The sequence below is a fragment of the Pleurodeles waltl genome, chromosome 3_1, assembly GCF_031143425.1.
Source record: "Pleurodeles waltl isolate 20211129_DDA chromosome 3_1, aPleWal1.hap1.20221129, whole genome shotgun sequence".
Lineage (NCBI taxonomy): Eukaryota > Metazoa > Chordata > Amphibia > Caudata > Salamandridae > Pleurodeles > Pleurodeles waltl.
In genome coordinates this window covers 860,748,764-860,820,852 of record NC_090440.1, presented here as the reverse complement: position 1 = coordinate 860,820,852, position 72,089 = coordinate 860,748,764, and the positions used below count along the sequence as shown (strand labels likewise).

The 72,089-nt window shown below is 45.4% G+C and overlaps 1 protein-coding gene and 1 pseudogene across 1 annotated transcript; both read right to left on the bottom strand.

Moving 5' to 3' along the window:
* Positions 1-43,469: 43,469 nt before the first annotated feature.
* Positions 43,470-43,623, bottom strand: LOC138286333 (5.8S ribosomal RNA; annotated as a pseudogene).
* Positions 43,624-49,022: 5,399 nt separating this feature from the next.
* LOC138284701 (gap junction beta-5 protein-like) lies at positions 49,023-67,394 on the bottom strand. Its single transcript, XM_069223782.1, has 2 exons — positions 67,257-67,394; positions 49,023-49,964 (listed from the first exon to the last, which is right to left on the bottom strand). Exon 2 carries the CDS (start codon positions 49,940-49,942, stop codon positions 49,115-49,117), a length of 828 nt encoding a protein of 275 aa, XP_069079883.1. The 5' UTR covers positions 49,943-49,964; positions 67,257-67,394; the 3' UTR covers positions 49,023-49,114.
* Positions 67,395-72,089: the final 4,695 nt, after the last annotated feature.

Genomic DNA, 72,089 nt, shown 5'->3' with positions numbered 1-72,089 from the left:
TTTTGGATAGCAGCATTCTTGATCACCACAATATTAATTTAGGGCCTGGTTTAGATCCTGGTGGAGGGAATACTCTGTCACAAATCTGACAGCTACCCTGTCTGCCATGTTACAATCCCCATATACTATAATGGGATCATAATGCAGCAGACAGGATATCCGTCATGTTTGTGACAGAGTAACCCCCTCCACCAGGATCTAAATCAGGTCATTATTATCAACATGACTACCATTTTAAAACTTTGGGTGAATTCTGGAGCACAGTCCCCCACCTATTGTCAATGGGTTATTGTTTGGGGAAACTAACTAAAGTATTGAACACTGAACAAACTGGCTCAAGACGTCATCATCAATATCATTACACCGGGCTTTGAGCAAATAATCAATGAGTCACATAAATCATTCTCTACCTTGTTGAGTTCCAGATTCATTGGAGCCAAAGGAATTATCCATCACTCCTTAATTCTAGTCAGATCACTTCTTAGTCACCAGAAAAATCATAAATCTTGGGCATAAAACCTAAACCCACCCAGTTCCACATGTCTGAGTTGGAATCTCAGAGACCATGAAAATGTTTATCTAGTGAAATTTTCCACAGTATTTTTCAACATGTACATTATGACCCATAATTTGTAGCACACTTAAGCGAGATCCTGAACAATTTCTACGAAGAACTCACAAGAACACTGGGCACAGGGCCTGATTTAAGGACCAGAAAATATAATCTGAAAATAAAACACTGATTAAATAGTAAGACAATTGTTGGCATAAATTAATAGACAAGGGTAAACCTTTTGACAGAAATCAGAGTCCAGTCCATCGTTTTTCATCCACCATGCCAATCTAGGAGACTTGCCTTACGCAAATCAGTAATGACCTGCACCTAATGGGAACAATCCATGCCAAAGTGCTACAGCATGTCCATGGGGCTCATTGGGAGAAGTTGCATGAAAAACAAATGTTTGCACAAACCTGAGTGGTTTGGCTTCTCTTTGGGCAATATATGTTTAACTAAGCTAGCTCTAAAATCGTTTGTTAACTGTATCTTTGCCCTTCCCACTGTACAGCACTCCACTGCCTTTTGGCTAGGTCTGTGTTATATAAATACATACATATATACATACATACATACATACATACATATATACGTACATACATACATTACACCTGCATTGTGGTCCATATGCTGACTACTTACAGAACAATGTTACTGTCAAATGCTTTGCATAACCTCCGGCTCACACTGGTCCCAGATCCAAAATAACTATCTGTAAGACCTGACACCCTTACGTGGTAGTCTGCCAAACTTTTTGCCTTCATTCCTTCTAGTTTTGCTGAATTTGTTTTTAAAGGACTTCGTGCTCTTTACCATTGAACTCTCATTGTCAAACACAGTAAAATTGGCCTACCTCTCATTGGGACATTTAATTTCCTAATAAGTGCCTAATAAATGGTACTACGTGTTCCCAGGGACTGTAAATTAGATGTTACTATTGGGCCGGCAGCACTCCCTGTGCCACCTATTAAAGTTGCACTTTAAAACAGGTCTCAGGCCTGCCACTGCAGTCTGTGGTGCAGTTCTAAACTGCCATTTCGACCTGGCAATATAACTGTTTTGCCAGGCCTAAATCTGCCTTTTTTAAATGTATGTCACTTCTAAAGTAGGCCCTAACTGCTCCTAGGGCATGGCTCATTGTATTTTAAAAGTAGGATGTCGTTTTAGGTTTTACATGCTCTGACAGTAAAAAACGTCTAAAATGTTTTTCGCTGTGGCCAGGCTACCACTCCCATTGACTATCACTGGGTTTCCTTATTGCATTTAAGAAAGTGTGACTTTAGATTGGGAGCAGGTAGGGAAATACTTCTTCAGCTTTTTTTTTATTGTAATTTTAAATCATCTTTAATGGTAAAGTTAGATTTGAAGTCATAATTCTAGAAATGCCACTTTTAGAAAGTTGCCATTTCTGTGCCCATCTAACATTGCCTTTCTGTCAATAAAAAAGGTCACATGACTGTATGTTCTTAGATGGGTTGTGTGTTTTCCCAGACATGGGGACAAAATGGGCTTAGATCATAGTATGGGCCATTCTGGCAGGATGGCTCGGGAAGAGTTGTACTCAGCTCTGAATTACACTTCAAAATATTTTGCCTGCAGTACATCAGACACTAGCCTTTAGTCACCACAGACATTTGGGACTAACTAGGGAGGGAGGGCCAGGTGCTGCCTCCTCACATATAGGCTGGCACGGGGGACAAATGTTGGTACTCTCAGAACCCAAATCTGATCACTTCTGGACCTGTGGAAGACTCTGAAGAACAACGGCCCTACCTCACTACTGCTTCAAGGAAGTGCCTTCTGCTTTAAGGACTCCTATTGCCCTGCTGTCTGAGGAAGGAAGACTGGACCTGAGCCGTGAACCAGAAGGAGATCGTTCAAAGCCTTGGAAGCTATTTAAGAGAAAGCCTCATCTCCCTTGGTGGATTTGAAAATCTTGTGGATTTTCAGAAGGTAGAGATTGGGGGATTTCAGAGTTCTGATTGGAACATAGTAATGAGAATGATGTCTTCGAAAATAGCCAGATTTTATTCATTTATTAGCCACAGTCATAAATATTGTAAGAAGATGTTCCTCATGTTGCATGTTACTGTACTGAGGTTGAAATACTGACCTATAAAATATTGCATCCCCAATGTTGACATCCACTATATTGTCATGGTAAATATAGATTCACAGGTGTCTACCTTTACTGTACTTGACTCCATAACGACTTTCCTTGATGATATAACAGTTGTCTATATTGTATATTTGATATTTTTGTAAGTCAATGTTTGACCACCATTTAGTGACACTGCACCCAGGGGCTTGGTCAGGAAGATTGGGGGGGTGACAGCTTGCCATTTTCTGACAGTCAGGCTGGCATGTAATATTTAAATACATTATACGTGAAGCAGGGTGCATGGGAGGGGCCTGGGGGAAGTGGAATGTGAGAGAAATGTGAATTAGTAGGGGTAGTAAGTGAGGGAAAACACAATGGCCCTCATTACAACTTTGACGGGCGGCGGAGGCCGCCCGCCAAAGTTGCGCCGCAGGAATACCGCACCGCGGTCTGAAGACCGCGGCCGGCATTCTGAGTTTCCCGCTGGGCGGGCGGGCGGCCGCCTTAAGGCCGCCCGCCAGCCCAGCGGGAAACAACCTTCCCACGAGGACGCCGGCTCAGAATCGAGCCGGCGGAGTGGGAAGGTGCGACGGGTGCAGTGGCACCCGTCGCGTATTTCACTGTCTGCAATGCAGACAGTGAAATACAAAGTGGGGCCCTCTTACGGGGGCCCCTGCAGTGCCCATGCCATTGGCATGGGCACTGCAGGGGCCCCCAGGGGTCCCACGACAAGCCATACCGCCATCCTGTTCCTGGCGGCCGAACCGCCAGGAACAGGATGGCGGTATGGCTTGTCAGAATCCCCTCGGCGGCGCAGCAAGCTGCGCCGCCTTGGAGGATTGAAACGGGCCATGGGAAACTGGCGGGAGACCGCCAGTTTTCCTGTTCTGACCGCGGCGTTACCGCCGCGGTCAGAATGCCCTGCGGGGCACCGCCAGCCTGTCGGCGGTGCTCCCGCGTGCCGCGGCCCTGGCGGTTCTATACCGCCAGGGTCATAATGAGGGCCAATATTTTGTAAAATTACCAATATCCTAACATCCTTGAGGACTTTAAAAACTGAGACGGAGAGAATGTGTGTGCGTTTTTGTCTCAATGTATGTAAAAATTCCTTTTTGAAATCCAGCAGACATCTCACCATACCCAGCTGGGTCTGTACCCAACTATTTATCAGAAAATTAATTTATTAGGGGGGTGTAGCATTCCACACACACCCTGAAGCTACACCCCTGACTGCATCGTTCCTCATTACTCTGCCATTTGATTTCGATTTGGATACCAAAAAGGAACAGAAACAATTTTTATGTGAGCACTTTGATTGAGAGATTATTATTGTATGTACCACTGCTTCCTGTCTGTTGCCTGTGTGGGTGCCCTTAAAGATATCATGGTTCCTCACCATTGAAGTTCTTTCCAAAATAAGGACCCAGTAGTTATTGCTAACATCAGAAAGACTAGCTCACTACGTATCCTTCCACCTTTCCACATTGTCTTGTGTGATGTTCAGTTTAATTTGAAAAGATTCCCCTTTGCGTTTATGCTAGTAGACTAATCAGTGTTTTCAGTGTATTATTCATTTGTTGTGTTTTTGGTTGCTTTTGTAGGTGTGTTTGGATAGAGCGCCTAATTTGCATCTAGTTGAGGCAGTAGCCATATTCTCTGACATATTATGGTTTCATAGTCTTTAAGGGTGCAATTTTCCCATGTCTGTAAACTGGAAAAAAGACAGCCTTCACCTTATGTTTTGATTGTATCTAGTGGGATAATGCACTTGAAGTCTCAGTTTCCTCCAAGTGCAACTACGAGGTTTATTAAATCCGGGATCTTTGGAATTTGATTGTGTTTCAAAAAATGTATTTACTAAGTAGTGCTGTATGGTCTGTGAACTCTTCATTCCTCTCTGAGACATCTCAAGGAATGTGGAGCAGTGTGGAGCAATGTGGGAAGGAAATTATTTAATTCTATTTTATGGCATGGCCCGGAAGCAACCTTTTGCAATCTACTATCCGGTTAGGTGTGGAATGATTAGTCATTGTTGTCTTTTCATGTTGTGCAAAGTGTCTTCTATCAGAGTGGATTATTATTTATTTGATATGCCTTTTTAATGATGTTCGTTTAGGAACATTGGCAGGTTTTGGAATAGGTGGAGAATCCTAGGTAATACGGTTTCCTCTATATACACCCTGCCCTTTATTGAGGAAGAGTGTGAAGCAGTTAGTATTGTTGCATACTTTTATATAGACTAGTACTGAATGACCATTATACAAAGGTATTTAATTTTAGTTTTAAATTGCAAATTTTAGGCTACTGCGTTTGGTTGATGGTGCAAGTGATTCTGTTTTTTTTACTCCTGGGAGCTGATTCCGATCAGATTTTTAATGCATGGAGACAGATTTTATCCTGAAACTTTTCTAGTCTTAGATGATTCTAGTTTTATTGTATTTGCTGGTTATGAAATGGATAGCAGTGCACGACTGGCAAATAGTGAGATGTGACTGCATGTCTCATGTACCATTCCTGAAACCCCTGACGTCTGCATAACAACGTCCTTAAATAGTTCCATGAATAGTTCTATGGCTAATGCAAATATCATGGGTAAAGAATGCATCTCTTTCAAGTCCCTCTTTTATTGACGAATGAATAGGATATTATTACGCTGGGAAGTGAGGATGCAATGTACTTTATGCGGTCATCTCCAATATCTGACAATTAACCCCATTGTTCAGGAATGCTGCCCTTCCGTAAACCAGTTTGAGGAGTCTAAAGTCTTTGCTGCATTGATTTTCTATTTTCTTCATCAGACCTTACTGTCATCATTTCTTGGTGTCTGCATCTATGGGAAGCCGTTCATGTCAAAATTACAGCTCCCCATATTGGGCACCTCCTGAAATGCATAGCGTCCTGCAAAATGAATATGACACACACCAGAATGAATGTACTATGTGTCAAAATAAGTATGATACCTGGCAGAGTGAATTTGAAGTGAACTAAAACAAATATGAAACCTGACAGAGTGAATATGCTACTTAGTGATTAATATGAATAACACAAACACCAAATTGAATAAGAAATGTACTGAAATATATATAAATCATACTGAAATTAATATGGCTCTCACTGTAAACATTTAAGCAATCCCTGAAACGAATACAATATTCACCAAAAAGAAAGGGACATTTCTTGAAATGACTGACTTATGCCAAGAGAAATATGACATACATTGAAATTAATATGGCAGATTGAAAATAATATAAAGTACTGAAATGAATATATTATATTCTGAAAAGAAAACAATGCACATTGAAACTAATACAATGTAAACTGAAATGAACATTGAACATGTTGCAATTAATTTGAATTGTGTTGAAATAAATATTACTGAGATGGTAATGAATACGAGACACACAGAAATGAATAGGAGATGATTGAAAATTAATATGGCTTGTGTTGAAATTAATGCAATCCCATTGAATTGAAGTAGACATGCGTATGACAACAGCTAAAATTCACATGACAATTGTTAAAAAGAATATGGCACACCTTGAAATTAAAATGAAACATATTCAAATTAATACGAGTAACATTGAAATGATCTTGACATTTATCACTATGAATATGGCTTGCATTGAAAGTGATATGATATACATTGACATGATTATGATATATGTTGCAATGGAAATGATGCATGTTAAAATTAAGATGTGTTAATATGAATGAAGCATCCATTGAAAAGAATATGACACATGCTAAGATGAATATGACATGCAGTGAAACAACTATGAGCTCCACTTAAATGAATTCAACATGTTTTCAACTGAATATGACCAATGATGAAATTAAAATGAAACTTGTCAAAATGAATATGGTATGCTTTGAAATTGATATGATACACAGCAAAACAGATACTGCATATATTGAAATTAATAAGACCTATGTTGAAATGGATATGACCTGTATTAAAATTATTATGACAGGTGTTAAGGTGAATATGACATCCATTGAAATGAATGACATTCATTGAAAGGAATATTTTAAGATGAATATGAGCCACTTTGAAATAAATATGACACCTGGTAAAATTAATATGGCCCACATCAAAAGTAACATGACATTCTGTTATATGAATATGACACTTTTTGAAATGAATATGAAACTGTGAGATAAATGTAACATGCATTGAAATGAATTGAGCAAATATTGAAATGAACACAAGCCTTGTTTAAATTAATATGACTGCTGTATAAATGAATATGGCTTGCTCTGAACTTATGTTGATTTGCTTTAAAATTAATATTACATATTGAAATTAATGTTACATATTCTCAAAGGGTTGCATTACGACTTTGGCGGTTTGTGCACCATCATGGCGGTGGTATGACTGCCATCTGCTTGGCGGTTGAACCACAGTATTACGATGCTGGCAGTCCCACAAGGAAAGACTGCCACAGTCCTGCCAGCACCACCAGGCAGCGCAGACCACCGCGGTGGTGAGGCAGGCCAAACAGGCCAACGGAGCCACTGTTTCAGATGGAAACATTATGATGTTGCCTACCGCCAGCATGACCGTGGCAGTCCAACCACCACATCCCAGCAGGTGGAAACAGAAAGTATAAAGGAAGCAACTCACCTGCAGAAAGTGTTACATGACCTGTGCTGCCATGGAGCCCATCATATACATGTCCTGCCGCAGGTGCTGCTCATTGATGGGCCCACACATCACCCACATTGCAACACAATGGAAGGTCAATGGGATGCACAATAGGTTGTGAAACAAATATCCAAAGCTCACAATAGTGATGGCGGCATCAGGAGCATTCAATGATACATTTCACTTTGCACATGTCCCTATAACTGCATTTGCATAGGAACTGGTCCTTCATGTATCTCAGGGACAAACAATATTTGAGCCAAGTGATATGCCTAGCTGCCAAATGTGTAAATGCAAGTCAAGAAAGCACATGCAACGGCAACAGCATGGTCCAGACATCTAGATGATGTAGCTGTAAGGTACATACATCAAAATGGAAACATGGTCAGTCAAATGCAAAGGAAGCTACCACAATTCAACACCCTCCATGTGTGGACAAACAAAACTCTAGCTCCCGCACATGAGATGAAAGTACAATCCATATCAGGGGACAAATCTACACCATACATGCTGACATTGGCCAACAAAAGATGAAATACTTACCCTAGCAAGCATAACCAATGCAATGACACCCCAATTGGATCAACACCCACATATCCATACAGTGAACATCTACCCTTCTTTTGGGTGACCAACACTTCCCACAAAGTCAGATATTGGAAACAACAGAAAATGTGGTGGATTTGTCTGTGGGTGTTGTGGTGGTGTCTAGGGGTATGGTATCTGAGGTGTGTGGGGCTGTGGGTTGTGAGCTGTTGTCTGGGTGTATGGGGGTGTGATGGATGTGTCACTGGGTGTTGTGGTGGTGTCTGTGGGTATGGCAGATGTGGTGTGTGGGTCGGTGGGGGTGCCTGTTGAAATGATGGCTGATGTGCTATCTGCATGTTGGTGTGTCTGGTAGAGTTTGTGTTGCTGTGTGCGGCTTGTGTGTGTTGAGGTTGGTGCATGCAGATGTGTCTGTGTGCTTAGGACAAGTAGGGGAATAGGGAATTTGGATAGGTAAGAGAGAGGTGGTGGGAGGGAGGATTGGGGATGGATTGCTGTCATCAGTGAGGAGGCCAGAGCCGGGAAAGATCTCTGTAGGCCAGACATGTCACTGTGAATGTCTTCCAGGAAAGCATTTGTCTGAAGTTGGCTTACCAACCCCTGTATGGCATTCACAATGGCAGTCTGCCCCACAGAAGGCTATTGACCTCCTGATAGTTCTCAGGAGGTCAATAGCCTTCTCACTCAGGGCAGCAGGAGAGACAGGGGCTGGCACTGCGGTACCTAGGGCAAAGGAGACGCTCACCCTCTTAGGTGAGTGGACATGACCAACTGGGTGGGGAGCAACAGGAAGGGTGTTGCTAGTACTAGGGGTGGCGGACAAGGATGGTACAGGAACAGGTCGTGATGGGTCCCCTACCACTAGGGTGTGGCCACTGGAGGTAAAATCTAAAGATGACGAGGTTGATCCTGTGTCCTTGGTGGCACTCCCCTCACCTTCCGGGCCACTCGGTCCCTCCATGTCGGTGGTGTCATGAGATACCGTGGCCAGATGCTTCCCCACTTGGTTTCGCCCTGTCTCCTTGGGATGATGCTGAAAATACAAAGGGAAAAAGTGTCTCCACATGTTCCTGATCACACTTGAACAAAAGCTGTGATTTACAAACAGTACCATGATGTCAAGTAGGCCCCAGTAACAAACTACTTCAAGGTGGCTCCTACATGAACCATACCATATGCATGCATGCCACATGAACTGTCAACGGTTTCCCACAGGAAAATCAGGTCTCAGATCTCGAATTGCATGGGTGAAGTTGTGCAATCACAATAACCATTGAACAAGTAGGAGACCATATCACCTTCACTGCTCTGCCTAATGGAGCATACCTGTTACCTGTTACCTGTTTTCATACAATAGTAGGCCAATGCCAAGTTCATTCCAACAGATCCCACACAAGGTCATGCAGAGATCTATTTGTCACATACACAATAACACAACAATAAGAAATGATGCTCCAAATCCTGCCATGTTGCTGACAGCAGTACAGTATCCTGAAGAAGGTGACATGGAAATACTCATGTCACACTGGAAACCTGTCAACAATGCACACTTCACATGTGTAAATTGTCCTAATTGAGTCATGGAGGTAGTACCGATGTTGCTCAGACATACTACATATTTGGCATGAAAATGTACACTGTACTCAAAATGTGCAAATTGACAGGTAGATATGTCGCTAAAATACATAAAACAATGAAACAGCTAGCCACAGGAAAATCACCACTACTATATGGCACCCCTTACAATGACAAACTCTGATTGCATCAGTAGACGCCATTAGTCCTTTGTATATTTGAGAGGCCCAGGAATTTACAAGCACTTGTAGAAGGCCCTGGACATGTTGCCCAATGGGAAGCTACATCACTGTCTCCATTGGGTCCTGCAAACCCAGATGTACGTGGATGAATTGTTCTACCCAACCACATGTGATTCCAACATAACTGCAAGCCCCTCCATGATGTGTGCCAACAGTCAGGTAACAAATCTTTCCCATTTCACATGTGCAGTGCACTTTGCCACTTGATGCCACATCAATGGCATGGAAATGGACATTGTGTCTAAAACCTCTAGTCCTACATGTCATGTCTCTCATTGCTACTGCAGCTGTACATGTCAAATGGCATGCAATGATGGGTAAGGGTATGTGTGAGCCAACAATCAGTCACACTACTGTCTGTGGCACCACATAAAATGTAGCCCCACTGCATATGTCCAATTCCAAAGACAGGTTGGCATGCAACTATATGTGAGGGAATACAGAAATCTTCCTGTGAACACAGGTAGACGAAGCATGAAACAGCAGTATACACATTTTGTTAAAAGAGAATGGGACACATGCTAACATGTCGGCACAAGGAATTTTGGCAACAGTGGTGGGCCATAAATCATGTCAATGGACAGTCCCCACTTACCAAGGGAAAGTTTTTATCTTTAGCTGCACCTAAAGAACAATGCATTCTTTCACATGTGTGATGCCACCTTCACATGTCAGACAGTAGTGAGGAACAGCACTCATCACACACTGAAAACAAGTGGCCTCTGGGGAGCAGGTGCCAATTTACTCATTTGACCAGACACATGGCTGAGGAAAGTGATCCATCACTTCTTTTTCTTTGGACTGTAACACTGAGGAGTAGTGGTCTGTTGCATAGAATTTAGACCCACTACATCAACAAACCTTCCTTGATTGATCACTGTACAAAGCAATGTGTTGTCCCCGGAGAGCAATTGTTTTGTGGATTGTACTCAGTTGTGTCCCTGTGCTACTAGGCAAGGCACATCAATATGCACTAAATTACATATCTACACAAAGAGTTACTCATCTTGTGTATCACACATGGTCCATTCCCAGTCATCAGGAGGAGTTGTCAGAACCTAACACATTAACTTGTCTGTGTGACCGGCAGTAATATGTCCTGTACTAATTTGGCTGCTGTGCTCCCTGCAAATGCCCATCAAGGTCTGTGTATGCTACTGCCAGCCAGAATGCGGGCCCCTAGGCGGGGTAATGCTTCGAGGTGTGCCTGCCCACGTTGGGAGGACAGCCCCAGCTGAATCTCTGAGATCTTCTGTCCCAGCACCTCAGGTCCTTCCACCTCTTGCAAGAGTGGGCGCTTTGCCGGCTATGGACCCCCAGGGTCTGCACCTCCTGGGTGATGGCTCTCCAAATCTCCTTCTTTTGATGGGTGTTTACCTATATGGATGCAAGAGACAAATCAAGCAATTACAAACACAAGTTTTTGCTCAAATGGTTGTGTCACACACATCAGAAACACCAAGAATAAAATTGTCAATTTGTCAACACACCACATGTGTGAAGCACATGCCAATAAGTATAGGGACATGACTACACACTTTTGGATTAATCTGCAGACTAACCCACTACCCTCCGCAAGGCCTACAATGACTAAACAAGCCTAATGACATCAGGTATGCGATGCTCCAGCAACATGTACTGTGATGTGAGCCACAATGAAACACCACACAGCAATGTGGTTTCTGAAGGATAAACTACTTAGGCCTGACTGGACAAACACATTTACACTCTGCAACATTGACTCAGTGCATACAGTCCCTACAGGCAACTATCATAGTACAGACTTCACCCTTACAGTTGAGTGACAATGAAAGGGCTGGCATAGTGGGCACGGAAAGTATCTTCCCTGTGCATGTGTGGACATGTGGCCTACCAAATGCAGACTCCTTTAAACATATGTTTCTAACCTACAAAGACGGCATCCAACATACAAAGGTGTGCATTGTACAATTTCTGCTATGTAACCAAGCTATTGAGTCACATGTCATGGCCCCTAAAGGTATCTACACACTGTCTGCACAGTGAGTCTGACATTTGCACACTAAGGGCCTGATTACAACTTTGGAGGACGGTGGTAATCCGTCCCAAATGTGACGGATCTACCACCTACGGTATTACGAGTCCATTATATCCTCTGGAACTCGTAATACGGTAGGTGGTATATCCGTCACATTTGGGACGGATTAACACCGTCCTCCAAAGTTGTAATCAGGCCCTAAGCCTGTAAAGGGCAAATATGACTTCCGTGAAGGTGACAGCAGAGCTGTGGTAGTAAGGGACCTGTCATGAGTCAAAGACACACATTGACAATGATGCAAAATGAACATATGGGCTAATTCAGGGCTTTACCTCAGTATCCATTCCTAATCCAGTCAATGGACTAAGGCATTCAGGGCAAGTTCTTTCACTAGAGCCTCGTATTGGCCACCTGACAGGATCTGCATGTCTACAGGAAGTGGGCACAGTGCCACAGTTGCATAGCCACAGTGACTCTCCCACAGCCTGGACTATCTCTCATATTGGGAGCTACATTTGACAGGCCCGGATCTCTGCAGGCTGAGCATACAGAACCTACATGACACTCACATTTCCATCACTTCCATGCATGACAGTACATCATGTGGCCATCCATCAGCCATGTGGCTTGTGGGGCAACCTGAAGGGCACAGTCAGTCATGATGGGCCAGATGTATGAAACTTTTTTGCACTCGCAAACAGTGCGAATCGCAAAACTCGGCCGTTTGCGAGTGCAAAAATGTGGTCTGCAATTCGCAGACCAAAAATAAGAAATCGCAAAAATTTTGATTTTTTGTGTTGCGACCTGGTTTTGCGAGTCGCATTTTGCGATTCGGTATTTCCAGTAGGAAATTGCGAGTCGCAAATTGCGAGTCGCAAAATCCAAGTCGCAAATAGATGCATCAAAAAATCCCAAATTGCGATTTTTTGCAGAATGGCATTTTGCACATGCAAAATACCACTAAGTGAAACCAGGTAGTAACCAGGTGCAACCTATATAAAGAGGCCCAGAATGCCTCAGACTCCTTTCCACAATGGCTGCACTCTACGTCATGGTGAGGAGGATGAGGATCTTGGCAGGTTTGAGGAGAGGGAGGAGGAGACAGGAGCGCATTTTCAGAGTGCGCATTACACTTTTTAACCTGACAGAGGAGGAAATATATGAGTGGTATAGGTTGAAGTCAGCCATGATACTTGATCTGATAGCGGAGCTACAACCCATATTGCAGCGCAGAACACTAAGGACTCACAGCATACCCACCCATGTGCAGGTATTATGCTCCCTCCACCTACTTGCCCCAGGGAGCTATCAAGGGGTCATAGCAGCAACTGGAGGGGTCTCACAGAGTACCCTCTCTAGATTTTTCAATGCATTTATCAGCGCCATGCTGAGCAAACTACACCAGTACATCAGATTCCCCCACACCCCACAGGAAATACAGCAGACAAAAATTTAATTTTAACAGATAGCAAAGTTCCCCCACGTCCTAGGTGCCATAGATGGGACACATGTTACAATCTGTCCACCATCAGCCACAGAGTATGTGTACCGCAACCGGAAATACCAACATTCAATGAATATACAGGTGATATGCAATGCTTCCTACATCATAACTGATCTCGTGGCCAGGTACCCAGGTAGCACACATGAATTGTACATCTTTCGCCATAGCGGCATACACATAAGACTGCTAGCTGGGGAGTTTGAAGAAGGATTTCTACTAGGTATTGTCCCTCTATACAATGCCGCATTGATGGCATGCTGATGTCAGATGGCTCAGTTACTCATCATACCCTCTGTCCCTTCCAGGAGACAGTGCCTACACAGTGCTCACCTACATGATGACGCCCTACCTCAATCCTGCAACACCTGCTGAACGGAGGTACAACTGCACCTGTAATGAAATAAATGTATTACCTTATTGTCAGGTAATGTTCGTTCTACGATTTGCAAAAAAAATGAAGTGGAAAACTAGAGACAATAGAGGTCCTGAGTAGTGCACTATTGCATCATAGTGAAACATTACCCCTCTGGCAGCTACAGTTATTTTTTGCGGCCACGCACACCACTCGGGTGCCCAGTTACCTCACTGGCACCTCTATTGTCCACCTCAGTGGCAGTGCTGTGCCTGGCACTGCGCCGTCTGGTGTCCAATGCTGGTACAGCTACACTGCTGAGGCTGGAACTGTCCTCTGTGTCCCCCAGTGCAAGCTCACTAGGTGTGGCTGACCTCTGTCCCATTATGTCATCAATCACATTAGTGATTTGTACCAGTCCGTTCGCAACATCCCTGCTGCTGTGTGCTGCCTCCACTTGTGCAGCCACTTCACGACATGCAATCAGTGACGTTTCATTTGCCTTCCTGTTCACAGAGTGACAGAAGCCCCCAAACATGTTCATAAATCTGTGCTCCTGTCTGCGGTGGCTCACCCTCTCATGGCGCAGCTCCTGGCATAGTTCACGCACAGCACAAGTGAGCTCTCTGGTGTCCTGTGATGCCTGCACCTGTCCCTCATGCAGCAGTTCTATATTAGCATTGAGGCACTCAAGCTGGCGATGCAGGCCCCCCGATGTTGCTGTTATGTTGCTGCATATTTTTTTGTAATCCAAGAATCCTCTTGTTTTGTAGGTGCTGCTGCTGCAACATAGCAGCTTCCAGCCCACCAAAGATGGAGGGACCCTCACCTGCCTCATTCTGCTGTGTACCTGCACTTGTCGCCATCCTGCGGGTTGCTGTGGACTGCTGACAACTGGCCTCCTGCATCTGGGTACGCCTGCCAGTTGGGGATGGTGTGATTGGCCCTTCCTGCTGCTCATCTGAGACTTGGCTGAGCTCTGACAGTGCCCTGGCCCTGCGTCGGACTGGCGCAATGGTGAGAGACCCACTTGTGTTGGAATCAGAGGGTGGATGGGTGTCAGTCTCGCCTACGCTTGCTGATGCTGTGGCTGCTGGGCCTGGCCCACCGGCAACGACAATATGCAGCATGTCAGTTATGTTTGTTGCAAGTAAGGTCACACAATGGTAATAAAGGTACAGGTACTTCTCTTCACTGTGTTGTGGGTGTTGTGTTCCTCTGGGTGTCGCTCTACTTAATTACATTGTATGGGCTACTTTCAGCTCTGGGTTGTGGACTGCCACTCCCATAATGCATTGTTGTACTGCTTCTAAGATGTGGACTGGACTACTTCTCACAATGTTTAACATTACTTGCTAATTCCTAAGGGGCTTTTGTGCATACACATATGGGGTTACAATTCAATATTGCACTTACCTTGGCTGGTACTTGGTGTGCCGGAGGTGTCTATCTCTGTGACCCCAGTCACAGCTTCAGGGAGGAGTGTTGACTCCACTAGGTCCTCTAATGGGGTGGATGGTGCCTATGTGGGTGGACCGCCTCCTGTGCCCCTGACCTCCTGCAGTCTTCTTGCCAACCTCTCCTTTGCACGGGACTGTAGGTCATACCACCTCTTCTTTATCTCGTTGACTGAGCGCTGTGCCACTCCAATTGTGCAGATTTTGGATTGAATATCTGCTCAGAGTCTTCTTTTCTCACTCTCCGGCACCTGGAGTGAGCTTTTGCCAAAAAGGCGGTCATGGCACCTGACCACCTCCTCTTTCAGCACCTCAAGCTCTTGCTCGCTGAATTTGAGCTTCCTCTTTCTCTCTCCCTTCTCCTTTCCTTGGGCTGAGGTGTTCATCCTTGCTCAGGTGTGCTGCCTCCTTCAGAGTGTTGCTCAGTGTGGCTGGGCTGCTCTCTCTCTGGATGCTGGTTTGGGTGTGGCACCTGAAACTGCCTGGGATGACTCACTTCCTGCTTGTGATGTCATCAGGCTCCTCCAGGTGTGCTTTCTCGAAATTTCTTGCAATTTGTGTTTTTTCACTGAATCGGTAAAAAATCGCTAATTGCGAAAATGCAAATTGCGATTCGGTAAATGGGCCTCGCAAACCACAAATAGCGATTTTTAAGAAATCGCTAATTCTGAATCGCAATTTTGTTACATGGCCTATTGCGACTCGGAAATAGCGATTTCTTAAAAATCGCTATTTGCGATTCGCAAGGCCATTTTTTCATACATATGGCCCGATATGCCTTCCAGACAAAGGTTTGGCAAGGCCAGATGTGGGGTGAAAGATCTGTGGCACAATACACATTGATTGCAATATCCTTAATGACTCAGACAAGATGCATCCATGGCTCATGCTGTCATGCACATATATACTGTATAGCAGTAAAGTCTCCTTGCCTAGCTATGTGCATCTAACACAAGGAGGATCTAGGGCCCCAAACAAAATCACACAACGCAATGAGAATGAGCACAACATATAGTACTGGTCTCCAATACCGGCACTATTTACATCCCATTGGTGCTACACAGACTGCCACAACAGGCACACAAGAAGTCTAACTGGCACACAGGGGCACTTTGTACCCTGTGAAGAGGGAAAGGAAGGTGTTGAACAGAGTCAATTATGAGGTACTTACCTGCTCCTCTGGTGAGCAGTAGAGCGGACCATACAGGGGAAGAACCTTGCTGACAAGCCTCTCCATCTCCTCTGGAGAGAAAGCAGAGGTCCTTTCACCTGCTGGACGTGGCATGATTGGTCCCGGAAGTGGCACACAACAGCTGATGTGGTGGAGGTGTTGCTGGCAGCAGTGTCAGTAGTCAAGTGGTTGATTTTGCACAACACGGCGTACACTTATGCCACATACGCGGTCATCACCGTCGTCGGACATAGCCATTGGGCAGCTACCACCACAGGCAACAATGTTAGCCTATGGCTGTGTCTGCTGCTGTTTGAAACCACCTACCACGCAGATGACTTCCGCCGCTGGCCGTGGTCGGTTCCTGATGTCTAGTGGAGTACATCAGGCATTCGCCATTTTGGCAGCTTGAAAGACTGCATATGGCCCTGTTATATGCATCACAAAAACAAAATAAGTCTTTTCAACCTCCCGTCTACTGTCCATTGCCAGACCTTCAGACCATGGAGGAATGCCACGTTATCCAGCTCTACCGCCTGAATAGGCAGACAATAGTGGATTTATGCCATCAGCTGGAGCCAGAACTAATGCCAGCTAACAGTAATCCATACTGCATACCACCCATTGTACAAGTCATGTCAGTATTGTACTTCCTGGAAATAGGGGCCTTCCAACATACAGTGGCCCTATCTGGTGGTATGTCCCAACCTATGTTCAGTCTGGTGTTGAAAGATTTCCTATCAGCAGTGTTGAAACATATAGACAGCTATGTCATGTTCCCTTGACGTGAAGATTTAAGCAATGTGAAGGCTGACTTCTAAGGTTTTGCCCGCATCTCACATGTAGTGGGGGCCATTGATATCTACAGTAAAAATGTCCATTCCATCAACGTGCAAGTTGTCTGTTTGGTGGATCTCTACACCTAAAATGTGTGTGCCTGTTTTCCTGGATCAGCCCATGATTCCTTGGTAATGCAGAATAGCACCATAACCTAGCTGATGTCACAACTGCAACCATAGAGAGCCTGACTGGTTGGTAAGTCACAACTGTACTGATTGTGTGTGACCAATGTCAGGTGCTACAATCATAAAATTAGTGACTCATTGTTGCACTTTTGTCCCCTTCCTTAATAGAAGACTCAGCATATCCAAACCATCCTTGGTTACATTCCATTATCTGAACAGGACTGGTTGAGCCCTCCTTTACTGTCCCGGGAAAGTCAGATCACTGTGGCATGCTAAGTGCTCCACAACATCGCCCTGCGGGGAAATATCCCGTACATCCCAGAGGAGGGGGAGTCTGTAGTACCACTAGGTGAGAATTCTGAAATGCCAAATGAAAATGACAGTGGTAAAGAGGAAGGAGCTGACTTGTGAGAAGATCTCATCCACAGCTACTTCTTGTGAGTGTAAGTATGTCATGTGATGTATTGACTCTGACTGTAAAATGAACTGTAGTTGTGGGAATGTGTGGAGTTTAGTGTTTTTGAAACAGTGAGGGAGCTGAAACTCCGCAAAAATCAACCAAGGGCTGATTGATAAGATAGCATTTGACACATCCCCACCTTGATGATGATACTTAGTTTTTGTCAGTTTCTTTGCAATGTAACTTGTTTTCCTGATGCTTGATATGTGACTTGTGACATATGTATGGTTTTAAGCCTATACTCCTTGTTTTTTTTTTTGTACAGGTACTTTCATTATGACATCTTCATGTGGACATTTCAGAGTTGTGACATTTGCAGGCATGTGATGCTATTCTGACATACAAAGTGGGCATGGATTGTTCCGGGTAATGTAGGTCACAGAATTTGGGTGTATAAGACCTGTACCAAGACAGTTTGCACAGTGTTTGGGTGGAGGTTCAGATTTGCCCATTGCACTTGTTTTGTGTCCTGTGATCTTGTATGTCATCATGTGGTCATCAAATATGTAGTCCTAGCTTACGACCAAGTCATTGTTCCCTCACATTGACTAAACACTTTTTGTATGACCTGTATGTAGCTGTAAATGTGTTTAATCATTGTAGGCCACAGTGCCTGTGACAAAACACTGACATATGTTTGTGTCATATCACCATATGCATGAGCGTTGGATTATAAAGGCCCTGTGATCCGGAACTGTTGTACTGCCATCTGTCTAAATCTTTGATTATGTGATGTTAGATTACTTTGGTGTGGTATGTGATACGGCTCAAGCTGGTGACATCAACCACTTGACGTTTGCCTATTCTACAGGATAATGTCTGACAAATCCCTTCCTATCGTGGTGAGGAGGTCTGTATCTGTAAATATGTTCATTTACTTAGTATGAGACAATCATTTATGATTTACAAGAGTTCAGACATATTGACATCCTATGTGCTGAAAACTGTACTATATTGTTTAGTTTGACCAGACACTTGTATGTAAGTATTTGTGTGGGATGGTTGTAATCCTGAGCTGGAAACTGTGTACATGCAACATAGTCCATTTTAAATAAGTACCTTGGAGTACCATTGTATGGTTCCCATGATCTGACATGGCTAAATATCAAAGCAAAATCAGCAGGTAATCAGCTGCTACAGAGACAGGGTTGTCTCTGACTGGTTGTTTCTCTGGCAGGGCCTCCCTTGCTGTGGCTGCCGCTGATGTTGATGAGCCTGTTGTTGATGAGCCAAAGGCAGGAGAAGATTAGTTTTGAGAAGCGCTACTTGGGGTTGTGTGCATGTCCCTCAACACCCCTGTTAGGAGGCCATGTTTGAATTCTGGACACCCATCTGTTCATGCACATTTCTATGCATGTCACTCTGTATTTCTCAGAGTTCAGTCAATACCTGGCCCATCACTCCCTGACATGGCTGAAGTTGTCCTGGCCAAGAACAGCTCTAGTGGCCTCACCCCACTGCCCAACAGCATCCCACCCATGTACCCTACCCCCAAGGGCATGAGCCCTTACCACAAGGTGACCTCTCCAACTTGTTAATGGACCCTAATTGTCCAAAGTGTTGCACTGCAACTCATGATCCAGGATTGGGGGGGGCACAAGATGCTGAAAACTAGGGGAGGTAGTAGTCTTTTCTGCGGCCTCAGTATGCCTACCGGCAGATCCACCTGTTGATGAAAAACATCCATTGTTACTTGTTGAATTATGACATTTACCTCCAAAGGTTTTGTGTTACAGTAAGCAGTGACCTTGGACAAAGTTAAGTTGTAGGTAATCCAATTGTGCCACGTAATCATGGTATTGGGTGATTTGACATGACATTTATGAAGCATGGCAACGCAATTTGACTCAAGCAGCTAATGAGATGTGCAGATCACTTGCACTTTGGAAGGTGGCCTGAAAATGACATTTTACCACCAGTGCAGCCAACGCAGTGGAGACGCAAAATATGGCTTTGACCATTTTGAGGCCTAGTTGAGTGAGATGCAAGAAAACCAGGACTTTGTTGTATATGTGACAGGAGTCATTGTGTATGCTGCCAATACCACTCTGGTGATGCATCTTGAGGCCTTAGGAATACCTCCACACACTGGGTAAAGTGTCATCCCTGTTCTCAATAGTTCATCTTGGGTTAGCAAGTCAAGATGGAGCTAGGTAGACACACACGTCTTTGATTTGAGCATGATTTGAATCTTCATCACTCCTAGGGGAGTACACTTCAATTGAGAGTTCAAAAATGAGTGTATTTGGACAAGTGACCACTGGACTGGTGTTTTTGTAGTTTCTAAAACAGGGCCTATTGTGCTTTGCAGTCAGATCACTCTTGTTACTGAAACAGTGACTCCTGGGAGTTACAGTCAGGTAAATCCCTCTACTACACACACTTGCCAATGGTATCCTCCCAGGTGAGTACATATCAATTGAGAGTTCACAAACGGGGGTAATTGGACAAGTAACTACTGGGCTGGTGTTTGGAGTTACTGAAACAGTGCCTCCTGGGAGCTGCAGTCCGGTCACTCCCCCTACTATACTCACTTCCCAGATGTTATACTCACAGGTGAGTACACTTTAATTGAGAGTTTACCAACTAGGGTAATTGGACAAGTGACCACTGGGCTGGTGTTTGAAGTTACTGGAACAGAACCTCCTGGAAGTTGTAGTCCGTTCACTCCCTCAACTACACACACTTGACAAATTGTATCCTCCCTGGTGAGTACAACTGAGAGTTCACAAACAAGGGTATTTGGACAAGTGACCACTGAACTGGTGTTTAGAGTTACTGAACAGTGCCTCCTGGGAGTTTTAGTCAGTTCACTCTCTCTACTCCCCAATACTTAACTAATGTGTAGTATTACATATCTGTATGTAGGCTGCATTTAGGTTTGAGCATAAGTTTAAATTTTGGGACATACAATGAATCCTGGAATGTGTTTTTCAGAGAGTCTAAACACCATTCTGACATATGGCATGTGATGGGCCTTGGTAGCTGTGATGTTGGATCCAATTATACAGACTGACAGTGTTACAACTCAGATACTCTGTGCATTGAATTTTGTTGAGGTACATGAACAAGACAGTGGCTAAGCTGTGAGCATGCATGGTATTACAGGTTTGTGACATTATTTGTGTGTGACTTACCAGACGCCACTCCCGCAGTTATTTCTGTCAAGCCCTGAGGATGCAGGATGGCCTCCCAAGGAAAGAGTCATAAAAGGGCAATGGGACAGCCACTAGCAATCTTCTTGGCCTCCACCTACTGTCTGGAGACCATGGAACTGACCTTGCCCTTGAGGTCGTTCCACCTCTTCCTAATCCCCTCCTTTGTGCGCAGGGTGGTGTCTACAGCATTCACTCTGTCAACTATCCTGTCCCATATTTTCATTTTCTTACTGAGAGGAGTGTGCTGGACTTGGGCTCCTAACATTGGTGGCTCCACTATAATGATTTCATCCACCATGACTCTCAACTCATCCTCTGAAAATTATGGGTTTTTGTCCCGTGACATGCCTGGAAATTAAAGAGGGAAACTGTGACTAACTGAGCAAGACAAGTGAATATGGGAGAAAAAAAGGCGATGTGTGTGAAAGGTGTAAAATTTGATAGGGGAAAATAGGGCTGCCTTTTGACAAAAAATGGACGAAAGGATGTGTGGTCTGTCTTGCTATGCTGCAGTGGAAATGCAAAAGATTGTGGCCTGTGAAGAGGTGTGTTTTATAGCGTCCTTTGCAGGTGCATCAACTTAGCCAATGTGTGTCAGCTGTGTTGTTTTTTAATTAATCCAGAGTGCACTTGTCTGTTACTTTGCTGAAGCCAGACCGCAGTGGTCGACCACCACTGGCTGACTGCTGCAGCAACTGTGTGTTTGTAATAGGCTTGGTGTTTTGCTGCTGCGCTGATTGCACTGGAGATCAGACCACCTAAATCCAAGCAGCTGCGCTGCTGGCAGTCTGCCTTTTTTGCATGGCAGATGGCGGTCCTGCCTGTATGAATCATAATACGATGGTCTGGGAACTGCAAGCATGGTGATCTTTTTGGGACCGCCAAGATGGCAGTCTGGTGGCCTGACCACCAAACTCATAATTAGGCCCTAAATCTTAGTATCACACTTAGAATCACAATAGCTCCAACTGGGGCTACCACGACATCTAGATGGAGTCATTTGCAACAGTCCGACGCCACTTGTGTGGGAGTATGGCTGGTCACAGGTCGCATGGACCCCAGGTACAGTACCTTAGAAAATAAGGAAACCACGACTTTGCATAGAGTCGTGGAGGTGAGGAGTCACTGGTGTCGGTGCAGTGTCTGTTCCTACTGCTACTGTGAAAGAGAGGTGTTGGTTCCTTACTGCGAGGCAGCGGGGATGAGCCATTGGTTCCTTACGATTGCAGGGGAGGTGATGTGGCATCGGTGGCGAGGCATCAGTTCCTTTCGCCAAGGTGGGGTTGATGAATCCAGCAGGTCAAGACACAAGGCGTCGACTTCATGGTGTTGCAATCACAGCATGGGGCCAATAGTACTGCAGTGGAATCGGAGTTGGATGTTACAGGTGTCAGTGACACTGCACTCGGGACTTACGCTGTGGTGGGACTTCGCAGTTGCTGCGGTGGCGTCGGGCATGCACCATCGGTCTCCATTGTTGCCTTCAGTGGGTACCACAGCTCGGGTCTCGGCAGCTGAGCAGAGTCAGACAGAGGCACCGGTCCAAAGTCGCTCTGGAGTCAATGTACATGGTTTCATCTTGGATGCACCAGAACTCACTTCCAAGGGTCCAGGAACTGGATTTGGCACCACTTAGCAAGTCATGACTCTCAGCAAGAGAGCCCAGGTGCTGCCAGATGAAGTCTTTGATGTCCCTGAGACTTCCTTACAGGAGGAAAGCTCAGTCTAATCCCTTAGAGAACCTTTGGCGCAGGATGTAGAAAGCAAAGCCCAGTTCTTTCAATCCCAGGACAAACGCAGAAAGCAGTGGGCCAGCACAGCAAAGCAACAGGTAGAGTAGCAGACCCTCCTACAGTATCCAGCTCTTCTTCCTGGCAGAATGTCCTCAGTCCAGAAGGATTCTAAATTTGTGGGGTCAGAGGTCCAGTCCTCTTACCCATTTCTGCCTGTGAAGTAGGAAAAAATCAGAGAGAAGTGTTTGTAGTGCACAAGACCCTGCCTTTCCTGCCTTGGCTCCAGACACACTTCACGGGGTTGGAATCTGCTTTGTGTAAGGACAGGCACAGCCCTGTTCAGGTGCACATGTCAGCTCCTTCCAGCACTCTAGCTGAGGGAGACCCATCAGGATATGCATGGCACACCTCTGATCCCTTTATGTGGCTATTTAGAGTGAATTCATAAACAGCCCAACTGTCATCTTGGCCAAGACATGTATTCCTCAGCCAGGCAGAGACAAAGAATGGTTAAGCAATAAAATCCTCACTTTCTAAAAGTGGCATTTTAAAACTTACAGTTTGAAAAACAACTCCACCAAATATGTATTTTTAAATTGTGAGTTCAGAGACCCCAAACTCCATAGCTCTATCTGCTCCAAAGGGGAAATAACAGTTAAAAGATATTTCCAGGCAATCCCCATTTTACCCTGTGTGAGGGATAAGCCTTACAATAGCGGAAAACGATTTTAGCAGTATTTCATTATCAGGACATGTAAAATACCCCAGTATATGTCCTACCTTTTAAATGCACTGCACCCTGGATCTGGGGCTGCCTTAGGCCTACCTTGGGGGTGCCTTACATGTAGTAAAAGGGAAGGGTTGAAATGGCAGTTTAAAACTGCCCACACAGACACCGCAGTAGCAGGCCTTAAACATGTTTACTGCGCTAATTATGTGGGTGGCACAATCATTGCTGTAGGCCCAATAGTAACATTTGATTTACAGGTCCTAGGCACACATGTTGCACTATACTAGGGACTTACTGGTAAAAAAAAATATGACAATTATGGATAAACCAATCATCAGTACAATTTAGACAGAGAGCACTTGCACTTTAGCACGGGTCAGCAGTGATAACATTCTCAGAGTCCGAAAGCCGGTAAAAATGAAATGTTGTACATAGTCGAAAACATATATTTATTTTAGTTAATAAATTTGTGTTCTGATCATATCCTTTCAGAATATGTAATATTAATTTCAATATGTAATGTTAATTTAAAAGCAAATCAACATTGATTCAAGGCAAGCCAATTTATTTAAACAGTGGTCATTTTAATTTACACATGACTTGTGTTCATTTCGATATGCGCTTTATTCATTTCAAAGCATGCTATATTTATCTCACATAGTTTCATATCCATTTCAATAAGTGTCATATTAATTTTAATGAATGTCATATTAATTTTGATATGGGTCATATCAACTTCATCAGATGCCATATTCATCTGAAAGTGGTTTATATTCATCTTAACATGCATCATATTGCTTTAAATGAATGGCATATTTGTGTCAATGGATGTCCTATTCATCTTAACACCTGAGATTATAATTTTAACATGGGTCATATCCATTTCAACATAGGTCAAATTCATTTCAATATATGCAATATTCATGTTGATTTGTATCATATTGATTTCAAAGCATAGCATTCATTTTGACAAGTTTCATTTTAATTTCAGCATTGGTCATATTCAGTTTAAGGCATGTTGAATTAATTTCAAAGGGGCTCATATTCATTTCAATGCATGTCATATTCCTCTTAGCATGTGTCATCTTCCTTTCAATAGATGTGTCATTCATATTAATGCATGATATCGATTTTAACATGACTCATACCAATTGCAACACATATCATAATCCTGTCAATGTGTATCATATTATTTTCAATGCAAACCATATTCATTTTTTATAAATGTAATGTTCATTGCACACTATATTCCTTTCAGCATAATGCATTTTCATTTCAGTACCTGATATTCATTTCGATCTGTCATATTCATTCCAATGTGTGTCATATTCACTTTAGCATATATCATTCATTTCAAGAAATGTCTCATTCTTTTTGATGAATATTGTTTGTGTTTCAGTGATTGCTTTATTATTTACAGTGAGGGCCATATTTATTTCAGTATGATTTATATATATTTCAGTATATTTCTTATTCAATTCTGAGTGTGATTTATTCATAATAATCACTAAGTAGCATATTCACTTTGCCTGGTTTCATTTTTGTTTTGGTTCAAGTCAGATTCACTTTGCCAGGTATAATATTTATTTTGACACTTAGTACATTCATTCTGGTGTATGTCATATTCATTTTGCAACACGCTATGCATTTCAGGAGGTGTCCTATATAGGGAGCTGTAATTTTGACATGAACAGCTTCGCATATGCATCTTCAACTATGATTGTGTCCCAACCCGATTTACTCCCCTCCACCAGTCCTAAAAATCCATTACAGTTTTGCAGTAAATAAAACTTAATATCCATCTAGCCCGTGCCCTGGAGTTACAACTAACAGAGCTCTCTGTTACACCAGAGGAGAGAAACGTGAGATTACTGCAAAAATCGGGAATTTTACACCCCATTCCTGCAACTTTCCATATCTTTGCCTGGAGTTTCGCCTACACATTTCAAGGAGGGAACTGTTCCATACATATGTATGTTTACATTTTATTTCTTTAGAAATAGGAGTAATGTTCCTGGAAAATAAAGTTATGTTGGCCACTTATGAGATGGCTCTGTTATATGAATTACCAGTAATCTCATTAATAACGAATGTCGCCTGGTTCAAATTTATTTTCTAGAGATCATATTTCTTTCCATTCTATGGGACTTGGTAGCTTTCATGGCCTGGTTTGACTTACATCTCCTGTTGTTTGCTCTGTTTATGTCGTACATTCTTCTACTCCCCGCTACTAAAATGTGTCACCTTTTCAAGTTCTCATTGTGCCGAGCTGAGGAGTTGAAAACAGTTGTGCCAATAAGACTATTTTTAAGTTTTTACTTGTGAAAATCAATGAGGTTCAGTGCCCTGCCAGTTGTTGCTCTCTGGCTGCTAGCCAGGTAGAGCAATGACTGATGTGCATTCGGGTAAATCACGAGATCAGGGCTAAGTGGAATCCGAATCAAGTCCCATAAGCTTTACAAAAAGGGCCAGCTGGGTTTTATCTAGTCAGCTGAGAGGGGGTTGTTTTCCTAAACTACTTGAGTTAGATTTAAGTTAGAATGTTAGAAGAACTACTAACGATTATGGCACTAGGGAGGTAGTTTAGAGGAACAGGATATTTGGCCAGTGCCAGCCAGTCGCAGCAACATTTATTTCATGTGGGCGACATGGTTATTCTGACTGGTGATTTCTCACCGACACAGCCTGGCTGAAAATCCCAGGTTTGCAAAGGACACTGGTGATGGTATTCCTTCTATTAATTGTGTCTTTTTTATATTTAGGGGGTCATTCTGACCTCGGCGGTAAAAGGCGCTTACCGCCAGTCAGAAGACCGCCATAACACCGCCGCGGTAAACCGCCACGGTCATTCTGACCCGCAACTGGCAAACCGCCAAAAACCCGACATCAACAAAAGTCCGCCACAGCAACGGCCAGCGAAAAACTGGCGATGACCAAACCTCCACCGTCACGCCAACAGAAATACGCCCATGCCATTCCGACCCACAAATCCCCGCAGCGGTCTTTCAACCGCGGTATTCCATTGACGGTACACACCGCCGCGGTCAAAATACACACACCTTTACAAAACACTACCACGTTGGACAATTCAAAATACACACACCTGAGACACATACACACACCACTCCCACACACCCAATTAAATATAAAACACACACCCACATCACCAACAAACCCTTACGACCACAATTGCGACTGAAGGACAGAGAGAGACAGCAAAGCATAGAGTAGACCATCACACAGAGGCAAATCACAACATCACCCACACAATATCCACGCACAAAACACCATACACCACCACACTCACCACACTCTACAACACATACACCACCCCTCACCTCATCCACACCACCCCATGGCACCCCAAAGACACCCCAGGTTCTCTGACGCAGAACTCAGGGTCATGGTGGAAGAAATAGTTCGGGTAGAGCCCCAGCTCTTCGGGGCACAGATGCAGCACACCACCATTGCCAGGACGATGGAGCTATGGCAAAGAATAGTGGACAGGGTCAACGCTGTGGGACAGCATCCACGAAATCGGGACGACATCAGGAAGCGGTGGAACGACCTACGGGGGAAGGTGCGTTCCATGGTATCAAGGCACAACATCGCGGTACAGCGGACTGGCGGCGGACCCCCACCTACTCCCCCAGAATTCACAGCATGGGAGGAGGAAGTCTTGCACATCCTGCATCCTGAGGGCCTCGCAGGAGTAGGCGGAGGAATGGACTCTGGTAAGTCAAATCTTCACTACTTCATTCCCCCACCCCACCTGCATGCCAAATCATACCCCCACCCTCACCCCCATCCCCATCACACCAACTCCTTGCAAATGGCTCACCATCACAACCCACCCATCCCAAAACCTAGCCCTGCATGCCTCCCCAAAGCATGGACACCCATCACCAAAGCATGCCCACTGCACATACCCATCTCCCCCACAAGCCACCGTCACAAAAGCCCCCACAAGGGAATGCCAGCACTGGGGTACACGGCCACCCACCCATTACACGAAATGGCACACACAGAAGCAATAACCATACTCTTATACCCCTGCAGGACCCGAACGCCACCACACCGCCCAGGAGGGTCCAGAGATGTCCATCCCACCCCCAGAAGAGGCCCCCAGTGATGACAGCAGCTCTGTCTCCCTGGACCCAGATGACCAGCCCGGCCCATCGGGGACCTCGGGACAGTCGGTTCCCCACAGACAGCCACAGGCTACAGCAGACCTAACCCCCTCTGGGAACACCAGCACAGCTCCCACCCAGCGGGCCCATGCCTCTGTCTCCAGGACACGTCAATCAGCGGTGTGTCCACCACTACAGGGCACCCAGGTTGACCCACCACCCCAACAACAACAGGGACCTGGGGGCAGTGGTAGTGGGCACACCGTCCAAGGGACAGAGGCCCAGGGAAACAGGGGAACTGGGAGGGCTGCTGTGCGACAGGGGGGGGACAGGCCCAGGGAAACGACTCTCCAAGAGGCCCTCTCCTCCATCATGGGAGCATACCACCACTCCCAGGAGACGATGGCTACGGTACTGGCCAGGTTCCAGGAGATCCAGGTACTGCAGGAGGAACAGTACATGGGGTTCAGAGAGGAACTGAGAAACATTAGTTCCGCAATGGGGACCATCGTCGTGGCCCTTAACCAGATAGTTACCACAATGCGGGACCATGTGGCACCACAAAGGGCCCCTGTCACTAGCATGGACCAGGAACAGCCTACCACCTCCGCCGGCGCTAGTGGACAGGAGGCCCCCACACAACGACAGGCCACCAGAACCCCACCTCCTGCAGAAGAAGAGCCACCCCGCAAGCTGTACCTGAGATCTCACAAGAAGACAGAGTAGGATGCCAAGACCCCCGCCAGCAAACGATACCCCCTGATGTCATCCCACTGTCCCACATTGTCACCCTGTCCAAACTTAAACTGCCCCTGCTCCATCCTTCCACAGGCATATGGACAATGCACCTGTGAGACTGAAAACTGGACTCTGCCATGGACATTACTCCCCCATCACCCATCTCCGTTTTACAATCATGTCCCTAAATTTAGCACTTTAATAAAATCACTTATTGCACTTAAAAAATCTGGAGTCTGCTTGTATTTTGAACAAATGTATTAGACATAACGTTGCCAAAATGTTCAGTTACATTGTGATGACAACATACCACTGTCACACAGCTGTAGTCCATGGGCAAACAAAGCAGAGGTCACGCAGTGGGGCCCACAGCTCTGAAAACGGAAGGGAAAGTCACAACTCAGTTAACAAGAACTGGGGGGAAACACAGACAGTAGAGAGGCAGGAGACTTTAAGTAAATGTAAAATGGCGGGGTTGATTCGTAACTGTGTGCTACTGAAAATACTGTTGTATCACTGTGTCCCTGTTGTCTGTGTCGTCCCCGTCGTCTTCCTCCTCTTCACTCTCCACAGGCTCCACAGCTGCTACAACACCACCATCTGGACCATCCTCCTGCAGGAAAGGCACCTGGCGTCGCAAAGCCAGGTTGTGAAGCATACAGCAGGCCACGATGATATGGCACACCTTCTTTGGTGAGTACATTAGGGATCCACCAGTCATATGTAGGCACCTAAACCTGGCCTTCAGGAGGCCGAAGGTCCGCTCGATCACCCTCCTAGTACGCCCATGGGCCTCATTGTACCGTTCCTCTGCCCTTGTCCTGGAATTCCTCACTGGGGTCAGTAGCCACGACAGGTTGGGGTAACCAGAGGCACCAATTAGCCACACACGGTGTCTCTGTAGCTGTTCCATCACGTAAGGGATGCTGCTATTTCGCATGATGTACGCGTCATGCACTGACCCAGGAAACTTGGCATTTTCATGGGAGATGTACTGGTCAGCCAAACAGACCACCTGGGCATTCATCGAATGATAACTTTTTCTGTTCCTGTACACCTGCTCACTTTCACTGGGGGGAACCAAAGCCACATGGGTCCATACAATGGCACCAATGATGTTGGGGATATGGCCAAGGGCATAGAAATCACCCTTCACTGTAGCCAAATCGCCCACCTCACGGAAAACAATGTAGCTCCGCATGTATTTCATCAGGGCAGACAACACTCTGGACAAAACCTTAGAAAACATAGCCTGAGACATCCCTGATGATATGGCCACTGTTGTTTGGAATGATCCACTTGCCAAAAAATGGAGTACTGACAGAACCTGCACCAGAGGGGGAATCCCTGTGGGTTGGCGAATGGGGGACATCAGGTCTGGCTCCAGCTGGGCACACAGTTCCTGTATAGTGGCTCGGTCAAGTCAGTATGTCAGTATGACATGTCTTTCTTCCATTGTCGACAGGTCCACCAGCGGTCTGTACACGGGAACATTCCTCCATCTCCTCGCAAGTCCCAGCGGACGGTGCCTAGGAAGGACAACATGGAGCACAGAGTCAAGCAACCCACAGGTACGTAACCACAGCTTCCACAGAACACGATTCGCTATGCATTGAATGGCTTGTATGAGTGGCAATGCAAGGCCTAGGCCTGTGTGACGCAGTAGAAATTAAGCCATGTGGGCCCTTGAAATGGCGGCTGCCTGACCTGTGAAGTGTGACAGTGGGATGTGAGGTCAATGCGCTGGCGTGGCACACCGTGGAGGTAGGCGGTCGAAGACCGCGGCGCAAAGCAGCATTGGTTAACATTGAACCCTATGGGTCACAGGTGCCAATGACGATGTGCGCCGGCGGTCGCGGTATGCACCGCCGCGGTATGCACTGCCACGGGCGTGACCACCATTTTCTATCTGCTTAATCACTCGAGACCTGATCATCCACAGGAGAGGACCTATACTGCAAGTGCTGCTGTGACCTCGGTCTGGAAGATACAATGGCTGCTGCGACTGGGGAAAGGGCCCCTGCCTTCACATCTGAAGAATTGGAGAAACTTGTTGATGGGGTCCTCCCCCAGTATGCGCTACTCTACGATCTTCCAGACCAACAGGTAAGTACACTGGGACCATGCTTTGTGGGCAATGCCTGTGTTGAGTGGGGTGGATGAAAGATGGTGGGGAGGGGAGCGAATGAGGCATGCATCGCACGACAGATGAGAGCATGTGCCATATGGCAAGGTTGGGGAGGGGGGGCCACTCACATCGACCATGCAGAAAATGATGATATTTTTTTTCCCACCCTGTCCATGTCACATAGGTCAGCGCCCATCAGAAGATCGACATTTGGCTTGCCATCGCCAAGGACGTCCGGACCCTGGGGGTCTACAACAGACGGGGCACCCACTGCCGCAAGAGGTGGGAGGACATCCGCCGCGGGAGCAGGAAGACCGCGGAGGCTCTGCTGGGGATGGCCTCCCAACGTAGCAGGGGTGGCTCCCGTCAATTGACCCCCCTGATGTCCCGGATCCTGGCGGTGGCCTACCCCGATTTGGATGGGAGCGTGAGGACATCACAGCAGACACAAGGGGGTGAGTACCAGCACATTCTTCTATGTTAGCGCACAGTGGAGGTGTCTGGGTGGGGGAGGAGGGCTGTGGGTATCTCTAGGCCAGGGCAATTTCTGTAGGCTGGGCCCCTCCGTAAGGCATGGCCTTGTGCCCCCGCCCCCCACCTCTGTAGGGTGCTAAGTACAGATATCCATGGCCCTGGGTCACCTATGTGTGCAGTTGTCGTCCATAGGCTTGTAGGCCAAGTCACAATAATTGAGTAGTGTACACCGAGTTCGCGGCGTAGTGCAGGGGGCTTCTGTGTCTGTCCTCTCCGCCAACGGTGTCACCAATGCATGCACTCAACATGTCATTTTTTCTCTCCCCCCCCCTTTTTTGTGGTCTTCCTGTTCATGTGTGCATTAGCATCATCAGGCGGAGGAGAAGTGGCATCGGAGCACGAGGGAGCTGCATCTCACATGGCCCTGGAGGGCCATGCAACCGACTCTGAGTTCACCAGTGAGACGGAGGGCGAGGGGAGCTCCACAACGGGGACCCGTGGAGACGTCAGCGACACAGACACGTCCTCGGAAGGGAGCTCCCTTGTGGTGGCGGCAACATCCGTGCCCACTGCTACAACAGGTACAGCCGCCACCCGCGCACCAGCTCCGCCCTCCAAGCATCCCCTCAGCGTTCGACCCGTGCCTGCTCGGCCAGGAAGGCGGGCATCTCCTTCGCCCCAGGCACCTCAGGCCCTGCCCCAGTTACCCCTGATGCCCTCAGTGAGGAGATCATTGACCTCCTCCAGACGCTCATTGTTGGGCAGTCTACCCTTTTGAATGCCATCCAGGGTGTAGAAAGGGAGGTGCACCGGAGCAATGCATACCTGGAGGGCATTCATTCGGGTCAGGCTGCCCATCAGCGATTGTTCAACGCTCTAGCCTCAGCACTGACGGCAGCCATTGTCCCTGTCTCCTGCCTCCCCCCTCCAATTTCCTCATCCCAGTCCCACTCCCCTGTTCCTCTGCCTATCCCAGCCACACCTACAGACCAGCCTGCACACACATCAACACCCAAGGGCAGCTCATCCAGACATAAGCACCACAGATCACACAAGCATTCACACATGCAACATCCACATGCAGACATGCCAACAGCCACTGCCTCCTCTGTGTCCCCCTCCTCCTCGTCTCCCTCCTCCCTCCCTGTGACGTCTCCACTCACACCTGCATGCACACTACCATCAGCCAGTACGTCCATCACCAGCATACCCACCAGAACACTCCGCACACGTGCAGTCACCACCCCCACTGCCATTTATACGTCCCCTGTGTCCTCTCCCAGTGTGTCTGTCACCCCCTCTTCCAAACCACACAAACGCAGGCAGCCACCCACCCAACAGCCATCCACCTCACGACAGCCTCCGTCACAAGCACCTGCACCCAAAGACAGCACACTTGACTCTCCTACCACATCCTCTTCCTCCACTCCCATACCCACTGCACCTACCTTTCCCACTGCTCCTAAAAAGTTTTTCCTCTCCAAAATTAACCTCTTTGCATCACCTGACCCACCCCCTCCATCTCGTAAGAGTCCAAACAGCACCTCAGCCACCACAAGCCCTGCACCTACAAGGACCATAGTCCAGGGCTATTGGAGTCCACCAGCTACTAGGGCAGCAACATCGGGCAGCAGCAAGGGGACAGCCAGCCCACCCCCTGGGAAGAAAACTAAAAAAGGGAAGGGCCGGCGCGAGAGGCCAGAGACGGCAGCCCCCAAAGGCACTACCCTGGCACCGTCACCTGGCACATCCACAAAGGGAGGCAAGGGCCCCAGAGAATCGGCGAAGGAGGGCAAGGGCAGCAGGGCGGACGTTTCCGGCAGCAGGCGAGCTGCCCAGGAGGGCCCCACCAGCCCCATTTCGGGTGTGAAGGAGGACACCCACGGACCCAGGACTCCAGCACAGGAGGGCCCCGCAAGCGAAAGGTCGGATGGCGACTGAGCGGAAAATATTGGCCCCATCTGGTTCCCTGGGAACACATGTCAAGCACCGCTGAACAGGGCACCGCCGTGACAAGCACCGCTGAACAGGGCCCCGCCGTGACAAGCACCGCCGAACTGGGCCCTGCCGTGACAAGCACCGCTGAACAGGGCCCCGCCGTGACAAGCACCGCTGAACAGGGCCCTTCCTGTCAAGCACTGCTGAACAGGGCCCCGCCGTGACAAGCACTGCCGAACTGGGCCCCGCCGTGACAAGCACCGCTGAACAGGGCCCCGCCGTGACAAGCACCGCTGAACAGGGCCCCGCCGTGACAAGCACCGCTGAACAGGGCCCTTCCTGTCAAGCTCCGCTGAACAGGGCCCCGCCGTGACAAGCACCGCTGAACAGGGCCCTTCCTGTCAAGCACCGCTGAACAGGGACCCGCCGTGTCAAGAACCGCTGAACAGGGCCCCGCCGTGACAAGCACCGCTGAACAGTGACCTTCCTGTCAAGCACCGCTGAACAGGGCCCCGCCGTGACAAGCACCGCTGAACAGGGCCCTTCCTGTCAAGCACCGCTCCGCTGGGCCCTTCATCTCAAGCACCGCTCCGCTTGGCCCTTCATCTCAAGCACCGCTCCGCTGGGCCCTTCATCTCAAGCACCGCTCCACTGGGCCCTTCCTGTCAAGCACCGCTCCGCTGGGACCTTCATCTCAAGCACCGCTCCGCTGGGCTCTTCCTGTCAAGCACCGTTCCGCTGGGCCCTTCATCTCAAGCACCGCTCCGCTGGGCCCTTCCTGTCAAGCACCGCTCCGCTGGGCGCTTCCTGTCAAGCACCGCTCCGCTAGGCCCTTCCTGTCAAGCACCGCTCCGCTGGGCCCTTCATCTCAAGCACCGCTCCGCTGGGCCCTTCATCTCAAGCACCGCTCCGCTGGGCCCTTCATCTCAAGCACCGCTCCCCTGGGCCCTTCCTGTCAAGCACCGCTCCGCTGGGCCCTTCATCTCAAGCACCGCTCCGCTGGGCCCTTCCTGTCAAGCACCGCTCCGCTGGGCCCTTCCTGTCAAGCACCGCTCCGCTGGGCCCTTCCTGTCAAGCACCGCTCCGCTGGGCCCTTCATCTCAAGCACCGCTCCGCTGGGCCCTTCATCTCAAGCACCGCTCTGCTGGGCCCTTCATCTCAAGCACCGCTCCGCTGGGCCCTTCCTGTCAAGCACCGCTCCGCTGGGCCCTTCATCTCAAGTACCGCTCCGCTGGCCCTTCCTGTCAAGCACCGCTCCGCTGGGCCCTTCCTGTCAAGCACCCCTCCGCTGGGCCCTTCATCTCAAGCACCGCTCCGCTGGGCCCTTCCTGTCAAGCACCGCTCCGCTGGGCCCTTCATCTCAAGCACCGCTCCGCTGGGCCCTTCATCTCAAGCACCGCTCCGCTGGGCCCTTCCTGTCAAGCACCACTCCGCTGGGCCCTTCATCTCAAGCACCGCTCCGCTGGGCCCTTCATCTCAAGCACCGCTGGCCCATTGGCAGGGCAGGATCTGTGTCGGCCAGGGCTTCACGAAGCACTCTGGGCACCATGCCTCCTCCAGAACCAGTGGAGTCTGTAATCCACTTGATGGACTGTGGCTTTGCACTCCCCGGGATGGATCAGTGGGCAAGCCACCCACTGTAGAGACTTGAGAGACTGTGGCTTTGCACTTCCCAGGATGGTACAGTGGGCAACCCACCCACTGTAGAGACTTGTAAGACTGTGGCTTTGCACTCCCCAGGATGGTACAGTGGTCATGGAGGCCCCTCGTGGTTCTGGCGTCGTGGACTCAACTGGCTGAGGTGCCCCCCTTCCCTTCACCCTGAGGTGCCTGTAGTTTTACTATCTGATGCCCCTGCAGTGTTCTCTCCAATGGAATCGGGTCTCGTGTGTGAGCTTTGACCATGTGTTAAGGCCCATTGGCCCACGAACAATGGATGATAGCCAATATGGCCCGGACTTTTGACCTATGTATATATTGTTCATGATGTAATATATTTTATTTATATATTTCATATTTCACTTAACTTCAATTATACTATAATATACTTCATTTTTAATGATCATTTTATTTTGTCTTTGCATTCTTCCGGGGGGGGTTGGGGGTTGTCACTCTGACTTGTTGCTCTGCATTGATGTGTGTGTTGTAGTGGGTGAGGGTGGGGGTGGGTGTGTGGCGTATGTGTGTCCCCGTAATTTTTTGCCTCACCCCTCCCCTGTGTCGTAGGTGCAGTACTCACCGTTGTCTTCTGCGCCGGCGTTCGTGCTCCTGGTAGAGGAGCAGGTAGACAATAGCTGGTAGGATGTGTAGTTCGGGTTCCATGCTGTCCAGATTCCTTGTGGAGTGTGTAGAGGTGAGCGTTTTCCCGTTCGAAGTCTGTTTCGGCCGTGTTTTTATCGGCGGAGCTCCCGCCCCGGAAAAGGTGGCGGATTGGTGACTTGTGATAGGGTGGGCAGTACATTGTCTGCCACCTGTCTGTTGGCGGTGACCGCCGCGCTGCTTGTCTGTACTGCTGTGGCGGTCGGAGTGTTAAAGTGGCGGGATGTGTTGGCGGTTCCCGCAGAGTCGGAATTCCATTTTTTGGGCCGCCTGCCTGTTTGCGGGTTGGCCGCTGCTTTTACACCGACCGCTAGGGTTGGAATGACCCCCTTAGTGTTTCTGTCACTGTAGCTGGAAAACGGAATATGCAGTCCAGACATTCATGTATGGGCGCAAATAGTTAATAGTCAATTTAGCAAAAAGTGTTTGTGTCTGTTTGTCTTTTGAGACTATTATATTGAGTTCCAATGATTTGTAATTGGCTCCCTTATGCTCGCAGTTCTTTCTGCTCTTTATTTACTAGAAACTTAAGTCTTGGTTGTCAGTTTCCCTCTACTTTTACCTGTATTCTCTCGGTTACTGAGATTATTTTTTTACCATTAGTAGTTCTAATTTAGGTTGATATTGTTAATGTACCATTTACTCGGTCAGGAGACATTTGGTTAGTTTGTTGAGCCTCTCCTTGTGTTCATCCATCTTCGTCTTCTTTATTTCACACTACAGGAGGTATTGTTTCCTTGTGCATCACATTCCCCAATGCATTTTGGCCAAATATCTGCAGTTTAGGGAGGGTCTAATAATTTGATGGGTCTATACTCTTTCAGACGTAAGAGCAGTCGTGGCTTGTGGGTGTTAAAAGGGGGGTGGCGCACGTGGGGGGAAACAGGGGTGGTAGCGGGGTTGAGAAAATATTAATACAGTTAAAAAAATAAACTTACCTGAACGCTGCGCTTCTCTGCTGGCTGCAGGCAGGTAAAGGCTCCCAGCCTGCCCTGAGGCCAATCCTGACACTGGTTTTTGTGTACATTGGATTAGTTCCGAAAATATGGATTGGTCTCTACTGATACTAAATCCTTGGCATGTGAAACAAGGTGCTTTTTTGTGTTTCTAATGTGTCTAAAATGCATAGAGCACCAATAGTGATTGAAACCCCATTAATGTCTGTATTTATTTGGTACTTGCATAACGTAAACTTTGCCAAAAGGCAGTGGAGCACTGTACAGTGTTGAAGGCAAAGATATAGTCAACAAGTGATTGGAATGGTTTTTAGGATCTCAGAGCAGAAGTGGGCTATTAACTGCATCATGATGTAGTGTTTAGTATTTCCTAAATTGTAGTGGGGGTTGAGATGGACCTAAAGGACAGAGGGGTGGAACTGAGTGCCAAGTTCGAGAAGGGTAGTTGCCATGATTTTCTTATTTGCATGTATTTGCCTCCAGTGTGATGGTATCCTAGGTGCGGGTGTGCAGACAGCCAGTGAAGATGATGGGCTTCACAGCCAGAAAGGCAGGGATTGCTCACCAAGATGGCTTTGTAAGTGATGGAGCTGATTTTAAAGATGATGCAGGCCAGCAAGGGGAATCAATGGAGTTCCATAAGATTGAGGGTCATGTAATCATATTTCTTCAGGCCCTCGTTCAGATGTACTGTGAGTTTGGGTTGCAAGACAATGGGTACATGGCCACCATCCAGATATGAGGATATGAGATCTTGAACAGCAATCCTGAAGTTGTTCTCTCAGAAGAATGGTTTGGATTTATTTAGCAGACGGAGCTGGTAGCAATCCATTTTTTGTTTTCTTGGCAATGGGTTGATTCGTGGTGTGTGTTGAGGGTGAATCCAAATGACCTGGCATTAATGAAACTTGGAGTTTGAATCCTTCAGGTTCATGTCATTCAGTCAGGATTGAACAATATGTTGCTCTTTTTTTCTGAATAGTTGGAATTCTGGCTTGTTGAGGTTCAGGTAAGTGTGGGACATGTAAATCTGGATTAGGTCCAGGAAGTGTTTGAGGCATAGGATATCTGCTGCAAAGCTGATTTTCAAGTTGAGTTGGCATCATAGGAATAGTAGCAAATGTTGAGGCGGCTGTTACATTTTGGTAGAGCCCCTTAGTGGTTGAAGATGACAGGAGACAGGGTGTTACCCTAGTGTCCTTTGTTCATGACCATAGTCTTCTGGAACCTGGAGGTACCTAGTTAAACAAACTAGTGATGGTTGAATATGTAGAAGGAGACACAGTGAAGGATGTTATTAGTAAAAACCTATTCATGAGTTCATGGTGTGGTTGAGGGTGGGATGGTCGAACACCTTGAAGGTAATGGAGAGGTCCAGCAGTATCAGGAGGCAAGGTTCATCTGTATCCTATGGTCAGGAGGGTGTTGTCTAGAATTTGGAAGGTAGCCGTCTCCCTGCTGTGGCATGACCTGAACCCAGATTGGTAGTCATGTAGAGATTGTTGATGTTTATGCTATCCTAGATTTGGGAATATGCTGCTTTTATGATGATCTTGCCCTTGAAATGTCAGTGGGTGATAGCCTGGTAAATTGTGAGGTCATCCGCCTGGTACAGTATTCTTCAGGAGTGGAAGGGGCTGGCCCATCTTCAGAGCTCCTGAAAAGATGCCTTGAGGGATGGTGGCATTGACAAAGATGTGTAATGGTGTGAGTGTTTCTCCAGGAAATACTTCCATGGAGGATAAAGGTAAGGCATGTTTTTTATTTTCTTTGAAGGAGGTATGTCAGCGAGTTCTGTGAGAAACGAGTTTGAAAGATGACCACTGCAGGATGCTACATGAAGGTGTGGGTCTAACAGGATAATTACGCTTGGTGCTGTCAATGTGCTGTCAGCTTTTCTGTAATTTTCACTGAAAAAAAGGGTAGCCAGGCAGATGAATAATGCACTGCTTGAATGTCCTGAAGAGCGTTCCGCTTCTGTTGGCAACTTTATTGATAATGTTGGTATAGTACCTGGCTTTGGCTGAAATTACAAGTTTTGTGGAGTGACTGAAGTAGCAAAAACTGATCAGGGGCTTTGTTTCTCTACCATTTTATTTCCTGTTTGTGAATGGCATGTTTGTTGTTAGTGAGGTCTTTGGAGTACCAGGGTACTGAAGTTTCAGCTTTGAATTGTGTGATATAGTTGGATCACACATGGTTTTTCAGAAGAGCATTGAAGTGTCACCATGCAGTGTAATGACTACTCATCAGTTTAAAAAGGAGAAGAGCTAAAGTGAGTGTGTGTGTTGAAAAAAGCATGTCTATTAGTGATTGAAATATCAAGTGCAGTTAAAGTCTGATCTACGTGATATATATATTTTTTCAGTAGACTTGAAAACATTTATGATATGTAAAGCAAGCAAATACATTTTATTTTTCTTTGAAGGAAATAGAGGTGTATAACTATCTTTAAACAGACATTCATTGTTTTGCAACTAGTACATAGTACAACTGTATGGTGCTGTAAAAGATTTGTGAAGATTTATAATGCATTAGTGCAGAATCTGTGCTTTGTCATGAGACTGAAATACACAAGAATATGAAAGCATGCTATGGGAACTAATAATTGGAAAATGTGACACACTCATTTCTGTAGAAGGGATACTAATTGATCCCTGCTCAGTATACTATCACACCAAAGAAATATCAAGTTTATGGTCTGGTGGAGAGTAATGTAACATATGGGTGAAGTTGGGGAAGTTCTGGAGGTGTCCACCATAGTCTTGGAAGTTTGAGGTTTTTTTTCATCTGATTTGCCTAAAACAAAGTTTAAATCTTACTGATCATTGGTTACCAATTTCAGAGAGGATAGATGCAAATTTTATGTTAAAAGAATCAAGTGATGGCAAAGTAACTAAATAAATGTATTTCACTGGATCCTTCTCTTGTACTAACATGTAAAGCTGATATAAGTGCTGAGATCTGAATTGACATTAGCACTCTAAATATAAATATATTGTTGATATTAAGTAACGGTAGGATGGATCTGGTTATAAAATTACACCCAGAAATTAGACACCTCATAACATTCATGACAACGGAAGGGTTACTGTAGTTGATGAAGATGCCCTTTGAGTTTCTATCTGCTTCACTAGTGCTTTAGCATGGCATATACGGTCTTTTAGTAGCATTGAAGCATAGATATTTTTTTGTATCATGGATAATATCTTGGTCTGTAGCCAAGACGAGTGAAGTAATGTACATGAGTTTTGAACCCATTTGAACAACTGAAAAAATATGTCTTTACCAGTAATGTGAGAGAAATACAAGTCATTTATAAGGCAAATTACTTTCCTTGGCCATAGAGTTTACCAATGTGACTTTACAGCAAGGGAATATTTAGTCAATAATATAATTGAAGAATCCCAAGATAGTGAACAACTGATGTCTATTTCAGGAGTGTGCTAATATTATTTTAAGTATGTTCCTTGTTTTGGTGATAAGATGTTTGTAGTAGGCAAGCTCTTGAAGAAAGGTGTATACTAGGTGTCAGGGAAGAGCAACAAGTAAATGTGGAAAGGGGACAAAAATCATTTGTTGTGAACAAAACTAATATTATCAAACCTCCAACTCTGTGATCAGCTTACATAAGGCGAAATAGTGTTATTACCATTGGGAATAAAAGCTCTGGTTTGGGAATCATGCTGTGTCACGTGAGTAGGAGAACTGTTTAGTGTGTGATATTGCACGTGGTGTGAGGAAGCTTCCCACAGTCCACACTCAGTCACTCAGTCACTCCCACCAGCCTGGCAGCACAGGAACCCCCAAGGGGGGCATGGATACCTACGGACAGAAACAAATGTGTGGCTCAGAAGATTACTTTCAATACATTGCAGCAAGGTAGCTGTTCTGCTCCTTACAAAATCCTGACCAAAAAACACAACATCTGATTAAACATAAGGTGCCTAATGAACTTGTGGTGCACTAAAAGCGATGGAGGTGGCCCCTTCCCGTCTGAGATCAACACACCAACCCAGAGGTTGGCTAACCCAGGCTGACAGGCACCACAGAAATGCAGCATTGTTATGGTTTTGGGAGCGATTCTGAATTAGAGACATTCACAGATCCTACAGAAGGCAGCCTCGCCCTATTGGATCCTCAGCCAGGCACATACCCCAAGTGTCCAAAACTGCAGCTTCTCTTGTACTGAAGAGGATTATTATTTATAACAACACATCATCAGTAGAGAAAGCTAACCTGTCTCACAATGGTCTAAACCCAGCTCACGTTCCCTATTAATGGGTGAACAATCCAGCACTTTGTGAATTTAGCTTCACAATGACAGAATGAGCCAACATTGAAGGATCAAAAAGCAATGTCACTATGAACGTTTGGCCGTCACAAGCCAGTTATCCCTGTGGTAACTTTTCTGATGCCTCCTGGATGAAATCCAAAAGTCAAAAGGAGTTTGAGACCTGGTTTCAGAGTCTGTGTCCATACTGAAAATTGAGATCAAGTGAGCTATTGCATTTCCACTCTGGTATATGACCCCTGTCAATCTCTCAACCTGCTATTGTCCCCAGAGCAGGTCACACCCCACAGGGCTCGCCCCCACACTTCACCCAGCAAGTGAAAAAACAAAAGTAGTGATATTTCACCAGTGGCCCCAGAGCCTCACACGTATCCTACATCTCTCATGTCTCTTCACAGAGACAGATTAGAGAACTCTTTAACAGGGCTTCTTCCCCATCCTAACAGCAATTTCCTTAGCTGTTGTTTTACTAGATAATAAGTAGAGAAAAATGGGAATCTCTTTCATCTATTCATGCACACCACCAATTAGATTACAAGACATTTGACTACTTAAACAAAGTCATACTTACTCCTGCTGTTTACTCGTGCTAAATTTCTTCACCTTGACATTCAGAGCACTGGGCAGAAATCACATCACATCAATACTTGCCTTGGGCCTTTGAAATGCTTTGTTTTAGTTAAACATTCAGATTCCCCTGGTCTGCACCAGTCGTAAATCAGCTGCTAAGTGGTGGCCGAAGCAGAACAGAGGCCACATCCTGGCCAGATGCATGGAAGAAGCAACCACTGCAGCTGCAGCAATCCACAGGAAGAGCCCACATGGGTCCTGATTCACTGCTGCCCCGGGGGCAATGCTTCTTCCAGCTGCGGCAAACCCCCAGCTCAACTGATCCAGCCCTTAGAGTCAATTTTTGTCCCGAAGTTACAGACTGGCTTGCTGACTTCCTTGACCTTCATTGTTCCAACATACTAGAGGTTGTTCACCTTGACGACTTGCTGAGGATATTGATATGGCCCAGGATGAGATTTACACCATCTCCCCTGGATTTTCAATTACCAGTGAGAGCTCATTAGATGCCACTGAAACTGCAGTGGTTTCCAAGGCTCTAACCCCTCAACATAACTTTCCCAGGGGTTCCTCCTGGCGTCTCTGGGATTGTTTGTGTTATCACTGAATGCAACAAGGGCACCCATCTTGGCACCTATGGGTTTAGGGATATGAACTCTCTTCTGATCAGCAGAGAGCAATGGGAGGTATTGCCCATCCCTTCAAAACACAGCTTGTCCATCTCTTAGGACCAACTGATCCACGTTCAACTGCTGTTCACATGCAGCCCTTCTGCACTTAGGCTTTCAAAGTTACTGTCTGAATATTAGCTACTACCACCAAAATCTGCATCTGTGGCGGATCTACAAAGGCTCTCAGCCCAGGCTTCCATGTGCACTACAATGGCCCTTCTATTCAAAATGGCTTAGTCCCTGCAGCTCTTAGCTCCTGTGACAGCAATGAATGGGCTCCAGAGTAATCTATTTTCGGGTAGTTGATTCAGAAACACGTTGTCTGGGGTCTGATGAGCATGGGCATCATACGCCTTAACCTACGTTCGATGCCCTGCATCACTCCAGAGAATAGTTTGAGATTGTTTCAACTCCAAGGGCCAGATGTAGGTAAAACCGGCATTGCGACTCGCAATTTGCAAGTCAATGCCGGATGCAGGATGGTGACCCTGACACCATCTGCAAATCGCAAGGGGGTCGACATGAATATTCATGAGGTGGGTCGCAATTTGCGACCCCCTTGCAATTCGCAGCACTCACAGAGATGGTGGCCTGCTGGAGACAGCAGAGCACCATGTCTGTGGCTGCTTTTTAATAAAGCAGTTCTTTTTTTTATATTGCAGCTCGTTTTCCTTAAAGGAAAACGAGTTGCAATACACTCGAAAAAATGAAACGTTTTTGTTTCATTTTTTTCAGAGCCATTCACAAAGGGTAAAGGGTCCCATGGGGACCCCTTCCCTTTTGCGAATGGGTTAGCACCCATTTGAAATGGGTGCTAACTGCGAATTGCTTTGCGACGGTGTTCGCGGTCACAAAGCAATTCTACATCGCGATGCGAATAGCAAATAGGAAGGGGAACACCCCTTCCTATTTGCAAGTCACATTCCCATTTTGCGAGTCGATAACCAGGTTACCGACTCGCAAAATGGGAATGAGCATCGCGATGTGCGTTTTGCATGGTGCAAACAGCGAAATTCGCTGTTTGCACAATGCAAAACGCTTGCTACATCTGGCCCCTAGACTTCTAATAATGCACTTTACCAGATAAAACTGGTGTTTTTGAGTGTCAGCTTTCCTGAGGAAAACTCCGGAGAAAGCCATCTACCAGATGGTTTGATTCGTTTTTCGCCCTTATGACCAGGTAGGATGACCAATTTGCTTATCAGGACCACTACGGACCTCCACAAGAGTTTTCTCTCACTCCACCCTGCCCAGACATTTCTCACCATCTTTCGAGTACTATCACAGAGAAAGAGGGGGAGGTGGCCCAGTGGCGTGCCCACTGCAAGGCCACAGTGGGATCCCACCACAGCTGGCTTGCAGTGCCCATCACCTTCATTCTTGATTAGAAGGAGTTGGGGCCCTTTGAACAATACGAGGGAGTGGGTCTTCGGTATGCCACATATCCTGCACCCACTGACTGACAGAGTTATGGCGCTGGGCTCTTCCTTCTCTCACAGTTACAGAGGGAAATCTAATTTGTTTCTTTTTCTCTAACAATATGCTTGAATTTGTAAGGTTGTCATGTCTTATCAGAGATTGTAGTCAGAATCAATCTAATTCTCTGGGCTGCAAAAGGGGGAAGGCCATTTTTCACAGGGAGGGTCAGGGCAAGACACACTTTCCGAGATCAGACAGAGAAACCAGAAGGGGCAAGCATGGAAACTAGCATTTGAAGGCTGGCAAGTGGCCTTCCTAGACACAGAAGTGGATGGCCAAAGCAGTGTGCATAGGCAATTGTGGGACACCACAGACAGCTATGTTCAGCACACAGTCAGGCACACTGGACTTTATAGGCCTGGGGCACACCGGGAATCCACTCACCCCAACACATTGGGGAAGGCCAGGTGTGCAATTGCATATCGCTGCAAAGGGACCAGGGGTAGTGGGGCCTTGAGATGGGTGATCAGTGGTGTGACCTTGGGAGGACGAAGGGGCAGACCACACTGCAGCAGCCCCAACCACACACTGGGAGAGCCACAGGGCAATTGACATTCAAGAGGCCCTCAGACAGGCATAGCCCTAGGAGGAACCCCAGGCCACAAGCTGCGTTTGAAGTGTCGATGAGCAGTGTGTCCTGAAATTCACACTAATTCTCACAGCTAGCTGTGTACTTCAACAATGCATAAACAGAGTGATCCACCGCCAAGAATCAGAGGCAATCTTTGCAATGGTATGCTGGCCTGCGGGTGCAGGAGAGGTGGATTGTGAGTCAGCACTGATAGTCCACAGCCAATGCAGTGAGACAGTCGACCACCCCGTCAGGCTTAGCCTTTAGAAGTCAGACTCCACGATTTATAGAGTGTTTCCAGATGCTCTGCATGGGAGTTCCACACCACCACCACAGAAGGAGGGGGAGAGGCTCCCATTGGAGCAGAGGCAGGCAGCTCCACCACTGACCCTTCTGGACAGGACTAGACAGCTCTTGAAACCCCAGCCTGGCCCCACAGGATTAGGCCTCACCTGCATATCAGCCATCCATCATTCACTGGGGCCAGTGGAAGCCAGGACTCAACCCCTGCACATTGAAAGTCCCCAGCTTATGTGGCATCCCCAAACTATGCAGACTGGTTGGGGTCCCCCTTTGTCCTTGTCGAAGGCACCTAGTGGAGAAAAGCCAGGTGCCTCCACACAGTCAAAGCGACTCACCCTCTTCCGGTACATACATAGATGCTCGTGTGGTTGGTGGCACCTTCTCCTCCCACCCCTCCAAGTAGTTCACACTGGCTTCTAGGGGCATGGCATCTCCACCAAGAGGATCCTGGGTTCCCTCTCAGCCCCAGCTCCTTTTCATCCAGGAAGCCCTGCCAACTAAAACAGTCACTCAAAACCAAATGGACTGGGATCGGGCATGAGGGGGCCCAGGTTGCAGGGCTTTTATGGAGTTCTAGCCTGGGGAGGCACTGTAATTTGGTTGCCCCAGGTGCATCCTGGGTGCACATGAGTTCCGTCTTAAGAGGGATGTCTCTTACATCATGCCTTGACCAGAGTGGCCCCGGGCATCACCCACCACAGTCCCTCACATGTTGGATGGGTCCTATCAAGTAGAGAAGCCCATCCTGTGCCCAGTCCTCAACCAAGTGTCCAGTGGCCTTAAACTGCTCCTCTCGCCAGAGTGCACAAGGAAATACACTGTCCCTGAGCCGGCTGTCCTCCATGAGGTTGTCAGTTTCACATCCCTGCCTGCTCTCACAGAAGTAAGGCTCGGCACAAAGACCCATCCGTCAGGGCTGGAAGGTAACCACAGACTCAGGCCCTCACTGGCCCCACCCTGGTGACATTGATTGGATGACAAGGGGCTTCTGAATACCCTTCCTTACTCTTCCAGAGCAAGGCTACTCCCCTTTCTTGTAATCCATGTCCAATGAGTGACAGAGGGGGCCATTAGAAAAAATGCACCACCATGACTAGCCCAAGCTCTGACTCGGAACCGGTCAGAGCTTTTTATTTTGAACAAGCAGGGAATCCTCATATGCCTTCGATCCCCCTTCCAAGTAACATGGTGAGACACAGAATGGAGCCCATGGTTGGAGTCTCCCACCTCTGGGACCAACGGAGCTCTGACTCTGGGCCCAGTCAGAGCTTCTTATCCCAAGCAAGCAGAAGAGGCCTTCTCAGGGCTGCGGATCCCTGTCCTGACCACTTTGAGACTCAATGGGCTGGGGAATGGATCCCACGATAGGGGCTTCCATCGTAGGGCCAGTCAGAGTTCTGACCGAGGACCCGGTTACAACTTCTGAGCCCCTGCAAGCAGGGGAGACCTCTGAAGGCCTGAGGGACCCTGTCTCAGGTAATTTGTGACATGCAGGGCCAAAGAAGGAAGCCAGGGCCAGCCGGAACTCTGATCCAGGACTCAGTCAGAGCTTTTGAAACTAAGCAAGCAAGGAGCACCTGCCCGAGCCTGCAAAGCCCAATCTGTGGAACTTTCAAACATGGCAGGCTGGAGAACAGAGCCCAGGGTCTGAGAATCCCAACCCAGGACCCACCCTGGGCTCATCGTTTCATATCCCAGGCAAGCAGTGGAGGCCTTCTCAGGTCTGCAGGTCTCTGTCGCTGGCATTTTAAGACCGACGGGCCGAAGAATTCAACCCAGGATAGGGGCTGCCAACCCAGGGACCACCAGGGCGTTAACGTGAGGCCTGGTCACAGCTAATTTACATTGGAAATCAGGGGAGTCCTCCTCAGGCCAACTGGTCCCTGTTCTTGGTACTTTGCAACATGTTACACAGAAACCAGGCCCCCGAGGTCCTCACACATAGCACGCTAGAGCACTACTCATTTTTGTAATCCATGCGAGTGACAAAGGGAGATTTTTGAGAAAATATATCCAGCCTCCTGGAGCCCTGGTTGGGCTTGAAGTTTCACATGAACCTTTACTGGGACTTCCACGACAGCTCATGATTCTGAACACTGAGTCAAACCATCCGCTGGACACTCAGTTAAACCACCAGTCCACTCAGGAGTGATATAAGCCTAATCTCTAGAAACAATGTTAGATCACAAGAACTTTTTATGATTGCACCAAGTATGGGTTTCCTTAATTGCCAGCACACCACCTAGGTTGTCAGGGTACTAAGAAGTGTGGGAGGATGATATTATGTTAAACACTGTGGGAGAGGAAGAGTAAAGAGCTGAAAGCAGGGTGCCTGGGGCCAAATGGTAGGGTATCTGACCCTTGCCCTAAGCGATTTCCAGACTGTAATTAAGAGATGGGAAGATGCCACAGGATGATGCCCATAACCCTCCATCCTTTACCTGGAAGTCGTGGCTAGACATGTGGGCAGATTACCCTTAGTGGAAAGGTTAAGGGTCTGTAGTGGCATATGGGAAGATCAGCTCTCTAAATTTGGTTACTGTGACGGCTCAATAGCAGGGGTAAGTGGGAGGGGAGCAGAAAGAGGGAAGGCCCAGGCTAGCTGGAACATTCAAACCCAACCGCAATTGTTTCACCATCAACGTTACTCACTCACTGAGAGATGTCCATGCATGTATACATCTGTAGGAGTGTGCAAGCATTTGTTTGGCAATGTTTTGTGATGTTCTAAAAAACACTTTACATTTTCAATGTTTGCGATGTTTTTCAATTTGTCACATATTTGACATTTCTTTTGCATGTGTCCATAGTTAACACTAATCCAATTGTTCTGCTGAGCACTTATTTCACAGACATTAGTTTGTATTTCTTTCTCCTGTACGAGACCATAGTTTAACAAAAAATGAAAAATAAACTTGTAGAGAAAGTCCATGCATACATTTCCATTTTAGTTGGGTCAGATTAGAATGAACGTTATTTTGCTATGTGATCAAAAGTATATCCCTATAAAAGCCTTGGTGATATGAGGTATGACAGTACAGTTTTTATGAATAAGAACACCAAGATTCTTTTTGCCAGTACGTTTTTGCGAAGGAGCTAAACTGGACGAATAGCCCTTTGGCAACCCCAAATGACAGCTGGAACTAAAAACAATCATCTTATTTTTGCGGGGATTTAGCTGTCATTCATTAATGCATTTAAGACAAACATTTTGTTATGTCTGCCCTAAAGGAGGTATACATGTTTGCAGTGCATAAGACCTGGGTGTCATATCTAAAGTTGCATAGATTTATTTTATAGCAAAGTATCATTTTGATAGGTGGATGCAGATGTTAAAAAAGAGAGGCAACAGGGCAGAGCTCTGTGATAAATTACGGGTCACAGATTAAACTGAAGGCAAACGCAATGCAAATGACACTGATCGAGGTTAAGACATCAAACATATTTGCTCCAAAATAGGACTGAGCCAGACAGCTTTCCTCAGCCAGCCAGGTTAACACAGTGCAATGATACACTGTGAAAGGTTACCAAGAAGTCCTAAACTACAAAGGCTTCTGCATTCAAATGGTTTGTTTACTTTTTTTTTTATTGACAGTTCACCACTATGCCTCTTCTAGCGCATAAACTAGTGTTTAAAGGGTAAATAATGTCCTGAATCTCTAGGAGAGCCTACAAATAAGCCAACATATTTGATTGTCTTGATACAGGAAGTTTGGTAGATGCCTAAAGTTTTTAGGTCCCCCGTTTCCAGAGAAAGTATCTTTAGTAATGGTCTGACAACTGACCATTTAAAGGTAAAGGAACCTACTTTAGAAACACAGGAGGCATTGGATGCATGCAAGACCATCTTATCCACTAATGCAATAGCAAATGATAACTATGGAATTGTCTAAGGGGTCAGTGGGTACCCAGAGCATGTTTCTTCATAACTAATGTTTGCGGTGCAAGAGGCCGAACTGAGGTATAAGACCATGTGGAGATACGTCTACATGACCAACATTCGGAGAGATGAACATCAGGTAGTCTCTGTTCCCAATATTTGCAAAATGTGACTTATAAAAGATTTGGATTCTCCCAGTAAATAATTTCAGTGAGGCTGCCCCACTAAAACTGAGAAGGAATTATAACTTGAAGCAGAGCTCTGGTATTGTGCAATTTGTTCATGTGTGGTAATGGAGTGCCTATGTTGCAATTCTGTTTATTCTTGCTTTTAGAGCAGACATACACAGTCTTAAATGGTTCACTATTGATGTTCCTCATTACAAGACTTCTCCATTTTCTCTCAGATGTTCTCAAAGCCCTGTTTTGCTCTTTATAGGTGGCAGAGTACCCCTCTGCTTTTTATTTGGTAAATCTTAGACAATGTAAGTGGGGACCAAAGTGGTTGGAGCAGCCGAAAAAGTTATACGGTTGGTGGTTACAGGCAAGCCATGTTGTTTCTATAGTTGCCTAAAGCAGAGATATTGTCATCACATTTACGAATAAAAGTGTTCAGGGAAAGCCATGTTATTTGCTAACACACCTTTCTGTATGGCTGAGCTTTAGGGTGCCATTGATTTGAGTGGGAGGGGGGTGAGGGCGAACAATAAGGATGGATCATCAGATTGAGTGATGAGATAACTATCATTTCCTGCAGAAAATACCATGCCAAGAGTAAAACTGGCCTAGAGAGGAAGGTGGATAAGGACATGTTGAAAGTTTTTTTTTGCATTATACAGAGGATAATAATTCCAACCAACTTGGACCTCTTCAGAATGAGCTACGAGATGTTTCATCCTGCTAAATTATCAGCCCCATATAATAAGTAATACAAATAAGTGAAGTAGACACAGTCAAATTGTGTAGTGTACGCGATATTCTGATGGAATTATTGTAAAGGTGAAAAAGACACTTTTATATATACAGCTCTGGGTCACATCACATTATTTCTTTATGACACGAAATGTACAGTACAAGGTAAGACAACATGCTCTTTTCTGCTAAAACATAAACATAGATTATATCATGTGAGCCTCTGTCTTTGGTATGAAGGAAGCAAAGACAGCTGGCCTCCACAGATCCTTCTTACTGAGGGCTCAAGATTACTTCCTCAAATCTTATTTGAGTGACAGGCAGACTGTTTCACTTTTGAATGTCTTTGGATTCATCATTTCCAATACATTTTGTATTTTTTAATACGAAAGGAACAACAATGATTTTGTCAAGTTACCATTAATATTAAAAACCATTGACACGGGTCGGAGCTGGGACAGAGTCACAGACATCTGGTTTTTATTCTGAGAAGCAGCAGAAAGCAAAACGTTTGTGTGTGCTCTGAACTTCAGTATTACACTAAATGGCTTGCCATGGGTAAACCGGTGTTACTTTAATTTGTGGAATTTGGCACTGTACTGCATCATTGTCCTTATTGTTGGCGGTATAAATGTCATTGTGTTTGGGATTGTAAGGCAAATCATTGGACATGTTCATGATGGGAATACTGTGAGTCCTTGCTTTTTTATTTTGTACTATGCATTCTCTGCATTTCTTGCAAATCAGGTAGGCCATCTCACACAGGTTCAGGAAGACACAAGCCACAGATGTAACCACCATGAAGAGAGTGAAGATGTTCTTCTCAGCCGGCCTTGAAATGTAACAGTCTACAATGTTTGGACATGGGTCAATGAAGCATTTCACAACTCTGGGAAGAGTGTAGCTTGGGTAGAGTCTGTGGAAAACATAAAGGAAAATAATGTCCACTGCAGCTTTGACTAGAAGGCTGATAAGGTAGGTCCACCAGAGCCCCCCTCTCTTCTTGCCTGTGTGCAGATACAGCTTATCACAGTTTTCTCCCATTTTTTCACGACGTTTTCTCTCTCTATCCTCCCTGTATGCTACGTGCATAAGGACAAGGAGGGATGGGCATATAACAAAGATGAGCTGAAGTGCCCACAATCGAATGTGGGAAACAGGAAAATAATAATCATAGCAAACATTGCGGCAACCTGGCTGGTGGGTGTTGCAGTCAAATTCTCCTTGCTCGTCCCCCCAGACCCTCTCTGCCGCAACTACGTAAACCAGCAAACGGAAGATGAAGACCACAGACAGCCAGATGCGCCCAAAAGCAGTTGAGAACTCACTAACTCCACTCACAAGTCCTTGGAAGAATGCCCAATTCATGGCAACTCCTTTTCTGCTTCAACTGGGAAAAGAAAGAAAAAGCACATTAGATTGTGAAACTCAATCCAGGTATCAGGTAAATCGTGTCATGACAAAGCTACATTGGCTGGCATTAGGATGGTTAAGACAAAGAATTATTTTAAATTGTTGTTGTACTACATCAAGCATTTTTCTAGTATACCTACTCCTTGCTGCAAGTGAAATATGGGTTTTCTACCCTCTGCTTTAAGCCAAATTTCTCAGCAAAGTATTTTCTGAAAACCTTTTTTCAGTTCGGAATCTACCCACTTCTGTACCGTTCTTACAGTGATTTTTTTATCTGATTTAGACAAATAGCTGTAACTAGCTAAGAGCCTGACGGACAATATGTTACACCTTAGGAAAAAAATATTCTTACCGCCGAAAGTTGGATTTTTTGAATGCTGAATATTCTTCGTGGGAAGGGTCCAAATCAGAAGACATTGCCTCTCAACTAAAACAGATGCTCAGCGGATCTTTCTGCCTCAAACTCATTTAAATACAGGAGTTCGGGAGTGTTATGCTGTTAAACAAGGTTGTTCACTTGTGTAATCCTTTATGCCACGCTAAGGTCACCTTAGAGTGCTAGAAAGATGACAAAGAGGAGAATGAAGAGGAAGCCTCGAGGATGGATCGGGCTTCCTCAGAATAATGATATCCCACAAAAAAGACAGATTGTGTGCCTTGAGTAGCTGGCCTTAGGCATCTGACTGGCAGCTTGAAAAGGAGTGAGCATGATATGTTTTGGGAAGGAAAGAGCAGGAAGGCACAGATAATAAAATCAGGAATAAAATGGGAAAGAGTATAGAAGAATTAGGGGAAGGGGTGACATACAGAGGAAACAAAGCATGACCAAGAATTGACACAAAGAACCTTTGTTGGAGTGATGCCAAAGGTAGACTGGAGTTAGCCACTGGGAGTCAGAAGACTTCCGCCACTGCTGCGTCTCCATGGTGTCTACAGTCAGACTTCTCAGGTAGCTGCTCGCTATCTGATGCATTTATCTGCATACCTACAGCTGAATTTGTGAAATTTCAATAGGTGTCTCTAAAGGCACTCCTCCCTGCGGGGAATTCTGTATGTCTGTAAATTCCTTCATTTTATCCCACCATCTTTCTGTCTCATGCTTTACCATTTGGCTTTCCTTCCTTCCTTTTCAGCCTTTCTGTACTTCTTCCCATCAATCCTTCTTCTTGTATTTTACATCCATCCATCCACTTCTCCATCAATGTATGTTCATTCCTTTCATTGCCTACACAACCTTCCTTCTTACCATCCTTATACATCACTTCTCCTTCTATCCATCTATGCATCCTTCCCTCCGTCATCTTCCATTCAGCATTCTTTCCATCTATCTCTTCATCCATCATTTTCCAAAACATCCCTCTCTCCAGTTACACCACAATTCAGCCTCCTCCTTAACCTTCTATTGCAACCCCATCCATCTATCTCTCCATCTATCTATTAAGCCATCCTCTCTACATCCTTCTATATACCCTGCTTCTCCCAATCCCTTCCTCCCTCCATCTCTCTCTCTTCCGTCCACTGCTAGAACTGGTATTTATAAAAGAAAGAGGTTCTATATAAAGGCTGTAATTGATATCAGGTTAGTTTTATTTAACGTCTCAATCACCACTCTCACTTTGCCCACATGACCCTAACTGAAAATTCACCAAAGTATTACTGCTGCTACTGCTCACACCACTCCTCGGAAGCCCCTGAGTTTCTAATGTGTGACAAGCGCAGTGCCATCACGAGCTCTTATACTGCCATTTCTAGTCTCAAAGCAGTACGTCTTATGACGCCTGGGGTGTTTTAACATACCTATCCCCCTGGGGTATTTATGAATTAACCCACGAAATATATAAAAAAAAGAATATTTAATCAAACACCAGAAATCGTCAATACACTCCAATCTTCTCTTTCCTACGTTGAATTCATGTTGATAGTCCAATCTATTAACCTGGGAATACTTGCCCTGCTACTCCAAAGAAAGTATCAACTGACACAGATTACTATCCTTTTTTGCATTTGACTGCCTGTTCAAAAGACTAAAGTCTCTAAGTGCAACATTGTTTTCAAGAGAATTCTCAGCCCCACCTTCTGGTCAATGACAGTTCACTTCTGTTAGACCTGACAGCCTTAGGGTGGTCACCCCTAACTTTTTGCATGCCTCCCTCCACTTTTTGGACACTGTTTTTACTGGCTTTTAGACTCTGTGCACGTTATCACTGCTAACCAGTGCTAAAGTGCATATGCTCTCTCCCTTAAAACATGGTAACCTTGAATCATACCTGATTGGACTATTAATTTACTTATGAGTCCCTAGTAATGTGCACTCTATGTGCATAGGGCTGGTAGATTAAATGCTACTAGTGGGCCTGCAGCACTGTTTGTGCCACCCACTTAAGTAGCCCCTTTTCCTTGTCTCAGGCCTGCCATTGCAAGGCCTGTGTGTGCAGTTTCACTGTCACCTCGACTTGGCATTTAAAAGTACTTGCCAAGCCTAAACCTCCCCTTTCTCCACATATAAGTCACCTCTAATGTGTGCCCTAGGTATCCCCTAGAGCAGGGTGCTGTGTGGGTGAAAGGCAGGACATGTACCTGTGTAGTTTACATGACCTGGTAGTGTAAAACTCCTAAATTCGTTTTTGCACTACTGTGAGGCCTGCTCCTTTCATAGGCTAACATTGGGGCTGCCCTCATACAGTATTGAAGTGGTAGCTGCTGATCTGAAAGGAGTTGGAAGGTCATATTTAGTATGGCCAGATTGGTAATATAAAATCCTGCTGACTGGTGAAGTTGGATTTAATATTAAAATTCTAGAAATGCCACTTTTAAAAAGTGAGCATTTCTTTGCACTTAAATCTTTCTGTGCCTTACAATCCACGTCTGGCTGGGCTTAGTTGACAGCTCCTTGTGCATTCACTCAGACACACCCCAAACACAGGGTACTCAGCCTCACTTGCATACATCTGCATTTTGAATGGGGTCTTCCTGGGCTGGCAGGGTGGAGGGCCTGCTCTCACACAAAGGACTGCCACACCCCCTACTGGGACCCTGGCAGACAGGATTGAACTGAAAGGGGACCTGGTGCACTTCTTAGCCACTCTTTGAAGGCTCCCCCACTTCAAAGGCACATTTGGGTATAAAACAGGGCCTCTGCCCTACCTCATCAGACACTTGCTGGAGAAGAAACCTGAACCAGAAACTACATCCTGCCAAGAAGAACTGCCTGGCTGCTCAAAGGACTCACCTGTCTGCTTTCTACAAAGGACTGCTGCCTTGCTGTTGGCCTGCTGCCTTGCTGAACTCTTGTCTGGCTGTGAAAGTGCTCTCCAAGGGCTTGGATAGAGCTTGCCTCCTGTTCCCTGAAGTCTCAGGACCAAAAAGGCTTCTCTTTTTCACTTGGACACTCTGTGCGCTGAAATTTTCAACGCACAGCTTGTTCCGTGGTGAGAAAAACGCTGCACACCGACGCTGATCGAAGCGACGCCTTTAGGACGACCGGAACTTCGACGCACGGCTTCGCAAGGACAACGCCGCCCGACCTCCAGAGGAGAAATCGAGGCGACGCCTGCCGTGAGATCGAAATTTCGACGCGCAGCCCCGCAGAATGACACGCAGCCGGAAAACAAGCAGGAAAATCCACGCACAGACCCGGGACATCTGGTAATCCCCGCAATCCACAGAAAGAGACTGTCCGCGCGCCGGAAAACGACGCACTACTTCCCCGCGTGGAAAATAACGACGCAAGTCCGTGTGTGCTGGGGAGAAATCGACACACACACCCTTTTTCCACGTATCTCTTCTTCTGTGGTCCTCTGAGGAGATTTTCCACTCCAAACCAGGTACTTTGTGCTTGAAAGAGACTTTGTTTACTTTTTAAAGATTTAAGACACTTTATATCACTTTTCAGTGATATCTCTACAAATTCACATTGCAACTTTATTCGTTTTGACCTACAATTATCCTGATAAATATTATATATTTTTCTAAACACTGTGTGGTGTATTTTTGTGGTGCTATATGGTGGTATTGTATGATTTATTGCACAAATACTTTACACATTGCCTTCTAAGTTAAGCCTGACTGCTAGTGCCAAGCTACCAGAGGGTGGACACAGGATAATCTTGGATTGTGTGTGACTTACCCTGACTAGAGTGAGGACTTTTGCTTGGACAGGGGGTAACCTGACTGCCAACCAAAAACCCAATTTCTAACAACTTCTGTTCCTTTTATTACACTAAAGCTCTTTCCTGTATCTATGTGCCCAACTCAACTCACTGTGTGACACCCCTCAGCTTTCTGTAGCTCTTCAGGCACTCGGCACATCACTGGAGGATATTTTCTTCTACCCACAAGTTCTGATTGTAGGGCTATATTTCTGATTGCTTGAACCCTGGTACTATCCACAGGAAGCATGCCCACTGACTAACTCACAATCCCCCAGCATCCCCATGACTCTAGGAGCTCTTCAACTGCCTTGAGGATCTGCCTGGCACCCAACACAAGAACCCCAGCCAAGGCAGTCTTCGCTGGTATCTCAAGCATAAGGCTCAAATCCCCTTTAGATGACAGCAGCGAAGACAGACCTATTACCACAATTGGATCAGCCAACCCCATCCTCTCCACTCCTAAAGGTTGAGTGGTGTTAGTTCCCTAGTTGCTCCATCTCCCCAACATTCCCATTAGCCACTATAGCTCTATATCCTCCAGCAGCAAAGCCTTTTAGTGGTACATTTCTCAAGATCAGATCATCAGTGTAGCAAACATCCACGATCTCATACAAAACAGATTCTTCCATGCACCTGTCATTGAAGCCTACAACATCATTCACAAACACCGAGCACAGAGACAATGAGGAGGAAAGTCTCTGGATTGTATTCATTCCATATATGCATAGAGCTATTTGAAAAACTTTTGGAGTCCTCCAAGTATCTACTCTTCAAATGCACCACAAGACCAGCTTCCGGTTTGCATGTCATACATTGCTTCACCATCCACCCTCCTAAAGAAAATCTGGCTTGGTTCCTTTGTGGCAGATCTTTTGGAACTGCACAACATCTAGTGACTGTCAATAAGTGCCCCCTCCTGCAGAGTAAGTGAATTCAAATCTTCTAACCAATTTGCAGAAGTTTACAACATGACAACATCAATTACATGTAATTGTTCTCCAGTGCAACTCTTGAAACTGGACACAGCATCAAACTCATATCTCTCTGGCCCTGAATTGCCACCAAACTGAGTTTGTTGTTCTGTGCTTATGTAATTAAATCCTCCTCAGTGTCTTCATTCCAAAGGTAATCTACTGGCCCGCAAGCAGTCATGTGTTCCAGAAAGTCAGAGCTGATATCTTCTTGTAGCACTACTAGTGATAGACAGACCTGTGGAGATGCTCCTTATGCAAGAACCACCCCCAAGCATGTGAAGTCCTTCGCTAAAAAGAAAGATAAATTGCCTAAATCTTTGAACAATAAACAATCCTCTGAAGGACTATAAGTAATGGCATGCTGCCACAGAAGGCCCCAGAAAGGTTTCTGGAGGAAATCTAACCATCCAGTGTACGGTATGGCATGCTAATTACATCTTGTCCCCAAGGAAGTTGAGAGAGGGAAAAAGAGAGTGAGAGAGGGAGTGGGGGAAAGACAGGGTGCACGAGAGTTACTCTCTGTATCTCTCTGTCGCTTTTAATCTCTTTCTTTTCCTATCTTTGCCTTTGAATACTTTTCTGGTATTTTCATCTTTTGGATGCTTTTGTCAAATATATGCAGCTCAAGAATCACACAACTTTAATATGTCAGTCATTCCTCAGAACATTAATGTCACCAAAACTGAGTTTTAGTCTTTAAGCATCCTCTCTGTGTAATCCCACTCCTACAATTACTGTCTGAATGGATTACACTGGTCCTTTGTGTATTCCTCTGCTCAATCGACTACTGTAACAGTACTTACAGCGGCCTACAGACAAATCTATGCTTAAGCTCTAGCCCACTCAAAACTAGGTGGTCCATCTTGTTCTTTGCCTAAACAAACAGACCATGTTTTGCTGGTGTGGATTATAATGTGTTATTTTCCTTCAAAGAAGAGAGTGCCAAGTCTCTGCTGGGTCAGTCACCTCGCTACCTCAACATGCTGCTACCTGGAAAGAAAAACGCTATATCTAAAAAATGATTCTCCCATTGGAAATCCCTTCCAATGCAGTTGTACTTGTAATATGAGCATGCACAATTTCTAAAAGGCATACAAAAGGTTTCTGCACAGGCAGGCATATCGTCGGAATCCCTGCTATCCACCTATGTGACAAGACCAGTCTTGCACAACTATTTTTTAAATCATATGATACTTCATTATCCTATCCTGTGTAGAGTTTCACCTTTCTTTGGTGCTCTAACATTCACCAAACAATGTCTTAGTGTACAAATTGGAGTATTATGCAGTAAGGCTGGTTAGGCTTTACTATGTAATACTCTCACAATACCCCCAGGATGCTCCCTCAGATTCACAATAATAAATCCTTATTCATTCCTGGAAGTGTGGCAAAGAGCAGCCAGGCTTCACTAGATGAATGTGTTAAGCATTTCACAGCAAAAACATGGGCGATGAGCAATTGACATGACTTGAAAGAAATCTGACACCAATTTATAAAATTAGGGCAGATTTTTCTATAATGTTACACACCAAAACAAAGCATATCAGTTACGTATTATCAGTTATTGAATTTAAAGCAGAAGTAAAATTATAGAATTTACAAGCTGTCAAATATCACCATTGTGGTCAACGCGAAGTCATTAGTGAAACTCAGTCACTTGTGGAGTGAGTTCAGAGGAACCCACTTGTGGCTAAGGTTGTGCAGGTCCCAAGATGAAGCTGTGACAGTCAGACCAATTTTACCTGGCTCGTGGTGCCTGGGTGTAGAAGTGCCCCTGGTCTTGAACACAGGCGATGCATGTGTTGAAAAAAGATACTTGTGACACTCTGTCACTTGCACATCGAGCTTGTGGAAGCCCAGTGGGATTTAAGCTTGTTTGGGCCCGGGACTATGATTCACCATGCAGAACAACTCTACCTAGTCTCTGTGTCACTGGTGCAGAGGTGTGCTTGGCTATCCTTAGTGCTGAACGGGAACTGCAGTTGCTGGTTTCACCACTGAGATTGTGTGGGTGAGGAAACGGATGCAAAAACTCAACAACGAAGCCACAGGTGACATCGGATAAAAGTGTTGCAGTGTGCCCTCAAGTTGCAGCGGTGAGTGAAGATGGTGATGGCTAGACTGGCCACCAACAGCCTAGGCAGTGGTAAGGTGGAGGAGAAGCTATCTCCCCGTCTGGAGGTCCAGTGGAAAACGGTAGCCAGCTGTAACTTGGCAATGAGCTGGACTTCACTTCCCAAAATGCACTGGGCCACCTGTCTTTGGGCAATCCCTCAGAGGGCCCAATGGCCAGTGCTTCTTAGGATCGGGTGAGTACTTTTTACCAGCAGTATGCAGGAGGACTAGTGCCACATGTCCAAAGGGAGTTTGGACTTTCCTTTGGCTCGCTAAGGGTTCCCTCTTGCTGGGGGAACCAATCTTTGGTCCAGGATGAGCTGCAGTCGAGCACTTCCAGGAGGTTGCCACAGGTTCAATGTATCTCACCTTTTTTTAGTGCAGGTTCCTGTCATCATCGATGCAGGTCTTCTATTGTCTTCTTGTCGCAAGTTGTTGCAGATGTGAGGTTTTGGTGCCAGGGAAACCCTTTAAATCCTAGATTTGGAGGAGTTAAGGGTGTGGGTGCAAGAAGCCAATGGACTTCTGGCCCGAGTGGCTAATCTGCCTCTAAAGTGACCACATCCAGTGGGTTGTGGCACCTTTTCTACCCAGAACCCTCTATTCTGCCTCTTTCCAAGATGGCAGACATCTTCCTTTGCTGTACGACCAGGCCACCAACCCTAGAGATGAGACTAGCCTTCTGGGGTGTACACCTCCTGACTAACTAACTTTCCTGCCTGCCTATGTGCAAATGTGCCTGGGGCAGGGGGAAAGCTTTAGGCCTCCACTTGGAGACAGCCTGTTTGCATATCAGAGGCGATGTGCCCTTTAAAGCTCACCGCCTTGATGTGGCACTTAACTAGCCTGACTGGGAGGGAGGGAGATATGACCTCCTTCTCATCCAGGCCATTGGCTTGAATCCTGGAAGTGTTCTCATCTCTGCCCAGGGGGGCAGGATCCTGTTCTGGCTGCAACAGCTGCGGGTTGGCAGCCAGAGCACAGGAAAACAGGGTTAACTCGGAGGGCAACCTCTAACGTTTCGCTCTGGATCCATGCCACATCACTCTTGAAATGAGATCCATGTCAGGAGTGAGAAGGCACGTTGTTTAATACCAAACATGACCCACTTTGGCAGAACTATTATAGATGTGGTGACCTCTGGTTTGCCTGGGTCCAGCCCATGTTATCCTATGGACTGACATTCATTTTTAGTAGCCTTTAGTGAAAAAGGCAATAATAGGGACATATAAGCTTGCACCGGTATGTCCACACCTTTAATATAATGTGCCCTGCCTTCTGGGATCAGGAGGCATACATTAGGGGTGACTGACATATACTAAAGACAGCGCTGGGGCTGTGCCACACATGATGTGGGCGCAGTCGAGTTTGAGCAGCATGTGCTTAGTCATCTATAAAGCAAAGTGACATGGGGCAGTATATGGTTTTGATGTCTTCAGATTCAATCATTGAATAAATTTTAGATTGAAGGAGAGATTGTTCATATCTACTGGTCACTGTAATGGCGACGCCATGGCATGCCGGTTGGTTAACTGAATTTAAAGAGGCTCTACAGTGATAACTAACTACAGTCATGAGCCTGGCCAAGCACCATTGCCTTATTTCTCCCTACCATCTTAAGCTTGCTGTTCTGCGGACATTGCTAGCTACTTTGGTGATGTCCTGCTGTATCTATCAATGCAGTCCAATGTCTTTACCTGTTTTTCCTCTTCTCACCCTGTGGATCCATACTATTTTCATCTGAATGTCTTTGGAATTTGAAAAGAGAGAACAGTGATGGGGGAGGGGACACTGAATGGATTCTTGGAACAGGGCAGTAAAAAGAGTAGATGTTTGATTTCACCTTCTGTCTCAAAGACAGAATTATCGACACAGTCGTGTTCTCCTGTGAAGTAATCGTGTGAGGATAGATGCAGCTCCCTTTAGGTACGGTTTAGCTTTTTCCCCTTTTATAGCCTTTCTTTCTGCACGCACAATTCTAAACATTTCACTGAATGCTTAGCAAGACAATGGATTTCAGTTTAATGGAAGCGCCACTGCCTCGATTGTAACCTTTCTTGGTCATGTCTGAAATATTAAAGCGAACAAAATAAATTACAGATTTAAGAGCAGAACGAAAAAAATAAACCTACATAGAATTAAAACATGAGGAACTTTTGGAGAGGAGAAGAAAGAGTAGTCTTACTGCAGCATAGACTCAAACGAGCAGTAAGTGACAAAGAGTTTAGGAAGTGCCGAATGAACTGAAAAGGTGGGTCAAACTAGATGTCAAAAAAATTGAGGAAGGAGAAACTGACTGTCACAGCTCCACAGAAAATTGCTATTTGTTGCAAACCGTGGCCTGGATTTAAGATGGCCTAGTACCTCCTCGCGCCACATTAGCATCATTCGTTTTTTTTGCTAATGTGGCCCAACAAGGCCAAAATCACTGCGCCAAATTTAGAAAGTGGCGCAATGCATGCATTGAGCCCCTTTGTCACCCCTTGCGCCACATTATGCCTGCGACACGCATAATGTATGCAAGGGGGCATTCCCTCGCTACGGGGGACCGCAAAAATGGCACAGTGGAACCTAAGATTCAACTGCGTCAATTTTTGTAGCTACTTTTAACACCTGCACAGAGCGGGCATTAAAAGGTGGCACACCATTTCTTTCAATGGGCTCCTATGTACTGTGCATGATTAGCGCCAACATTTTGGCACTAATTCTACACAGGACAACAATAGTGTCAAAATGTTGACTCTATTGCCCCTACCCTGCACCATGGTGCGCCATATATTACAAACGGCACACACATGGTGTCGGTAGGGGGGGCGCTAAGGGGCACAAGAAAAGTGGCGCAGCATTGGATGCAGCACCTCTTTTCTTAAATCAGGCCCCATGTGTGTCATGGAGCGAAGAGATATCCGGAGTGGTGTGAAGGTGACAATATAAAATGCCAGGGAAACCAACTGAGCCTGTCATACTTAAAGTAGCCTTACATTAGATAATAAGTAACACCATTAATAACACCTAGAAAGAGCCAAAATTGTGGCATGGTGCGCTATAGTAAAACAAGATACATGAAGGCATGGTGCTTTTACTGCTAGAGAAGGTTCCTATTAAACCTATACTTTCTTACTCTCATATCATGCATAAACATAGTTGGAGTCTCTATTGAGTGAGAAGCAGTCCTCCTCAGGTAGATGCTTTATAGCTGTTAGGAATCCCACTATTTGCAATACACTACATAAGACTAGAGATTGTATCAACCTCGTTAAGCAAACCCATATTCCATGTAGGCCTACAGAATTGCTGGCAGGGCATTAACATCACTTATCAGCCTGCATGTTCCTTTTGCTGACACCAAGTAGCTATCCCTCATGTTCCATGAAAAAAGTGCTACTTGTTGCTACATAACTCCATGTATACTGAAAACCATGTTTCAAGTCTTTCACTTATCAAAACAGTGCATTTAGGAATTGTAGCCTCACTTCATGTTACTGGACACGTACACCCGATGGTAATGATTACGTGTAAATGAAAATCACAGGACTTGATACATGTTAATTGATGCATAAAGGGCTACTGGGGCCCTGCAGGTGTACAGGACAGTCTAAGTCAATAAAGTCCCTCTGAAATTGAAAGTTGATGCAAAGTTCTCTGTCAAATTGTATTTGTGGTGGATAAAGGGAAAAGGCACTGGAAAATCCTTACTATTTAAATAGCCCAGCAGTTATTGCTTATTCACCTATGAAGTAAATTGGCATGGGACAGTATTTAGCTTTGATGTCTTTAGATTCAATCTCTGAATTAATTTTACCTTGAAGGAGAGATTGTTCATACCTACTGGTCATTGCGATGACGACGCCATGGGACGCCGGTTGGTTAACTGAATTTAAAGGGGCTCTCCAGTGATAACTAACTACAATCATGAGCCTGGCCAACCATTAGTGCCTTCTTTTCTCCCTACCATCTGAAGCTTGCTGTTCTACATCCATTGCTAGCTACTTTGACGATGTCCTCCTATAGCTATCATTTCTGTCCAATGTGTACTGACTCATTGGTGCAGTCATTTTGCTACAACTCTCTCCCCACCTGCTAAGTGGCAATTTCTGTCCATTGTGAAAACAAACATGTGCCTAAGTGCAGTTTCAACATAAACACAGGCCCACTATTTTCATTTGAATGTCTTCGGACTTGAGATTTTACCAGTCTCGTTTAGCAAGCTCATATTCCAAGTACAGCTAAATCAAGGCCAACAGAATTGTTGGCAGAGCATTAACATCACAAATCATCCTGACCAACATATATCAACCCAGAACTTAATACATGCTGATCGGTGCATATAGGGCTTCTTGGGCACTGCAGGTGTAAGTGATCTGTGCATTTGTTTACTTCATTTGATATAGCTGGCCATGTATCGCTTTCAGACACTGCGATTTCTCTCTTGGCAGGCCCAGAAGGGGATGCACAGGACACTAATGAAGAGGTGGTACTGGGGACCACGGGGATACAAAAGGTATTTAATTCTTTACATAATCAAAATGGATTCAGATTGATAGAAATGTTACTGCATGCCCGTGGAATTTATTTTTGTTACACATTGTTGATCTCTTTGAATACAAACTTTTAGATGAATGTAGAGTGTTTTGTGTTTTATGAGATCTGATGTTCAGATGAATATAGTCTATTCAATGCAAGACGTTTCACCCCTTTGATTATACAGAAAGGGCTTTTTCAAGGCCAAAAGGTAGAAGGTTCATCAGCTTGACAGTAACAACTCAAGTTACATAGCAGTCAAGCCACATATTCTGTCTTGGTCGATTTTGCAGAAGTCATTGTTATATTATGGATGAATGGGTTTATACATGTTTCCATGTTTTCTTCTCTATACACAGTTGCAACAGGGGGACCCAAGAGCATTTGGTGCAACTAAGAGCCCTAACAAGAATCACAAAAGTGTCAGCAATGTGTTACCTCAATAGTCTCTATAGTGGGGCATCAGGATAAAATGACACCCCCCTACTCCAGCAATACAGTTGAAATGCAGAGCAACTGTGGGCTTAGCCTAGCATTGCTCAGCCATGAGCAGGAGGCAGATTTTCATTGACTATTGGGTCAAATGCTGGACGAACCCTGAAAAGTGAACAACAGAGGCTAAACAATACCTGGTGGATGCTATCAAGTGAAGTGGGCAGTTATTTTAGGACATCTCATCGCTGACTACCCAGGATCGCCCGTAGGTTAGCCCAAATCTGTGCTTAATGAACCTGCAACACATTCATGCTTCCAACAAAAACTTTGCTGTGCCACTTATTTCAAGCCATCCATTTACACAAAGGTAGACTTTAAGGGCTTTGGTTACAGTATTGCAACAATATTTGATGTGGAGATGGTTGAGAAGAATTCACCCATTCTTCTTCCTATCACGATATTTGCATGGGAGATGGGGCGAGTTGAATCTAGAAGAAATAGAGAAATCTGTTTTGTCTTAGGGACTTATTGAAATCGCAGGGCGTTTTGTTTTAAGCTGTATTTGTTTTATTATGTGTACTGACTCATTGGTGCACAGTCATTTTGCTACAAAATTCCCTCCCTGTCTGCCAAGTGGCAATTTCTGTCCATTATGACAACAAACATGTGCCTAAGTGAAGTTTAAACATAAACACAGGCCTGCTTCTTTCCAGTCCCATCCGGCACCGAGGTATCACATTCAGCTAACAGTGCAGGCCCTTCCACGTGCACGCAGATCCACTACATCAATGATCTGCCGCTTTGTACGGGCAGCATTTGCTCTCAAGTGGGCATGGGCCAGTGAAATAGACTCCTTGTCAATTCTTAGCTAGCCTTGAAGGGTTCTATTCTAAATCTAAAACTAGTGAGTCGATATATGCAAGAATCTAAACAATTACCTGAATGTCAGAAGCAACCATAAATTATGCATGTTCGTTAAAGGGCTGCCGCCTGATTTAGCCTCACTATGAGGGCCTAATTAATTTGGGATTGTAACTAAAGATTATCGTTGTGTGGCCGTGTCTGCATCTTTGTCTGCTTTCGTGTACATATAGATTTACAAAAAAATATCTGATTAAGAGATACTGTGGTTTTTTACGAAGATCGCACATTAAATTACATAATAAAATGTTCAGGGAAAATACTCAGTTGTATGGAAATTACTCAAAATGTAAAAAGGACTGACAGGCACATCTCATGGATAAATAGAAAACCATAACCCTCTTCCCCACCCTCTTCGGTTCAATGCTCTGGATCCCAAACATGATTTCATGAATGACATCTCATGCTTTGTATAGGGAACTTAGTCCAGAGAAGATGGCCTCTGGCAATACCAAGGCAGGGCCTTGTGCTTGTCACATCCTTATGTAGCATATATAATGCACAAAGGATGATAGAACATATGGGATGTGATCTGTGTCTTAGCCCTCTGCTGCACACACAGGGGCATAAAGGACATTTGTGTGTAAGGACACAGGGTGTTAGAAGGCCATTGACCATGCCAGCATGTAGAATGCATGTCTGCATGTCAGTGTGAATGTGTGTACGGATCTGTGCGAGAATGAATGGAGGCAGGCGTGAATGAATGTGAGTATGCCAATGTGACTGAGTGAGTGAGTGTGTGCATGAGTGGTGCGTGTCTGCGAGTGTTCGTGTATGGGGAGGGGATGAGAAGGGGGGAGTGTTGATGGACATAGGGGGTGTCTGGGGAGTGTTGGGGGTGGGGGTGGGTGAGCCTCCTAGCGGTGACAGGGAAGGTATTCCCTGTCACTCGTAGGGCCTACTGCCATGATTATTGTGCCATTGCGAACGCCACAAAAACCATGGCAGTAGGCATGCTCAAAGTGCTGCCGGCGGTACAACAGCAGCTGCCGGACTGGCGATTGTTATCTCCGGCTCGGCGGCTGCTACCGCTATGTTGGTAAGAATGGTAAATTGGTGGGTTGGCTGCAGCCAATCCGCCAATGTCATAATCTGGTGGTATGTACCGGCAGCCTGTTGGCAGTACTACCGCCACATTATCACCTACCGTCGAGGTCATAATAACCCCCATAGTCTTCAGTCACATTCTGTGTGCACTATGTTCAACTGCATAGACAACACAGGACATGGTCAGTTACATGCTGCTGGGATGTCTGTGATGTCACTGAGAAAATGTGAGGGGTGTCTGGGGACGTCATGGTTGTGTAGCAGATTATAACAGATATTCAGATCTCTTTTTTGGATTATATACACTCTGTTCCTTCAACTAAAGCTTATTTCAAATATTAAATATAATGTGTTAAAATGTTTTAAATAACAATACCATGTATCAGTAGTACAGAACAATAAGGCACCTTATCCAACCATTTTCTGTGACTTTCTCAGTTATTTTGATGATAAGATTTAACTTCTGTCTATGGCACTTGCAGTATGGCCTTAAACATTTTCTGTTTGTACATAAAAAAAGCGGTGGTCTGTGTGAAACTGTGCGATTTTGGGAAACTTTACACAAATTAAAAATATGTGAAATTACACAAAATGTTGGCATATCCATATGAAAATTGAATGAAGGGCATACCTCACGTTCAAATGTTAGACCACGGTCCCTGTAAGGCATCTTGTTTGACTATTAAATGCACCTTGGAAGACATTTTCTTCTCGAACCAGTGTCTTGCAAGACATTTTTGGTTTAAATAGTACGCGTAGCAAAAACCGTGTAAAATGTAATTAACTACTGAGAAATTTGGTGAATTTTACGAACTTTTCATAACACAAAATTCGGAATTTCACACATTTTGTATCCATAACAACCAGGCTCAGTGGACAGAGACCACAAGGCATTACCCTCTGCTGTGGCTTTAAACTCAGTTGCCGTATCTCCAGTACCAAAAGTGCACGGCCTGTGGGTGCAGAGGGATGGCTGTCAGTGAATATTTGTGCCTCCTATTCTTTGTCTGCTCATTTTTTCGTGGTTCGTGATGAATATGCCTGATTTATGTGCATCTGGGAATAGTTTTGGTCACATTAAAAAAGTGAATGTGTAACCGAAAATGAGCATATTGATACACGAATCTGGACTGACGTTTGAAAACTGTGCAGCTAAAAAATGAGTTTTTTTGTTATAAGGGTATGTTCCACCTCACTAGGCTATGTCCTTTTTCTTCTTATGCTACGGTGTAGTCTCCATGCCCACACACTGCACCACCTTTTTTCTCAGCTAGGTTCATGGGCTACATTCTCTGCGAACCCCAAAATGGCTACAGGAGTCACATTGTTAAACTATTCCAATCAAATGGAAGGGTAAAATAAAATGTTTAGTGAATCCATTAGATAATATATTCAAACTTATTTTGGGCCTTTCTTTCTTTTTTTTGTTAACTTTTGGACAGATAATCTGTCACAGATTTGCACCAGACCACAAAAAGGAGCGCTCCCTTTGCCTTACCTCCATATTCATGCCACTTTTGATGGCTACTGGGCCATGTGTTTTTGTTCCCCTTCATGAATAGCAAAGGTACTTTTGGGAGCTCTTATCACCCTAAAATCCCCTCCTTGAGACCCAGTCGGCATAAAGCTATCCAAGATTACATCTGGGTGCAAATATACACATTATTGGTGAAGTTTACAGCGTGATTTGTCATACCAGGCCAAAGGTCTAAGCATTCTACCAAACATGTTTTTGCTAAAGACGAATGAGATGAACAATAACGAGAAAGTCATGTTGACTCTGTAATACACATAAACATGTGTTTTTGATCAGGCCCACACTCCAAGCTCTATCATCCACTCACTAGCCTATCATCACATATGATAAGATATAAACGTTAAAACCTAAAATTCCATTTTGTGCCTAACCAATAGATACCCTAATTACTTACTCCAGTTCACAGTTAGTTTTTTTTAACCTGCGACTTTGTGAGCTCTAGAACATTAGAACTTTGCACACCACTATTAAAAATGCAAGGCCATTCCCTTAAAGGCCAAGAACGCCTGACTGATGCATAGGAAAGTGAGCAGAAGTCAGTTAGGCCAGCCTTCCCTTCCCCCTTTTGTGCTCTTTGCTCCCAAATGGTGGAGATTTGAGGTCCTTGGTGACGCAGATTAACATTAGAAATATGAACTACATAAAAATACAGTATGTTATACCTGCGGACGGAAAGAGTGTGTTGAATCTTTCTGCCTTTGAAAGTAAGGTGTCATGAAGAAAAAGTTAAGCACTCATTGTACAGTGCAGTATTTAATGTCCCGAAATGCTCTCTGCTTGTCCTGTTGTCCTCAAATGCTACGGAGAGCGGCATTATGGGATGGCAGTAATCAGCGCTGGGCAGAATTCAACCTGGAGATCTACACGGTCAAAACGTCTAAAAGGCAAACTACTCTATAGGCCTAATTCTATGGCTATGGGTAAACAACTACACAGGCTACAACACAAAGTGAATTGTATGCAATTTGAATTCTAAATTCTGAATATTGAGGATCCCTATATTAAGCAGCCTGAACTGAATTGTCGTGATGAGTTTTAATAGGGGCCATTGCCATCGAAATAAATGCCACTTATTTTTTTGCCTTGAATTGATGAAGGTATCTAATGGGAATGGCCGACATGGTTAGTGTATACACACTGAGCCCACGACACCCTGGTCTCTGTAGTGGGGACGTGTGTGTGTTGGGGGGGGGGGGGGGCGAGTGGGGACAGAGTGCCCAGCAGTCACATGCGCCCTCTTTGCGCACTTGTAATCGTAAAGAGCAAAGAAACATCAGTGTGCAAAAAAAACAATCTGTGTGAAACAATTGCAATAACCTGATTTTAAAAGCTATGCTTCGCTTCCCTTTTTAAAGTTACGATGTTTTTGTTTACAGCAAAAGAGCAAACTGCGCTGGCCACGAGTGGGAGGCAGAATATCCCCACATCTAGAGAGTACTCCAACACCTGTAGATGTACAGTGACACACAGAAGTACACATTGTTTTGGTTAATATGTGGCAGCAAAGGCCAGAAGAGGCGCATTCCCACAACCCTCTGCTGTGCCACATAACAAGGGGCGCTGTTTACCTGGCAGGAGAGAGGCCGACGGGAGACGGCGCGGTCCCTGAGGTGGCTTCGCTGGGCCCTGTGTCGTCTTCACTCCGGGGTATCCATTTCCTCACCGGTAGACCGCGGTTGTCTCTGCCCGTGACAGCTGCCGCTTTGTAAGGTGCACCCGAGGTACGGCTTGGGTGTGCCTCGCTCCTTTCTTGCTTTCTGAGAAGCCTTCTCCCAGGCCGCCCTTTCTAGGACGGCGTTACAGCAGCGAACGAGAAACTGGATCTGCCTCCCAGCTCGGGGTGCTGGCCAAGCCCTCAGCCAGAGCCGCGGGCACAGGAGCAGAGATTACAGGAGCTGAGTCGGGCCCCCGTCTCTCAAAACATTCAAGTCCTCACGTGTTGAAGTAGAATACAAAAACAAATCACAAAAAACAACAAATCACGGCGTTCGACGTGCACCTTCTTTACACCCCAGCTTCAGAAAACGTATCCATTCCATAGCAAGTCTCTGGGTGTGTTGTACACGCTTCGGCACGCCTCTCTTCTTGTTCCACTAAGGTTTTTTCAAGTTCAGACACAAATGCCCCCTAGGCGGCAGGAAGCCAGGCTGAGTAAACTCTCAGTGGCAGAGCAAGCGATTACAATATGTCACTACTTTTTCAAGAATTGTGTAACACAACGCGCGTTGCACTAAAAGCTCAAACAGTGCAGCGCTGCATTTAGTAGCTTTCACTCTTTTATGATGTCATCAGCCTTGTTCGCACCAAAAAAGGCTCCGTTTAGAGCGAAAGATAAAATCTCGATTTAGAATTGCGCTGCGGCGCACGTCACATTGCTAATAACCTTTTGCATTCAGAAATGGATCCATGCTGCTTTTTGCGCCTCTTTGCATCAGATAGCACCTCTTAATGTGTTTATGACTGTATTGTTGGGTAAAACATACTTTGTATAAGGTATACATTAAGGAGGCTACTTGACGGCTTTTCATAATAGAAGCAGCATCCTAGTCCTGCCTCTTTGTGCGTCTCTTCTAGCGCTCAATCAGTAGTTTTCAGTCTATAGATTTGTAGAACCATAATTGCAGTGCTTAATTTTTAAATAATAACGCGCTGGTGCCCAAAGCTCTCCCCTGAAACAGGCAGCTGCTGCAATGAAATGTGCGAGCATGCGATACTAAGGCAGCGAAAGCCATCACAGGCCTCTTTAATCCATTTACAGCCGCTAACTGCCCATTCAGCTCACTCTTGTAGGTTTCTGCTTTCTCTCTCTGTGAAGCTTTTTTGTTTTTTCTCCCTCCGTCTTTCCCATATGTGTTTTATGCTCGCAGCAAATGCTTGAGGCAGAAAAATAAGTGCCGGCCCTCAAAAATAAGTGCAGTTGCCCCGCACCAGAAACCACCGAAACAAATTAAGCACTGGACACTTGTCACCTGTGAGGGTCCCCAGCTGCTGGACATTTTCATAAAAAATATTTCATGCACTGGACATTTCGACTAGTTGCTATTTTTTAACCAAAAATGTTGTCACTCCCAAGTTAGGAGAGAAATCTTGACACTCTCCATCAACCCAACCACTTTAGCATAGACATGTGTAAATAGTAGGCCCGCCTAGAAGGAGAAGCTAAAAGTGAACTTCCCTGAATGACAGCAAATAGAATACGAGACTGGGCTTTCAAACCCACAGGTCCTTCCAGCCTATTTTGATGCTTCAAAAAAAACTTACAATCTTCTAGACATTGATCTTTCTTTAAGGCATCAAATCTCATGTCCACACCAGATATGATCACCTGCATTCCACATTAGGAGGTATATGTAATAACATTTCACACAATGCAGAGAAGGAAGCCAAGTTGCTGCTCTGAATTGCGTTAAAGGGAGAGAGTAGAAATGTGCTGTATCTATTAAGATATGGCGCATTTCTGATGTCATCTAGCACTGCCGCACTGTGTGCTGCCTAGCACCAACGCAGACACGCCTGTACCACATTTTCAAGGGTGTCAGCAGAAACAGAACGTAACAAGAAAGAACAATATTTCTCCTCGTTATGCTTGCTTTAGGTAGGTGTAGCTTTTTGGCACCATCCAAAGTTTACTGACCTTAGTAAATGTGTGCTTGCATCAAAATCCATGGGTATATGTGTGGGAAGGTCCATGCTCTGCCCATAGAATGCCCATAGAATAAAAAAGTAATGGGATGTTGTCTTGCTTTACTTTGTATTTACTAAACCATGCAAAGGAGCTTTGCATGGCTCAGTAGATGCCAAAAGTGATTTTGCGTTGGGCTGCACTATAAAAGTGACACAACTCTGATGCAAAACCTTAGTGCCTTTATTTTGATGTAATTGATTTATAAAGCATGGCAAAGACACATAGGTATTTGGGGAAGCGTGGAGGCCTGAGGACCATCCACCTACCACAGAGGTGCAGTAGTTTTTTTCTGTTGTGTGTAATGTCAGAGTGGATCCCTGCCAGAGGTCTAGACCTTCTTCCCTGCAGATAGCAGGCATTTGGCCCTCATTTGCTTGTGAAAGAACACTGGTGTCAGCTAGGATTACTAAATGGACTAGAACATGTGCTCCTTCATCGCTTACCTATAGAAACACTTCTGCTTTTGGCTTCTTTTCTCAAAGGTGTCGTTTGCTCTTTAGGATTTTTGGACTTCTATTGGCACTGTTTGAGTTTCACACATAAACGTTGCAGTGGAAGAAACTTGCACGCTGTCGTACAGTGGCCGGTACCCCTTATTCAAATGGACCACCATACCTCTGTAGACTAGCAACTGCTTGGTCCCACTAGGATCTATTTAGGCCTTTTTCAGGACCCTCAGCAATCCCTCTAATCGACTGGACAAGTGGCCAGTGGTAAATACGAAGCATACAATGCTTAACCAAGCATCCCATTGTCTTGGACATTAGGCACTCTTGGTAGGATGTTTCCATTTCACAAATGCACAGCCTCTGGACAAGAAACTCTGCCTTCCAAAACTTTAAACTGGACTTAAGCTACTCAGCCATGAAGGATAAGCGATATCCAGAATGGCTATGGATTACACAGTAGAAAAATATGTTTTAGCAGGATCCAGGACCAGCCTGAATTCAGCAAATAAAAAAGGAGAATCGGGGTAGGCAAAGTAATGAGCTTCTAGTGGCAGTGGCCTGAGGTCAAAGGTGCTCCACATCCACATCGCTATACCTGAAGTGACTGGCAGTAACTATTCTCTTAAAGACTATATGGTCCGGAAATTCCTAGATAGAAGCTCAGGCCCATATTTATTAGGAAATTTATTAGGAAGTTGTGCAACACAGGGCAGCATGTAAAGTTGCTGTGCTGTGTAAAAGTGAAAGAGCAGAACAGCACCATACATACCAAGATGTGGTTTTGTTCTGCTCTCTTGCTGCCCTGACATACTTTAGACAGCCATGGGCCAATGCAGACATCCATGAGGCGCAGTGCAAGGAGTCTGTTCCAGTATAAAACCTATGTTTTGAGGCAATGCCTGGAGTGCATTAATAAAGTGATCCTGAGCAAAATGGTGGTGGGGTCAGTGAACATGGGGCGGGATCAAAGGCTTGGCTAAAAAGAACAAAATAATCTGTAATTATGTTGTTCTTTCACTTACATGTAACTTTATATAGAACAACATACACCTTAAACGAAAAATAAAGGCAAGTTGCACTGATCAGTGAGAGATGTATTATTTTAGGTTATGAAACCTCAATTGGTAATGTGATCATTGCTCATGTTTGTGTATGCATCAGAGCCACAGAATTTAATTCTGGCTGATGCTGTTGGGAAAAGCAGCTTGTGTGTTTCTGGTGTTATGAGGTCCACCCTATGTCAGAAAGCTCTGTGAATATGTATATCATTATCTTAGGCCTGCATTACATTCAGATTAAAATAGGCTGCCACAAAATATGCAACAAAGATTTAGGTTTAAGATTAAAAAAGCGCTTCCTAAATATAGGTTCAGGTTTTAGTAATAGACTGAACCCAATCACATTTTTTTTATAACTTTCTATTAAAAGCATGCATGTTACAGGTCAGCTGGCAACAGGCATGCAATGGCACTCAAAAAGAATACATATTTGTCCTCACAAAGCGTAAAGATAATTCCATCAATTAAAGCCAATACTGACCTCTAAACAATCTTTACTTTTGCAGATAACCAATTGTACGCATTTACATTTCTTTCATACAGCAGACACACTGGGAAAGAAGGCTTCTTCCCTGTTTAGCTGTATGTCTCTCCATCGACTTCACAGCACTGGAGACTCCATCCTAACCACTTCAGCTGAGGCGTCTTAACTTTAGGAATTAACTGTACCTGGATGATTGCCTTTTAACAAAGGTAGGGGAACTGTTTTTGTCCAATTGAAAAAGTATGGGCATGGCTTGCTCCTCAGATCCTGCCCCCTTCGACCTCTGGTTTAAGGCTTTTGCCACTTCCTATGTGTTCTGTACAGTGCAGCACACATGCAAATTACTAAAAACGATGAAAAATGAAAACATTTCACCTTGCTGCACCTGCCTTGAGGAAGAATGGGATTTTGCAGCAAATTCCAGTATAAACTTCTTTGTAGATAGGAATTTGCACCAAAAGCATGGATAGTTGCATAGGAATGCACATGCACCACCTAAATGTGCCCCCTTTACCCAAAGTAATGCACGGCAATGCATAGCACATCTTTGGGTTACTATTCAACACAAATCATGATTTGTATTTGGATAGTAAATCCCACCAAAACAATTTACATCAACTTTGTATTAGAAAAGTAACACATACCTTAAACAAATCATTTATTATTCTGGGTCATAATGTCTTAGGGCTTTATGGCCACTAGAACAGGTTTTCATGCTTTCATCT

Coding starts and splice junctions, on each gene's coding strand:
- LOC138284701 (XM_069223782.1), bottom strand. CDS start 49,942: ATGAATTGGGCATTCTTCCAAGGACTTGTGAGTGGAGTTAGTGAGTTC.